Here is a 72,089-nt window from a genome sequence, read left to right on the forward strand (position 1 = left end):
TATCTGACCAAGTGGACTAAAGAAAGAGACACTATGAAGAACGGTGTAAGAACCATGGCTGTATTCTTGTATGAATGTATGTTCACAAGATACATACTTCCTATTGATCTCGTGAGTGATCAAGGAACACATTCTCAATGAGGTTTTATAAAATTTGTTGAACGAGTTTATGGTTATCCATAATAAATCTGCACGGTATCATCCTCAAACAAATGACCAAGCAGAGCACACAAAAAAAATCCTTAGCTTTGTGCTTACAAAGATTATAAGCTCCGAAAGTACTGACTGGGAGATATTTCTCCATTTATCTCTTTGGGCTTATAGGTTTTCTTACAAAATGTCTCTAAATACCACTTCTTTGATCTCGTCTATGGACTTGATGCGATATTGCCAATGGAGTTTTTACTTCCAACACTATGAGCTACACGTGATCTAGAATGTGTGGGTCATGAACTATCTAATGACTAGAGAAAGCTATTGCGCACATCTATGCCCAAAAGAGAAAGCAAAAACAGTCTCATCTATTGACTGAAATATTTAGACAAGGAGATCTCGTATTGGTCTATTCCCTAAAATAGCACACTCTAAAATTCAAGAAGAAAGTGCATGGTCCATTTGTGATTGAGAGTATCTCACCAAGCTAGGGTGTGAAGTTTGCCACCTTATCATGGAAAATTGGATATGTGGATGTTGTTTATGAAAATATAATTTTCCACTAACCAATGATCTTTTAGAAAGAATGCATGCAACAAAAGACTGCAAGATCGTATGCCAACAGGTGATTGAAGAGGCTCAATAGGAGGCTCACATTCAATTATCAAAAAGAAAAGTAGGGTAAATGCTTGGCAGTGCACATGTTGCCATGCTTACTAGCATACACTTTATGCTAAGTAGCATAAAGTCCATGGTTAGTAGCATATGGTCTGTGCTAACTAGATTACATGCCTTGCTAAGTACCATATACACTATGCTTAGTAGCGTACATGCCATGCTAGCTAGCACACGGTCCATGTTTGGCATCATATGCTTAGTAGCTTACACTCCATAGTTGATAGCATATATGGGCTATGCTAACTAGCATATTGTTCATGTCTGATAGCCTATACACCATGCTAACTAGCATACGGACCATGCTTGATAGCGTACATGCCATGCTTAGGAGCATAACCTCCATGCTCAATAGCATACAATCCATGCTACCTAGCATATACTCCATGCTAACTAGCATACACTCCATGCCAACTAGTAGATTGCTCATGCTTGATAGCTTACACACCATTATAACTAGCATATGGGGAATTCTTGGTAGCATACACTTATATGATTAGTGGCATACACTCCATGGTCAGTAGCGTATGGTAAGTAGCATATTATATAGGCTTGGTAGCATACACACCATGCTAACTAGCACATTGGTCACTTCCTTCTTGGTAGCATACATGAAGGACTAAGTTCCTTGTTTATGTAGATGCTAGTGTATCTTAAGATATATATGTGGCATCTAATTTGTGGGGTTGATTATCTACGGACTAAATTGTTCCATAGATTCAAAGCCCTTCATCCAAAGTGCAAAATCATCTGCATGTTTTTGAGTATTTAAAGCCTTTCTTCGTCCGCCATCGAGTGAAGCATAAATACATGTTGTAGTGAATATCATGTGCAGATTTCTTTCTTGAAATATGCACTCAATCACATGCATTCCTAGAAGTTTGGCCTCCATGTGGGTGAATGTCATGCGATTGTAAGGTAGATGTGTGTTGGGGATGGTTCCAATAGTGTCCACTCCTCTGTAGCACATACTTTCACTATTGTCATCCAGTTGTGGGAGTTGATGGTCTGTCCAAAGCAAGAGGAGGAGCCCTTCCATAACAAAAAGTGCATGACCGGGAAATGCCAAAATTGTGGAGTCAAGAAATTGGTTTGTTGTCCTCTCGAGACAAGCAAGAGAGGGTTGTCCATTACGATAAAGGTGTTTGCCTTTGTAGAGAGTATGGACAAGGAAGGTAACACGAGGAAGAGGAAATACCTTCTAAACAAGGAAATGTAGACATCAAAATTTCTTGCACTTCTAAAATCTAAGATGAGCATCTTTGTTACTAGCTCATTGGAAATCACAATAGTATAAAGAATATATCCACTGCTTCCCTAATGACATGGTTATATATGTGATCGACTTTGTAGAGAAATAATCCTTTAATGAGTAGAATGATATCTAGTTTATGCATTGGCATTTGACACATGTTACAATACTTGTTCACATCACTTACAATAGAAAGGTTGGTAACACCATCAAAATTGTCCACTTTTTCATTCAGATATGATAGGGTTCATGATACCTTGTTTGTACAACATTGCTTTATGTTTCACTTTGGATGGTTGAGGAAGCAAGGTGTAACAATCAAATCAGTGGTTATATCTGTGATCAACTTTGCAGAGATCTAATCCTTTAAGGAGTAGAATGATATCTAGTTTATGGATTGGTATTTGACACATGTTACAATACTTGTTCATGTCACTTACAATGGGAAGGCTGGTGACACCATCAAAATTGTCCACTTTTTCATTTCAAATGATAGGGTTCATGAGACCTTGTTTGTACAACATTTATTTATGTTGCACTTTGGATGGTTGAAGAAGCAAGGTGTAAGAATCAAATCACATTGGGTGTCTAATGGTGCTACTTCACAGTTCAAAGCATGTAGACCTTTCTACTTTGTAGCCAGGTATGCAGGTTTGACAAGGATACAAATGATAGATTTCTTCTCACCATCAGGACATGGCCAGGGATAACATGACGGAAGTAGCGATTGTGGTGAAGAGAGCACTAACTCATGAACAATTAAATCCAAATGGTGCTACAATAAAGCATGCCACTAATGTGGTTGCTTATTGTAGGGACAACCTATTTGTGGGTGCATATGCTTGCTATTTTTCAAAGCAGAGAGATGTTGATCATGTTTTTTGGGAGGTCAAAGTAGGAGAGGTGGACATAGAGGTAAAATGGAATTGTCAACCTATCCCAAACTCTAGGACTCTACATGCCATCTGCGAGCATAACCCTCATGATTATACAGGGATGGCCACTAGAAGTTTGGCTTGCTTTTATGATTCCTGCATGCATGGTCATTGGCATAGGTACATCAATAAAGCACATCTTCTAGTCTAGGAATACCATGTTTTGTTGCCTTTGCCAAACATTGACCCCCTTTTAGATGAAGCCCTATATGAAGGACATCATGATGTGTTAGCGATGCACTTCAAGTTGGGGACAATTTTGTTGTGCATCCAAATTGTGCAACTAATACAGAAGCATTTGACTTCTATCTTGTCAAATGTGTTGTAGAGAAGCAAAAGGCTATAGAAAAGAGAAGAAAAAGGCTATACAAAGTTACATGGATGAATGGTAGAATAACATTTCCAAAGGTGCATTTGTATTACAAGCAAAGAGATGCATGTTCTTTCAATCTTCCTACTAGTACACCCCCTATTCATGTATTATTGCATATTGGGTGTTGTATAAAGATACCCATGGAGCACATTTAAAACAGAATAAACCTCTATGTATCACTCTAGAAGTCTATGAGGCTATCTATGATAGCATGTTATTGGAAATGTAGCCCATCCTTAATTCATCAACACACTAAGCAACACATCAAATTTGATTTCTAGAAAAGTGTGTATGTGTCATTTGTTGCCCTCTCTTCTGCATACCCATTCCTAGTAAATATAGATGACTAGAATAAGTACATCATAGCAAGAAATTGTGAATGATAACCAATATATGCTAACTAGCAAATAGTTGTTTTCTAGCTGTATATAGTAATGACTAGTATATAGTAATTGGATATAGGCATTAGTTAGCTACCATACAGCAGTACACTAGTTAGCATACATGTGTATGCTAACTAGCATACACTTGTATGCTAGTTAGCATATATTATGTGCTAGCTATCATACACTTGTGTGGTATTTAGCATATCAATATATGCTAACTAGCACAAAAGGTGTATGCAAACTTACATACACTGATGTGCTAGCTAGCATATATTTTATGCTAGTTAGCATCTTCATGTGTGCTAGTTAGCATTTTCACGTGTGCTAGTTATCATATATTATTTCCTAGCTAGTGTTGAGGTGTAGGCCAGGTGGCCGTGGGAAACCACTCTTGTACACTTGATTTCACCTAATCAATATAGGGAGAAAAAGAGGAAGGGTTGACTCTTCTCTTTCTTCTCTACTAACCAACACAGTGGCTGCCTGTGCATCTCCCCCTTCCCCGTTCTCTTCTTCCCTCTCTCTTGCACACACTCCGTACATGCACACGCACACTCATCAATTGGTATCAGAGCTCAGGGCATCCGACCCCGAGCCCCGGCTCACCGCGCATGCAACGACCCCAATCGAGATAAGGGAGCAAGCAGTCGGAACCTTCCAGCAATGCAGTGTGTAAGCTCGAGCTCGATCGACTGTGGGAGCAGCAGTTTGTAGTGAGATCATTGGGGCAGCTAGAGAACCGAGGAGCAAAAGGAGGGCTCAAATGTGGGAAATTGAGCTAATTGTGGCAACCAACTGAAATCGAAGGTTTGCAGGTTTGTAGCTCTCGGGAAATACAGTACGAGTTAAAGGCATAAGCCTTTTGCAGAGCTTGAGCATAGAAAATCGACACAACGGGCAGCAAGGGAAGGCTTGGAGCAGGACTCGAGGCAATAGCTCGAGTTTGAGCAAATCCTGCCGTGCAAGAGCTTGGAGTTTGTGGAACTTAAGCTCAACATCTGAGCCAGAATCAGAGCAGTGGGATTGAAAGCCTTGAATGCTTGGAGCAACCAAGCAATAGATGCAGCAGGTCGGGGGAAACTTAGACGAAATTGAAGCTTGGGATTTGCCGTGAGCATGAGAGCAAAAACGAGCTTCAGCTCGGTAGACAGTAACTTAGCAAGCATTGAAGCCTTGAAGGCTTACAGTATCGGAATCTACAATTAGGCTTGCGAGAAAGTCGGTAGCATAATCGACACAACAGGAGTAGGAATAGCAGGGGAGATTGAGACAGGTTGCAGGTTCAAGCAGGGCATCCACACACACATTGTGTGTGTAGCGCTACAGGTTGGGGACTCAAGAGGAAAAGAAGAGTCTGTGGCACTCTTGGAAGCTAAAATTGATGGAGCTCTGGAACCTGCAGATGTAGCGAGTGTTGCAGGAGTTGTAGCGAGTGTTGAAGGAATCGAATTGAGGGGAATTGAAGGCTTGCACCACGTAGCAGACAGAGCAAGCAGTGGGGCAATGAGAGCAGCTGGCAGCAAACCCAAGCAATTGGGACCTTGCATCGTGAGCAATCGGGTGCAGTGACGAGCTTTGCAAGGGGGAGCATCTCGACAGTGGGTGATGCAATAAGGAGCAAACACCTGCAATGGCAAGCAAGGTCGAATTGCCGAGCAGCGCTACACACACACACACAACAACACTGTGTGTGCTTGCTCGTCAGCGTTGGCACAGACTCAACAGTAAAGATTAAAAAAAAAAAAATAAAAAAAAATCGATTTGTTTTTAGCCATTAAACTTTTTTGTGTGCATGGGTTCATTCCCACACAAAGCCCCCGACAAATCCCATTTTTTGATGCTCCGACCCCCGACTCCTCTCCTCGAGCTCGTGAAAAGTAGCTTCTCAGAAATTTGCAGCTTATGAGATAGAGAGAGAGAGAGAGAGAGAGAGAGAGAGAGAGAGAGAGAGAGAGAGAGAGAGAGAGAGAGAGAGAGAGAGAGAGAGAGAGAGAGAGAGAGAGAGAGAGAGAGAGAGAGAGAGAGAGAGAGAGAGAGAGAGCTTGACACCGTGCTTGCGAGCGAGCTAAAGCAACCAAGTCCGACAAATTTTGAGAGCAATCTTCACAGATCAAGTAAAATCTGCGATAGATACCGATCCGACTCGGTATTGATCGCTCGAGCATTGGCGTTTTACGGCTATTCGGCTAGCCACTTCCGCCCGGCGGCGGAAGGCGACATCGACATCGACACCTCTCATGCGCACCGGCTCGACACTCCTCGTTGCGGCGGATCTCCGTCATCCGACCCAGACAACGGGCGTTTTTCCCTGACGAGCGCATTCCCGCGATCGACAATCGAGCTTGCGACATGCGCGGGTGAGGTACCTCTATCATAGAGGAGTGACACCCGGTATCGGCACCGAGCGCACCGATCGCCCTGTACTACACAGTTTACGGATACGACATCTTTAGCGGCTATTCGACTAGCATATTTCTGCCCGGCGGCAGAAATCGGCACATAGTGACACCGACACGCAGGTTACAAGCTACAGGGGGGTTTTTCAGCCCATTCACTCACAGATTCTCCAGGTTACCAGACACAGCGCTTTTCACTGGCGATTTGGCAGTCATTTCGACAACACATTCTCTGCGGACACATGCGTTGAAAGATGCATTTTGTTGTGAGCACACTTAGTGCTACTGAGCTCTTTTGAGAGCAGATATCCCCACAGGGATCACTTTCACTGCATGCAACAGTTCTTCGCGCCTGTTTGAGCGCGGTTTTACTCATGTACGTTGAGTTGCGGACACTGCCCACTGTACTACGTGTGGAGCCATTTTTTGCTATTTTGGCAGTTTTTCCCGGCCGTTTCTGAGACTCGGACCGGAAGAGCCCTTTCTGAGACTGTGGCTAGTCCATTTGTGTCTGCATTAGCTTTTTGGAGGGTCGATAGCATGAGGTTTTCTTTGAGCTGGGGTGTACTCGAATGTTGAGACACTTTCGGTGATACAGGTAGCTGGAGTTCCCCTTTATGGTACCCTCGCCATAGGATATGTATCTGAACGGTTATTTATGCTTTTCACGCCCAGTTGGCAGTCACATAGCAGTGGTTTTGTGCAGCAGATGCCCAGTTAGTGCAGTTGGCACATTTATATGCATTTTAAGTTGAGTTTTGACTCCTCATACAAAGGAGACTCTGCCAGATTTACTTCCCACGAGTCGTGACTTCCATAGTTGGCACTTTTGAGTCTATTTCGGTTGAGATTTTACTCTCGATACAAAGGTTACTCTGTCCAAATTTCTACAGCGTCTCTCCATAGTTTGGCACCTCTCAAACCCTCTTATCAGCGATGGCTTCTTCTTCAGAAAAGGAGGAGTATTTCATTTGGAAGTTCGATGGCAGCAACTTCACCATGTGGAAAGAGCGCATGAAAGATGTTTTGATAAACAAAGGCCTCTCAGAACCATTGAAAGAGCGCACAGAGGATGATGATTATACACAAGCTCAATGGGAGCTTTTGGATGCAAAAGCCATGGCTACGATACGTCTACATCTAGCCGAGTCAGTCTTCTTCACTATCATAGGGAAGAAAACAACCAAGGAACTATGGGATAGCTTATGTTCAACATGGGAGAGCAAAAGTGCATCCAACAAAGTGTTTCTAATGAAAAAGCTTATGAAGCTCGACATGAAAGAAGGTAGCACAGTTTCCAGTCATTTAAATGAGTTCAACTCCTTGTTTAGTCAGCTGACATCTTAGGGCTTTAAGGAGTTTGACGATGAACTCAAGTCTATCTTCTTATTATGCTCTCTACCCAGTTCATGGGATATCTTTTGCACAGCCATTAGCAATTCGGCTCCAAATGGCAAGTTAGAATTCAATGCTGTCACAGATGCGTTGCTCACTGAAGAGATTCGTCGTAAATCTCTCGATAATGCTGGTCATGGAGATGCATATATGGCTAACAGTTCAACAAAGCCAAGAGGCCGTGTGACAGGAACAAATACAAAAGCAAAAGTAGAGAGCGGAATCCTCGTAGTCCTGGCAGACACAGGAACCAAAGTAGAGACCGCAATGCCAAAAATGTCGAGTGTTACTATTGCCACAAGAAGGGTCATTACAAAAAGGATTGTGGCAGTTTCCTAAGAGATCAAAAAAACATGCAAAAGGATAATTGTGGCAAAGGCAAAAGTACACTGAAGATTGAGGAGCTCAATATTGTTGAGTCTCCCATGCCTACCACTACAGTAGAGGATGCTCCTCCTCCAGTGATGCTCATTATGCCCTCAAAGATTCATGCCGAGGTGATAGAAGATGCCTCAGATGTTCTCATTTTCACTTCAGATCTCACTCCAGATGCTTTAGTTGCATAGGATGATGGTTATGCACACAAATGGATACTTGATTCTGGTGCAAGTTTTCATGTCACACCGCATAGAGAGTGGTTTTCCTCTTATGCATCCATGCATGGAATAGTCAAGCTTGGTGATTCCTATGAGCTTGACATCATTGGCATTGGTGATGTGAAACTTCAGATACATAATGGCACTACTTTTGTGCTGCAGAATGTCAGACATGTGCCCAAGCTTACCAAGAGCTTGCTTTCTATAGGGCAATTGGATGAACTTGGCTACACTACAGTTTTTGGTAATCGTTCTTGGATGATCCGCAAGAACAACCTTATCATGATGAAAGGCAATAAAAACAGATCCCTGTACTCTTTGTTTGTTTCGAGTGTCGACAAACACTCTATCTATGTTACCGAGTTGCCGTCTCCTAAGTTGTGGCATAGCCGGCTAGGGCATATTATCCAAAAGGGAATGAAAACACTTCAGCGTTTTGGCTACTTACCTGTGTTAGATTACACGGACTTTCCATTGTGTGAGCATTGTTTGTATGGCAAATAGACTAGATTGACATCTTCGCCATTGAATAAGAAACTAGGTGAACCTCTAGACTTGGTGCACAGTGATTTGTGTGGTCCAATGTCACATAAAACTCTAGGGGGGACGAACTACTTTCTCACATTCATAGATGATTCTACCAGAAAGGTGTGGGTGTATCTCCTTAAGCGTAAGGAAGAAGTCTTTTCGACATTCCAAAAATTCCTCACCATGGTTGAGAACCAATCAGGAACAAAGCTCAAAGCTTTTCGCACAGACAATGGTGGAGAATACGTCTCCACAGAGTTCAAGGATTTTTGCAATAGAAAAGGCATTCGGCGGCAGTTTACTGCTCCATACACACCTGCACAAAATGGGATAGCTGAAAGAATGAATCGTACGATTCAAGAGCGAGTTGTCTCTATGATGTCTATGGCGAAGCTTACTCCAGAGTTTTGGGGGGAAGCTGTTCTGACAGCAGTGCACATCATCAACAGGTCACCTAGTTCTCCTTTGAATTTCAAAATTCCAGAGGAATTATGGACTGGCAAAACACCAAGCTATGAGCATTTACGTGTATTTGGATGTGAAGCATATGCACATGTGCCCAAAGAACTTCGTCGGAAGTTAGATCCCAGATCACACAAATGCATCTTTATTGGCTATGGTGCAAACGGAGAGATGGGATATCATCTCTGGCACCCAGAATCAAACAAAGTCATTCGTAGCTCACATGTGATTTTCAATGAATCAAAAGTGCACAAGAAGCCCATCAAAGATGTTGAATATAGACGTGTTCGTTTTGAGGATGTAGCCTCTGAACCAACTCAGTTCAGTAGTGTTGCACCTACTCCTCAAGTGCAAGATACTACTATTGCTCCGGAGAGAGCAGAGTCCAGTAGTCAGGCACTGAGACGCTCTGAGAGAGTATCACGTGCGCCCGAGCGGTTTGAGCCGGGTATACACCACATTTTGGTCACTGACAGTGGAGAGCCAACCTGCTACAAAGAAGCTATACAAATGGAGGATAGTGTTAAGTGGGAGCAGTCTATGCAATCAGAATACAATTCGATTGTGGCTAATGAGACATGGGATTTGGTTGAATTACCAAAGGCAAAAATGCTTTACCTTGCAAGTGGGTATACAAGAAGAAGTATACAGCGGAAGATCCCGAGCCTAGATACAAGGCTCGTCTTGTTGCCAAGGGTTTCAAGCAGCAGAAAGGTATGGATTTTGATGAGATTTTCTCTCCAATAGTCAAGATGACTACACTTCGCACTGTGCTTGGCTTGGTTGCTATCCAGGACATGGAACTTGTCCAAATGGATGTGAATACAACATTTCTTCACGGGGATCTAGATGAAGATGTCTACATGAAACAACCAGAGGGATTCGTATGTGAAACCCAAAAACCAACGAGGACAGAATTGGTTTGTAGACTTAAAAAGGCACTCTATGGCCTCAAGAAAGGTTTAAGGCAATGGTATAAAAAATTCAACAAATTCATGCAGTCTCAGGGTTACATAAGGAGTCAAGAGGATCACTCCTTATACAAAAAAAGATTGAACGATGGTTCTTTAATCATCTTGATCTTGTATGTAGATGATATGCTTATCGCAGGCAAATCAATTGATGAAATCAATCAGTTGAAAAAGATGCTAAGCACTCAGTTTTCCATGAAAGATTTAGGAGATGCCAATCACTTTCTTGGTATGCACATCAAGAGAGACAGGCAATGTGGAATTCTTGAATTATCTCAAGAAAAGTACATTCACAAAGTCTTGCAACGTTTTAGTATGCAAGGGGGGAAGTCATTGAGTACCCCAATGCAAGCATACTCCAAACTTAGCAAGGAAGACTCTCCCAAGACAGTGGCTAAGAAAGAGGAAATGGCGAAAGTACCATATTCTTCAGCAGTTGGCAGTTTGATGTACGCTATGGTAGCCACAAGACCAGACATTGCACATGCAGTGGGAATGGTTAGTATGTACATGGCAAACCCTGGCAAGAAGCATTGGGAAGCAGTGAAGAAAATCCTTAGATATTTGAAAGGTACAGCTAGCAAGTGATGCATCTATTGTAGGTTACACGGATGCAGATTATGCGGGTTGCGTGGATCGTAGAAGATCCACATCTGGCTATGTGTTCATGTTTGTTGGAGCAGCTATCTCTTGGAGATCGTGTCTCCAAGATTGCACGTCCTCATCTACCACTGAGGCAGAATATGTTGCTGCGTCTGACGCCAGCAAGGAAGCCATATGGTTGGCTCGTCTAGTGGGAGATTTGGGCATTCACGAGGTTCCAGTACTACATTGCGATAGTCAGAGTGCCATTGCTTTGGCAAAGAATCCAGTGTTTCACTCAAAGTCGAAACACATAGAGGTCAGATACCATGTCATACGAGATGCATTGGCTAGCAAGCGTATCGAGCTTGTCAAGGTTCACACTGATGACAACCCCACAGATGCTCTCACAAAGAGCCTAGCCTGGAAGCGATTTACACATTGTATATAACTTATGGGTGTAGGATGAAGCCTCGGCAATGCTTCATCAACTTTGTATAGACTAACTATACTAATGCCACTATTGGCCACCGTGACCTTCAAGTGGGAGGTTGTTGGGGTGTAGGCCAGGTGGCCGTGGGAAACCACCCTTGTACACTTGATTTCACCTAATCAATATAGGGAGAAAAAGAGGAAGGGTTGACTCTTCTCTTTCTTCTCTACTAACCAACACAGTGGGTGGTTGCCTATGCATCTCCCCCTTCCCCATTCTCTTCTTCCCTCTCTCTTGCACACACTTCGTACACGCACACGCGCACTCATCAACTAGCACACGTGTATCCAAATTTTCATATAGGAGTATGCTAACTAGCCAAAAGTACAGGGCCTTTAAAGGTTGGGCAAGTGGGGATACTGAGAATAACACAATCTTGTGCTAGGCAAGAGGGGATATAGGTTTTCTAATTTAAAGCACAGTCTAAGTTTTAGTTGCAAACCAAAACAAGGAGAGGATATCATCATTTAGGGGGGTATGCATCATGTCCTCCAACACATACTATGGGCGATCAGGTGCAAGAAACCATAGCCAAATCCAACTCGCAATTTTATCAATGAGTTATCCATCAAACTCAGCCTTTAACACCCCCAATAGCTTTGATAAAATCAAATAGTAATGGTAGGGATCATAAAAGCATGTGTATGCAGAACCATCAACAATTAAAGTGTTTTGAGCATTATATTGTTGTTCTTTACCCCAAAGTTCAAAAAGGTATTTGTAAAGAATATGCTTGTTGGTCCTTGGAATGATTGCATCACCTTCTTGCCCTTTTCAATGGGGATGAGACAAAGTTGAGAGGTCCCCAACCCGCTAACACCAAGATCGAGATGGGGTCCTTGACAGGTTTCTAGGTCTAATAGAAACTAAAGTCCTAAAGTAAGAAAACTGGAGAATATAAATTTTCCATTGGCAATGGCTTAGGACTGTAGCCCTAGAAAAAGACATGATCCTGTCTCGCAAACAAAAACGAGACAAAACTAAAAGCTCAAAAACTTTTTTGGTCCTATAACTTTTTGCAAATGGGCTAAGGTATCCTCATCCAACACTTTTTTCCCTATACGTGAGTGAGGACACAGCCATTGGTGAACTTCTTTTCCACCCCGCACTCACACATGCTTTTTGGTTATTCAATTACTACCACCTTCTTTCAACATTTAAAATAATAGTTCATTTCATCTTTCTGGCATAGTGATTTATTAAAACAGGTATTGAAATCAGTATCAAAAACAATCTCTAGCAAACAAACATCTTTAAACTTAAGACAAGTATGAATAATTAGAATATTCCCACATTACTCCGTAAAAAGTCCTCGTACATGGGGATAACCCACTCATCCGTGACTAAAAAGCCATCATTACTCATCACTTGAAGTGAAAATATTTCAAGGAATCAGAGACGAGATGTCTTAAGGATGATTAACCATTTCTTTCCTAGATCAATCAGGATAACCCAACCAATTCTTTCTTAGATTACAAAAAATTGCACATTGGTTTTTTGGAAGGTACCCTTCTGGTTTTTGTCCAATTTTATTTTTTCCTAAATCCTTATCGACTCTTTAATGGATGCAGTGTTATCATTTAAAAAGAATAACTTAAATCATAACGAAGACCCACTTGGGGCTAGTTGGATATTTGTTGAAGATATGGGGCCTGAACACTCTCGTCTATAGGCCTACTGCTTGGTCCGGCCTCGTGATTGTGTGAGGCCCTTGCAATCTTTGTAATACTATCATCTTCTTTGATTGGTTGGTTTGCTCGAGTCCTCTTGGGAGCCATGAATTCTATCCTTATAAAAAGGAAGTCTAATTATTAGGTAAATTATCAAAACTTGATTTTATCATTCTATAACATACTTCCATGACTTAGCCTAATGTCTAGACCCCTCGGGTGATTTAATTGGTTATAGAAGATTCTTATGGTTTAATATTGTTCTTGTAACTCTTTATACCTTAGTTTAGCCATAAGAATTACATTATTAATTTTTGGAAACTAACCTACTAGCTTTTTATTTAAATTGTAGTCGGAATTAGTAACTTCTCGACATAGTAATTTTAAACATGTTTGCTAATTATCCCCATTAATTTTTAACCAAAAACATATTTTTAAAGCCAAGATAATTCCTAAAACTATTCAACTATTTATGAGCTAATTATCTTGGGTTACTAACACTTAGATATTTTCCTGATAAATATCTCATTAACTTTAAAACATGTTTGCTAACTACCTCCATTAATTTTCAACCCAAAATAGGGTTTTTAGGCCAAGATAATTATTAAAACTAATTTAAATATTTATGAGCTAATTATATTGGGTTATTAATACTTAGATATTTCTTTGATAAACATCTCATTATTTTTTTAGTATGTTTGCTAATCATCGCCATTAACTTTCAACTAGAAATAGGTTTTTTAGGCCAAGATAATTATTAAATCTTATAAAATATTTATGAGATAATTATCTGAGATTATTAACATTTAAATCTTTCTTTGAAAAATATCCCATTAATTTTTAAACATGTTAGTTAATAATCTTGAATAAATTTTTGCCAAAAATAGGGCTTTTGGCCAAGATAATCAATAAAGTAATTAACTAATTACGATATTTTTATTTGGGTTCCTAACATCCTAATCTATCTTTGATAATTATTTCATAAATTAATAGACTTTATTGTTTATCTTCCCATCAATTTTAAGCTTAAACACAAACAAATTTTGCTTCATTAATTATTGTTTATTTTTCCATCAAGTTTAAGCTTAAACATAGACAAATTTTGCTTCGTTAAATCATTGCATTTATTGGAAAATTACGACATAGTTTCCAGAACTTCTTATCACTATGCACCAGCTTTAAAAATTAATTTGTAATTAATTAAGCTTAGTTACTATATTTTTTCTTAATTAAGGTCAAAATTAATCGATTTCAGTTCTAATATAGGTCAATAATTAATTATCTTACTAATCATAGTTATGAATTAAGTAATCAAAAATCTAATAATATATGAGAGAGTAATCAATAGTAGAAAATGTCAAATCTTCTCTAATTAATAAGATAATTAGAAAATTTAGATATAAATTAATGTCATTTACTTATTAATTGAGATTAGTACTAATTACCTCGCTTAACCACTAGAGGTTTTGCTCTCTTAGTGATTTTTGTGAAGTATCTCTCTAGCACAAGAGATTTTTGGCCAGGGCTCTAAGTCTGAGAGTATTTGTGAAGCTTAAGGGCCTATTTATAGTTTTTCTTGGCACACAAGGGTAGTTTTTAGCAGTTTCTTGTAGTTCAAGCATGCTTCCAACTCTAGATGGCACCAACTGCTACTAAATCAGTCCCTGGTAGGTCAGTGATGGCCCTTTCCAGCACCTACCTACTTTAATTTTCAAGCGTGCTAATTTTCAAGCCTATTTTCTGCTTTATTGGTAAATATCTGGAAAATATATAATAGGTTATGATAAAATTCTTGGGCTGTAATGATAGCTAAAACCTTTCAATTATTCTAGCAAATTACAGTAATTGTGGAATCACGGAGAGCTTGTGCTTTGTATGGTTCTTCTTCTCCTTTTGCTTTGTATGGTTCATGGTCCGTGTTCATATGGGCACAATGTTCCTTGATGTGATGCAATGGCCCTGTGGTGGCACCTATACATGTACATAGTTATGGGTTAGGCTTCCTTGTCAATACCCTCATAAATTGGTATGGTCGGTTGTGTGTTATCCTCATGGAAATTTCTGGACATGAGGCTTATGTATTGATGGTGGTTTTCTATCAAAATTGAGTCACACTTCAAATTTGAGGGCTTCATGTGGATTTGTGTAAAAGGAAAAGGGGGTTTGTTTATGGCATTCAAAAGGAAAAGTAGAGCCACTCTTCAAATTGTCTTCAAGTGGAAAAATAATGTCACCCTTCATCGGACAATGTCGGTGATTCCAAGGCTCCTCTCTCTCTCTCTCTCTCTCTCTCTCTCTCTCTCTCTCTCTCTCTCTCTCTCTCTCTCACACACACACACACACACACACACACATGTCGGTATCACACACGTGGATATAATAGATTTTCAATAGGTGCACCCCTCCTCTCTCTTCACACAGCATTGGGATGAGAGTTATGAAGAGTTAGTTTAAATGAGTGCCTACAATCACATGGCATTTTTGTTGTGTTATAATATAACATTGTATTATCAATTGTACATATATAATCACAAATGGATTTTATATTACAAAGGGCCCCACTTAAACAATAAGGTGAAAGGTGTACACTTCACATTAGCATTGTACAACAAAGTAAAATGAAAAAAAGTAAAATATAAACAACAAAACATTGACACATTGATAGACTAAAACAAAAGAATATTTTAATGCTTTCATAAGAAAAGATAGATTTAATAAGCATAGAAAATAGTTAAAAAATTTAATGAAATGAATCTTTATGAAGTTCTTAAATGAAAGTATTATTTACTAATTAAAATATCTAAAAAAAGTTCATTGAGTCAATACTTGACATCATGGGATCAAACTCCTATGAATGCACTCTTCAACCCTTTGTTCTCTAAAGCCTTTTTGGCCTGAAGAAGGCCATAAGGGGGTGGTGGCTAAATGGTGCAATTTTTTAGCCATTGATGCAGAGGTTGTCGATGGTGGACACATATTTTACCTTCAGCGGGCCATCTGACTCTTGTTGGTGCCAAAAATTGGACCCCCCCCCCTTTTACACTTTAGTCCCACTTTAGTTATGAGTGGAGCACATTACTTATTGCATGACCCTCTTAGGGTGAGTTCTCACTGTCCTATTTACAAAGCAGCCATAGTGGCTTATTGATAAAATATCTAAAATATTGTGCAAGAATAAAATGACCAAGAGGATTATGATTTGTCGGCGCTCCTCGTCAACTCCCAAAATTCCAATCTACAAATCATCATGCACTCACTGTTAGTAAAATCAAATAGATAGCACATAATTAACCATTAAGCCAACTATCCCAATCGCAGTTATCCACATGCAACAGGAGGGTGCCTAGTCTCATAACAGTTTTGACAGAGAGTTATGCGCTTTATGCGATACTTGTTGCCATAGATTTGGTGGCAGGTATTTGATCAACTAGTTATCTTTTGCATTTTGTTAAGCGGTTATGCTCTTCTAAACAATGCATTTACACTTTGTGTGGGATAATCTATAGACTCATTTTGTGCTCAGTTATGGCATCTTGCAGTGACAATTTGTCACCGAATACATAGGTTGGTGTATCAGGCAGATCTCAGAGGTGCAAACATGTGGTTTGTTTGGCATTGTGGCAGACTAGGGCACATGAGAAGACGTTGCTTTAGGCGTTGGAGACAATGGATATTTCCATTGGTTGTTGGTGAGAGTACGAGTGTGGTAGACACTCCTACTTCCACAGGTTCACCTAGACATGCATGGACTTTGTCTCATGATTGGTAGCTGGATAAAAGTGCCTTACGCCATGTTACTTCTTGTAGGGAGTGATATAGCACGTTTTTTGCTATTAGACAGGACGGTGTTCATGGTGTGGGTGACATTCATTTGCACTTGGGCAGTGGGAGTATGCTTCTGCTCCATGATGTTCAGTATATACCTGATGCTTGTAGGAGTTTGATCTACATCTCGCAACTCAAAGATCATGGGTATCATGTTCAATTAACTGATGAGACGTACTTGATGAGGAGAGGTTCACTTGCAATAGCACAAGGCCATCGTAGTGCTCATTCAACTCTTCTCTACATTCTTGGTGTTAGAGATGCCATAATCTCTGTGAGTCCGTTGCCATGGAGACATTCGGAGTCTACACGAGTACACTTTGTTGATGAGCATCGTGACACTTTGCTCGTTGTGCATGCACGGTTTGAGGACACACATGTAGAGCAGGACAACTCGTTGAGTGCACGACTAGAGCAATCATTGGTGGTGGTGACGGATTTTGATGCTTTGCCAATCAGGGAGCAGAAGTAAGTCACACATGTGAGACAAGCGACAGTCTCAGTGACTTTGCAGACATGTACTTTTGCGGATGAGCTCCAAAGCGTTGTGCATGACATGTCTGTAGATGTAGAGTTAGAGTGGCCATGCTTTAGCCAGACACAACAGATTGATCCTCTTAGGACAAAGATGCCTCCTACCACGGAGATGAGCAATATGGAGTTCTTCGACATGCTCATGCTAGAGGTTGATATGTGATGCCAAGACATGAGGATACACTCCCGATGGACAATGAAGGAGTGACGACTACCCGGGAGGTAGGATTGACACATCCATATGCAACTAGTCCTTGTGGTGATGCAATGAGGATTGAGATACCTATTGCGTATAGATTGGCAGAGGTCACATGGCGTTGATGTGATTGGCGTGGATATGCTGGGAGAGATTATGCAATTTTCATTAGTCTTGGGGTTGCCATTTGTGTGATGACTAGCACTAGCATGATGCATCATGGAGCGGTGCAGGTCATTACAGGATACCTGAAGGGTACGCATGCTGATTCTAGCAGGGATATATGCTTTTGTACACCGCAAGAGCCTACACGGCCACATGCATTAGCTTCGAGAGAACCAGTGGGCATAGGTTGAGACCAGTTTCCTCCCTTACCTATTGTATATACTACTAGGTCCTATATTAGTATCACTTATCGGCACATTCGCCTTTAAGTGGAAGATTGTTGGGGTAAAGGCAGTGTGCCTCTTACCACGGTCGGACATGCCAAAGACGTCCGACCGTCCATTACTTGTCCAACCTTATTCTTTACTAGATAGAAGAATAAGGGCTCTCCCTCACACACATAGTGTTGAGCTGCTCCACCCACATCCTGTGTACTCTCTCTTTCTCCTTCTTGCTCTTCACACACGCACTGCATTTGCACACTCACAGGGCATAGGTTGAGACGAGTTTCCTCCCTTACCTATTGTACATACTACTGGGTCCTATAGTAGTACCACTTATCGGCACATTCGCCTTCAAGTGGGAGATTATTGGGGTAAAGGCGGTGTGCCTCTTACCCCGGTCGGACACGCCAAAGACGTCTGACCGCCCATTACTTGTACACACCTTATTCTTTACTAGATAGACCCTCTCTCACACACATAGTGTTGAGCTGCTCCACCCACATCCTGTCTCTCTCTCCTTCTCGCTCTCTGCACATGCACCGTATTCCCGCACTCACAATTGTGAGTCGTACCCACCATAAGTTGCATCATCTATGTAATGCCATACCCATAAACTGGAGGGTAAACAAACACCATCACATGGTAGAAGCTACAATCATTTTATATTTTATAAATGGTTTAAGGGACAACAAGTGTCCATAACATACTACATCCATGCTATAACTGATGGAAGAGGATGACAAAAATGACCATACTAATATCCAAGAAAATAAGCCTTAAGCCTTCAATAGAAAATGTTGAAAATAGTGAAGCTTACTTTAAAGAGATGCAAGTAGTTAACTCAACAAACAAGCATCATCTATGCCATCAAAATAGGGGAACAAAACAAAGACCAAATCATACATGCCCTAGTCACACCTTGTGTCAGTACCGGTAAGAGCTGGTTGTACAATAAGGACATTTGCAACATAGCAACATTTAAGACATGCATGAATTGTGCAACATGTGTCAACTACTATAACTACATGTGAAAAATGTATCCCATGCACAAGCATACACTTGTTCTAGAATTAACATTACGATTCCTAGAACATGCCTCACATATAGGGGAGTCATATCAAAATAGTTAGAACTTTCACATTCTTTGGATGCTTTAGAGTTGAGTCTCTTGGGTACAAAAAGGAAGCCCATAACTAGACCCCACTTGCATCAATATAGCTATAAAATTATATTAGAATACCAACAACAAAAACTCACAAACTAGAGTCATGCCTTGCATGTAGCGGGAACCTTTGGGACAAATACAAATACACATGCATGCTCACATTTATACGTGAGCCTTGTGAACTAAAGAAAGTTGCATTAGAAAAAGAAAGTTGCATATCCTTTGGATGTGATTAGCAGCAACTCACACCCTTTTTTGATGCTCTAAAGTTTGCTACATAGCCATACCTCCCATACCCGTAAGCTGTTAGATGCATAAATGACAATGTTAATAGTTGTTAGCACTCAACACACAGTAGAAAATATGCTAAGGGATGTGAAATAAACATGAAATATGTAGAGCTCATTGAGTGATTCAAAAAAGATACTGAATCACAAAAAACACACCATAACTTAGATGTGCAACACCTACAAAAATAAAAAACATCATGAGGTAGAGCATAATATTGGTACTCAATGGTCCTGTGAATTTGTGATGATTGGACACATATGCTAGGGCCCTAGCATGTGGGTACAAAATCTTCAACAACTTTACTAACTTGGAATAGCCATTTGTGTCGCAGGTATTCAACACGCATAGAGATTTCTCACAAAAATCTACTACAAATTACAAAATTTCATATTGAGTCATGATGAGTAGGGGATATTATAATGATATCTCTTTTCATTGCTTCATAAAGACTATGAAGTGCCAAGTTTTTGGAACCTTGAGCGATGAAAAAAAAACAATTGTGTTTTTATACCACCTATTAGTCAGTGCAATATACCTCAAAATCGGTGCGAAATCTTAAAAACTACTTTCTATAAAGTTGGAGATCACAATGATTTTAGTCTGTAGGTTTTGTGTACAGTCATATGATTTATTTTTAGACATTCCAAAAAAAGAAAACAACTTGCTCTCCCTCTTGAAAGGATCCATAGAGTAAAGAGGGAGACCTTCTCCCCCCTCCTATACTTGGGCTTTGATATCAATGTAAGATCATGGGTCTTGGCATGTTGGTCTCCTCCCTTCCAACTCCCTTAAGTATTACTCCTTTGCTCAACTAATGGGACCCCTTGCCGTGCATTTGGCTCGTAGCCAACCTTTCCCTTACACGACCCTTGCCCTAACAATAGACACATTACATGAGTTACTTGTCATAAAATTTGATTTCTAACCTTCTAAAAGTATTTTCCATCTTAATTTGGCCACCTAATTTTGGAAAAAATAAAAGAGAACAAGTGAAGTTGGTTTAAGTGCTAATGGACTAGCTAAGTCAAAGGTTTGGGACCAAAAGGAGAGAAATCCATAAAAGAGAAAGGATAATTTTTATCTCAATCATATGTAATATTCAAGGAACCTCGGCAACCTTGATCAAAGGTACATGGCAAAGGAGGTTAACAAAAGGAGATACTTCTTTCACCCTCATCTACCTCTTATGTTGCAGTTCTTTCTCCCTATTGGGGTGTTTTGGAAAGGAGGGTTTCACCATGAGATCTTGAAGAACACCAGCTTCTTGGTTCGAGGAAAGCTCCGCAAGAACACAAGTTGTGTTGTAACTGACACTCTCTTTGGGAGAGAATTATAATACAAAGACCTTTTGGAGGGGGAACCAACTCCAAGCAAATCTAGTCCTTATCAAGTTGTCAATCTTGATTGTGGTATTCTCTTTGAATTACGTACACGATTTTTAACGTTCTAACGTGTGAATGTGCAATGAATCAACCTGTTACACAACCTCTAGTCTCCTTTAAAGAATTCTTTTAAAGGGACAACTCTCTCCTTTCATAAGTTAAATTCCGTTGAATCTAACGTATATAATAGGTTCTTTGACATTACTTTTTTTGGTCATAAATGTTTTTCAGCTATATTTTAGAACTTATATCGTGATTTGTACTGGCCAAGTATATGCATTACTGTGTCGATATTTGTTTCTCAGCTTTGTGTTTCCACGTCATGGTTTTCCAAAGGTAACACTTTTAGACAAAGATTCATAGTTTTGTAGTGGCTTTTGAATCACTTTATTTGAAAATCTTGCTACTAAACTTGATTTTACTTCTTCATTTTATCATGAATCAAATGGACAAATAGAATTAACTAAGTGCACCATTATATAATTGACTTACTTAAAGCATATGTGCATTCTCAACCAAAGAAATGGAATGACTACCTGTATATTTTGCAATTTGCATATAATAACCACTCATTTCGATATTGGCAATTCACCTTTTGAAGTTATGTATAGTGGTTCACTTCCTAAATCTTCATACAAATGTTCCCAGAAGTTGAGCTTTCATTAGCCATTCTATTTTGATTTGAAAACCATAGCTACAATTCAAGAGAGTTGATATTATTGACATGATCATTTGGGAATGACATGTATCCGTATGCCTGACCATTTGAAACCTTGTTCACAAACTAGAAATTATATCGCAATTGAGTAGAGGGATATGAACTCATAGTCTCGAGGGGTGCGATATAAACTCATACCCTGTGAACGCACGTTATATAGGGAGGTATTGAATAGTGTACCTCCTGATCTCATAGTTCTAGCAAACACTCACTCTTCTAACCCACTATGCTAAATTGCCATTGCCATTGCCACAAAAAGAAAGGAGCCACTTTGATTAAAACTCTTAGGATGATAGTTCAACTACCTTGAATAGACAACCTTGAGTTATGCTAGTGTGGTCGAAGGCAAACTCTCTCTCTCTCTATCACATCCGCCTGTGTCGTTGGGCTGCTAGGGCACATTGGTCGGACTCAGCTACTTGGGACACATGTCCCAAGAGGGCGGAATCCCTCCCCTAATTATCTATATAGCAAGTTTAATCCCGTGATGAGGTGCCATGTGGAAAAAACTCATCCAGCCTTAGGTGGCGACCTTTCCCCTCCTCCCCAAATCCTCCCTCCCATTCTGGCTTCTTTCTTTTTCCTTCGTCCAGGTCTGCTCGGGCCAATGACTGTCAGAGCTGCTCCTTGGGGAGAGCAAGGCCCCTCTCCATTCAAAGCTCAACCCGTTCCAAACCTTGAGTCCTCTCAAAAAAGAGCCCATGTAGCTTGCTACAATCTACAAGTGTGGCCATGGGGCCTGGATACCATATAGGGCATGGTGCTTTCAATGCATGGGTGTGGCCTTGCTAGCTTTGAATGCAAGTGCATCTCTCTGAGCGTGACCTTCTTTATCCACAAGCACTTAACACTAGCTTCGAGTTAGGCCATCTCTCTCTCTCTCTCTCTCTCTCTCTCTCTCTCTCTATAGGGGATTGACATGACTGGCCAAAGAATTTATTTATTTTTGGCCTATTTTTGCGTTATAACTTTTCTGAGTGCCCGTGCAACTCAAAAGTTTATAATCCTAGCATGAACATCGTGTGGAAGTATGTCTTGTGATTTTTGTGTTTAGAGTTTTGCACATGTGTGTGTGTGTGTGTGTGTGTGTGTGTGTGTGTGTGTGTGATGGAGGGTTGGGGCAATGTGTTCCAATGGTAAACCAGGTTTTCTATTGTAGTATTTCTCTTGCCTTTTTAATTTTAAGCGAAATCGCAATTTACTTAATCTCAACTCTCTCTCTCTCTCTCTCTCTCTCTCTCTCTCTCTCTCTATATATATATATATATATATATATGTGCATATAACTCTTTGTGTGTGTCTGATGACTCATGAGCCATTTCATTTGACTTCTGGATTTGTGTAGTTTGATAAAACGTTGGTACATATATGGACGTGATGCAAATTTCCAATTTAAGACAAAAAAGTCCACAATGATGTAGTTGCTATTAGGTAGAGAGCAATCCAAAAATGAAGCTCATTGATAGATGTGAGCATGAGCATTGAGCCATGTACTTAACCGAGGTTTCGGACATTGAGATCGAGAAGCTCCAAGTTGAAATAAGAGTTGAATAGTTAGAGAACTTGGACAAAAAGGAAATTACAAGAGAGGCGAAAAGGACTCAAGTTCATAAGCTGCACGAGGTTGGAAAAGACTGGTCAAGGGGCTCAAGTTTGTAATATGCGTGAGTTTTTTTTGCATGGGGTTGAGAATAAGAGGAAGATAAGGGAGTTGATTATATAAATACAAGATTTAAAATGTGATTAGGATAAGGAAATCTATAGAAATTGTTTATTGGTCATCAAACATCAATCATATCACCTCAAGAGTGTCGAGCCCATTGCCATCCAAGAGAACCTTGGATTAGCTCAAGGTATGGGCATTATGCAAGCAACAAACTTTAGCTCATAAATAAGAGTGTCTAAAGTAAGGATTTCAATGTGTTTTGATGGGACGATTGCCATCATATATGCATAGAACTATGCTTCATGCTTCTCCATTCATCTCAAGAGTTTGTGTTTGGCCACTATGTTGTGTAGTTGTCTACTGTGAACATGTTTAACACAAGCTTGATATAACATCGGTTCAATTAATAATGGTAGGTTCATAGGTTCTTTTATCACCACTAGCTTCAAGTTATGGTATGATCTCGAGTCTATTGGACTTTGTGGTCCCAATAGTCCGTTTAAGCTCCATATAAGGGTTCTTTACTAATGCCTAGCCAACTTTTTGTTTGCTGTTGAAAGGTAGGAAATCCCATTATTTGTGTAGGCAAAAGAAAGGGAGTGAATGATGAGTGTTCAGTGAAGTTGGGTTACCTGTGTATCAATTATGTGCATGTGCGTTTGACATGTGTTATGAGTTTAAACTATTTCTTAGGACAAAAATGTGTGTGTTTAGTGTGCAATTAGGAGCTTCCTTTTATTATTATTAACACACTATCCTTTTGTACCTTCCATGGTTGTCAATATGAAATTTGAAGATCTAAAAAGAAGCAAGGATCATTGGATCTCAAGCGTGCCCATGTTGTGACTTGATTGAAGGTTTGCATTTATTTTCTGGCACTATTTTTAGTGTTGTGCTTGGTGGGGTGTAGTATTACAATGTATGGCCTATTTTGAAATGATTGCTAATGTGTCGCAAAGCGGCCAAGAAAGCGGGATAGACCGGCCGGTAGGCTATAACGCTAGTCTCTACCAACATAATATGGCGGAAGGGGGAGCCCTTTACACGTGTCGCAATCTGCGACCTTAAGGCTAAAGTCCAAAACAAAAAAAAGCCCCTTTGCAGGCGATAAAGAGGGAGAGAGAGGGAGAGAGAGAGGCCGCCTTCGGCGGCCGGCCATACTAGTATAGTATAAATATAGAAGTATAGATTAGATAACTGCCGGTCACGTGTGACAGGGGCTTGGGCTTGGGCTTAACCCTACTTATACTCTAAAGAATAATTGCTTGTGAGTTTAAATCATACTTTGTAAGCTTGGGCTATGAAATTTTGAGAGGCGGGCTGGACGAAGGAAATAAGCATGGCTTCCACTTCTGCAGTGGAGGAATGTGGAGGGCACATGAACTTGTTAGCTTTGCAGTCACGTATGAAGTGCGATCCTTCAGGCTATGAGGACGAGCTTCTTTTGCAGCTACGGCATTTCGAGGCGTGTCTCGCTGTTTTTCAGCTACATTCTTCTTCAAGGTCCCTCTCTTCTTCCTTTGCAAACGATCAGAGCGCTGCCAAAGAGCTTGCAGACATGGCCATGTTCTTGGCTCACGTTGCCTCTTTCTACCCTCAGCATCTTCGTCACTTCCCGCAGCAGATTCTTGGCCTTCTTCAATCCACGGGAGACTCTTTGCAGCCAGTACTCCGCAAACATCTTACCCAAGCCCTCATCCTTCTGAGAAATCGCCAGGTATTTTGTTCTCCCCCTGTCATGTTCCAAAATTTTCTATTACTGTTATCTCATCTCCTTAATTGCACATAAGAGCATGAGCAGTTCCCTTTGAACACATACACTGCTGCAAGGTTAGTCTTGTGTACATTTCCAACCACTATGCCCTCTAGCAATAAAATTTGAGGACCTACTTAGCAAGCAAGAAGCATTTTAAGTCTCTACAGTGAAAGCCGCTGAGATTATTGCTTGTGTATGTTCATTATTTTGGTGTGAAAGCCTTTGTTCTTGTCGCAGTTCACTTCTTATTCAGTTTTTGAACTTTCTTGGGTTTTTGGAGATAGATGATAGAATTGGTTGAAATATTACCAGTTCTCATGGAACTTCAAACACTTGGAGACAGGGTTTTGAGGAAGCTGGCTTCGTTGCACATAGTGCACGATGTTCGCCGAATGAATTTGAAGCATAGAAATGAGGCCAAGAACAGGTCGTTGCAGAATGTGCTGTTCAAATTACTCCAGGTCTCTCTGCAACTTTTCAGCCTTATCCCCCATTCTGGGGGGAAATTTGTATTATCCTGTTGATGGTCCTTTCCAAATCATACGGGTTTCTTATGTCTCTTATATATCTGAACTGTATGCCATATGCAATGGAGCTGAAATCTTTTACTGACAGGATGACAAAGAGTCCAGATCCAAAAGGTCTTTGATTGTGCTGTGCGAGCTATATAGAAGAAAGCTTTGGGACGATGAAAGAACAGCCAATGCTATCTGTGCTGCTTGTTTTCATCCATCATCAAAGTATTGCAAGTCTTTAACCTTGTTCTAAACTTGGTCTCTCCTTTGAAGTTACAGACTTGTAGCAAATTGATTACAGGATATTGAAGGCTACCCTTTCGTTTCTTCTCGGCTCTGAGAAAATGGACGAGGAAGATGGGGAGTCAAGTGAAGAGGAAGATGAAGAGCACAAGCCCATCGTGGCTCTTAGTCGAGAAGCTGTCTACAAGGTAAGGAAGTATCAGTGGCATAGAGCTGAGATGATGGGTGGAACTTATTTTGCTTTCTTTGACTTTTCTTTCAAGGCTCATCATAAAGGTACAACTTCAAGTAAAAGGAAGAAGCAGGCAAAGCTACAACGAGTGATGAGAGGATTAAAAAAACAGCAAAGGAATCAAGCGGAAGGAGCTCTTGGAAGCTTACCCTTGCAACATCTGCATGATCCTCAGGTGATTCATCTGCCTTAATGACCAATTCTTTCTGAGACCAAATCTTATTTGGGGAGTTGATATGCAGGGTTTTGCAGAAAAACTTTTTTCTCGATTGCAAATCAGCAACGAAAGGTTTGAGGTAGTTTCAACATTGTAAGCCCAACCAAATTTTTTGCAGTCAAGGCATTGTTTTTTTGTTTTATAGTTGTCAAAGTTTGGTTGATGGGTAATTTTTCAGGTAAAGCTCATGATGATGAAAGTGATCTCAAGGACTATTGGGCTTCATCGTTTAATCGTACTAAATTTTTATCCTTTTCTTCAAAAATATGTGCAGGTTAGCTAGTCTTCATCTTTTTCCCTCCTTATATAAGCCATTTTCTAGTAAGTTGTCTTTTAGATGAACTACATTTCAATCTGTAGTGGAAAATACAATGCACATCAGTATGAGAGCGTCGAGACAATGCGAGAAATAAGTGATAGAGGGTGAAGGGAGGGTGAAGGGGAAGAGAGATGCTTATATAAAGAAGTACTTTGTTAACATTTGTGAAAGGCCATATTGGCCTATGAGACAAAACGATGCTGGACTGCCAGTTGGGATTGGGGTTGGGCTGTGCAAGACTTGTATTTACTGCACTTTGCATGTACAACAATCTTTGCGATACTGCTTTTGGAATTACTTCCAAGCTCATATGGCTTGGCGTGCAGTTTATGGAATGTAGCATCTCCCTATCATCATAGTTGTACACCTCACACTACCGGCTGTATATGGGCGTTGAAGTCTCCCATCAGACAAACCTCTTCCAATGCAGAATAGTGCATGATCTCCTCGGATAGGCACGCATAGGTTGAGGCTGCTGTCTCCTCCTCTTGTGGTCTCTCCTCTCTGATAGCATAGGAAGATCCAAATGGTGAAAAGTAACAGATGATCTCCTCGGATAGGCATGCATATGGCCAGATGGCGAGTTAGTCACCTCTCCGCCTAGTCTTGGCAGAGTTGCTAGTGCCCCAGTACCTCCCAGGGGGTGATCATAGGGAGTGAGGGCTGTTTTGTGACTGCGCTTGGCCTATGTGAGATAGTTTTCTCATTTTTGGCATGCTCTTGCTATTGTTGTGACCTCTTTGTACTACTGGCAGTCTCATATAGTGTGCCTCTTGGCCCCATTCTTAGGGCATTTTATCTTAGAGCCTTGTTTTTTGTGTGCACCTACGTCAATGTTTAAGGTTTTTTCTAGTTTTTCTGAGTTATTCCTCCTATTTTAGGGTCGTGGGGTTCTTATGGGGAGGTTGGGCATTTTGGCCTTTTCCCTATAGGGAGGAGGGTGCCCACGTGCTCTTGTAACACTTTTGTGCATCGTCAGTGCTTGTCAGTGTTTTGGGTCTCTCTCTCTCTCTAGCATTTTCTCTCTCCTCATGCAGTCTCTGTTGGGTCTAAAGGCCCTCTTATAGCCTCTCTTACTCATTTATTCATTCTTTTATACTTGGGTATGTTCACACCCAAAGGCCATTTAAATGGTCACAAGTTTGTACCCTTAATAATAAAACATAGGGCTTTTAGTTGTGTGCCCAAGAAACACAATTGAAATCGTACGCTCTCTCCCTCTCTCTCTTTGCAACAGCGCTCTCTCTCTCTCTCTCTCTCTCTCTCTCTCTCTCTCTCTCTCTCTCTGCTCGTGTGGTCTGCTACACCCATCGCCAACCCCTCCTGCACTTCAAACTGGTATCAGAGCAAGGTTCCGTACTTCCGCGCGCATTCCCTCGCGAGAAATCTTCATTTTCTCTCTCCTGCGCAGTTTTCTCTCTTTAAAAACAGCATGCGCAGGTGTTTTCTCTCTCCTCCCCGGACTCAGGGAAGACAATACCTCTGCCCACAAGTGCTTATATGCTGAAAACAGGTCATTTCGGGTTGTTTCTCTTCAAAAACAGGTTTTTTTTTTTGTTAATTACAGCAAGCACAAGTGTTACAGGTACATTTGGGACACTTTGGGCAACACCAATCCACCCAGAGAATTGGGGATTTTGCCCTATTTGCTGAAGTTTCAGCAAATTGTCACTTTAAACTTGGGGGTTTTGCACAATAGTGCAAGATTATTCAAGTCTACGTCTATAGGTGTAATTACAGGAGAAATTCTCGGGGATTCGAGTTGAGAAATTGAGGGCTTTTGCTGATTTTTCAGAAATTTCAGCAAATTGTGCAGTAACTTTTGGGGCTTTTGCAAATGTGATGCAATTTTGGACATTTTGTGTCATGTATTGCAATTTGTGGTACAATTGAGCAGAGTTTGAGACCTCTCGCACATATACAGGAGGTTTATGTGACAATAAACACATGTATTTACTTGTGGATGCTTCCCATTGAGTCTATGTATTATTGAAAATACATTTTGCAGCAGCTTTTACCTCAGTTGTAGGTTTGAGGTTGTTGCAAATGCACTTTGGTTTTACTGTTGAAGTGGGAGCATTCATGCACAGGATGTATGCTTCGTGTGTGTGCTGAAATTTCAGTATTTACTATTGAAATTTCTCTTTTACTGCTGTACACTTTGGATAAAGTGTTTGTAACCTAGTGTTACGTTTCCTTGCATCTCTATAGTGTTCTCTGAGCCTGTAAGAGGCTAAAATTGCAGCTTGCAGCATGTTGTTATAAAATTACAGCAATGAATTTTTTGGTCTAGTTTGCATCCAAATGGCTTCCAATGCATCTACAATGTCTTTGATGGAAATCAAAAGATTTGATGGCACTGGCTTTGATTTGTAGAAGGAAAGAATGCAAGGCATTCTATTCCTTAAAGATTGTGAAGATACATTGCTCACACCAAAACCTGAAAACTTGTCAGATGCAGATTGGGCAAAGCTGAACAAAAAGGCTATTGCTTATATCAAAATGGCTGTGTCAGATGATGTGCTTACTGATATTAAGCGTCTTGACACTGCACATGCTATTTGGAAGAAGTTGACTAGTACGTATGAGGATAAAACTCTTGTGAATTAAGTTCATCTCATGCGGAAACTTTTAAACATGGAATTGGATGAGGCAAAGCCTACATTTGAGCATTTGAATGCGTTTACAGGTGTTTTGAGTCAACTTCAGGATTCAGGGCTGCAACCATTTGATGACAAGTTGAAAGCTATCTTCTTTTGATGACTTTGCCCGACAGTTGGGAAGCGCTTGTTGTGTCATTGTCAAGCAATGCTACTTTAACCTATGATGGTGTAAGAGGCTCCATTCTCAATGAGGAGATTAGGAGGAAAGCCAGTGGTGAAGGCAGTGGCACATTTATCATGTAAGGGGCAGGTTAGAGAAAAGGAACAATGTAGCTAACAGGGGAAAGAGTAGAAGTAAGAGCAAGGGAAAATCTCAAGACATAACTTGCTATCAATGTGGACGCAAAGGGCATAAAAAGCTTGATTGCAGATTTTACAAGCAAGAGCTTGAGAGGAAGAAGCAGCAGCAGGGTAAGAAGAAGAAGGATGCAAAAGATGCTAAAGGTGATGATGACACCTCCTCTTCTTCCAAGGATGTTGGCAAGGCCAATGTGGCCTCTAGTGTGGTCATAGAGGAAATTGTTGATGTGGACGAAGCACTTGTCGCAGCTTCGAGTGTCTTTGATGATGTTGTAGCTATGGCAAGTGATATGTATATCACGAAGCCAGATCTTATTGACGCTTTGCTTTCAACACATGATGGGCTGTCCCAGTCTTGGATAGTAGATAGTGGTGCCTCATTTCATGTAACTCCTTCTTTGGAGTCTTTTACCACATACACTGCAGGTAACCTCGGTAAAGTTTACTTGGGTAACAAATATGCATGTGACATTGAGGGTGTTGGCACCATTCACTTGGCTTTGGAAAATGGCCAAGAACTTGTTTTGCATGATGTTAGGTATGTGCCTGGCATTAAGAAGAGTCTGCTATCAGTTGGGCAGTTGGATGTAAAGGGCTACTTCACTACTTTTGGTGGTGGCTCTTGGAAAATACAAAAGGGTTCTATGTTGATTGTGAAGGGCAGCAAAAGGGGAACTTTATACTATTTGCATTGCAAGGCCTTACCTGGCAAGTAGGTTGCTATGGCTGAAGTTCATTGTCAATGGAACTTTGGCATAAGAGACTTGGCCATGTGAGTGAGAAAGGACTATAGGTTCTCTCCTCTCTTGGGAGATTTGATGTAAAAGGTTCTTGCCTTGAATTTTGTAAAGATTGTATCTATGGTAAACAAGTGAAGTTCTCTTATTTGTTTGGTGTCTCTAAAAAGTTGCATGCTCTTGATTTAGTACATTCAGATGTTTGCACTATGCCTGTGAGCTCACATGGTGGTGCACGCTATTTTGTATCTTTCATTGATGATTTCAGTAGAAAGACTTGGGTGTATCTACTTAAAAACAAGAGTGATGTTTTTGACGCTTTTAAAAGATTTCATGCCTTTGTGACCACACAAAAGGATTTCAAGTTAAAGGCCATAAGAACAGATAATAGGGGAGAGTATGTATCACGTGAATTTAATGGTTTTTGTGAGATGCATGGTATTAAAAGGGAGTTAACAGTCCCTTATAATCCATCATCTAACGTGGCTGAGAGATATAACCGCACAATTTGTGAGAGGATACGTTGCATGTTGTCCACAGCTAATCTTCCGCAAGAATTTTGGAAAGAGACTTTTAAAACTGCAGTTCATGTATGCAACCGTTCTCCAAATCGTGCTTTGGACAATGGCATCCCCGAAGAGGTTTGGTCTGGCAAACCTGCTTCATATGACCATTTGCGTGTTTTTGGCTGCGAGGCATTTGTACATGTGCCTGTAGATCAAAGGACTAAGCTAGACATGAAATCAATCAGAGGCATCTTCATGGGTTATGGAGATGAGGGTGAGATGGGTTACAGAGTATGGCTACCTGATTACAGGAAGGTTGTACGCAGCCGAGATGTAGTATTTAATGAAGCTAAATTGCTCCAAAATGCTACACATGTAGACCATGATAAAAAGAGGGTCAAATTTCATAATGACCAGCAAGCCATAAAGCCTTCCTTGGCTGAAAATATGGTGCCTATTGATGCTGAAAATGAGCAACAGCCATTTGTGCAACAGCCATAAGAGAATGGACAACAAATAGATGCACAAAATGGGGTAGAACACAATGACCAGCAGGCTGAAAATGATTTACAGCAGGGTATAAATGCTGAAAATCAGCCGCTAAATGATAACAGAATCATTCTTTAGGATGTAGACCCTTTACCGGCAAATGTAGATGATGGGTGAGGAGATCTACACGTCAGAGACGTCAACCAGAGAGGTTTGAGCCATCTTTGGATTGTGTTTTGTTGACTGATGAGGGAGAGCCTCTTACATACAAAGAGGCCCAGTCTTGTGACGACAAAAGTAAGTGGGAGCTTGCTATGAAATCTGAGATGCAATCAGTGTATGCAAATAATACATGGGAGCTTGTGCATTTGCCCAAAGGTAGGAAAGCTATTCTTAACAAGTGGGTTTATAAGATCAAATGTATTGATGACAAACCCAAATACAAAGCACGTTTAGTTGCCAAGGGTTATGCACAGAAGGAACTTGGAAGGCATTGACTTCTAGGAAATCTTCTCACCTGTAGTGAAGATGTCTACTCTCCGTATGTTGTTTGCTCTATGTGATCACTGCTTTTTTACATGGTGACTTGGATGAGGAGCTGTATATGCTGCAGCCTGAGGGCTTTGTCATTCCAAGGAAAGAGCATTTGGTATGCAAACTAAAACGCAGCTTGTATGGACTGAAACAAGCTCCTAGACAGTGGTACAAAAAGTTTGATACTTTTATGCTCAATCATGGTTTCAAACGCAGTCAAGCAGATCACTGTCTTTACACTAAAAAGGCTCCTGATGGTAGTCTTATTGTGCTAGTCCTATATGTGGATGACATGTTGATTGCTGGCAAGCATAAGGAGACTTTGAATGCTTTGACAAAGGAGCTGAATTCAGCTTTCTCGATGAAAGATTTGGGTGCAGCTGAACATATTTTGGGTATGCGTATTAGGAGGGATAGAAAGAAGCGACTTTTATTCCTTTCTCAAGACAAGTACATCAAGAAAGTACTTGAGAGATTTAATATGGCTGATGCTAAGCCTCTTGGTGTGCCCTTACCTACGCACACAAAGCTTAGCAAGCTTGATTGCCCAAAAGATGATATAGCTGCTCATGCTATGAAAGGCATTCCTTATGCTTCAGCTTGTGGTTCCTTGATGTATGCCATGGTTGCTACACGACCAGACATTGCTTATGCAGTGGGAGTTGTTAGCAGGTTCATGTCTAATCCTAGCAAACCACATTGGGAGGTAGTGAAGAGCATATTCAGGTACTTAAAAGGTACACTGGACACATGTATATGTTATGGCAAGGGTACAGTATCATTGCGGGGATTCTGTGATTCGGACATGGCAGGTGATCTTGACACTAGAAAGTCTACCAGTGGGTATGTATTCACACTTGCTGGAGCCTGGAGGTGCTATTTCATGGTGTTCAAGGTTACAAAAGATTGTGGCACTGAGCACTACAGAGGCTGAATATATTTCAGCCACAGAGGCTTCTAAGGAAGCTATTTGGCTTGGCAGGTTGGTCAGAGACTTTGGTCTTCCTGCATATGCTCCAGTGCTTGGTTGTGATAGTCAAAGTGCTATATGCTTGGCTAAGAATGCCATGTTCCATGCTCGTACCAACCACATTGATGTGTGGTACCATTTTATACGACAGGTATTGGATGATGGCCTTGTCACACTGACAAAGGCAAAGGTCAAGACACAGGATAACCCTGTAGATGTTCTCACTAAGTGTCTTGCTAAGACACAACATCAGCATTGCTTACACTTAGTGGGAGTTACTTAAAGGTACCACATCGGGCCTTTAAGTGGGAGGTTGTTGGGTCTAAAGGCCCTCTTATAGCCTCTCTTACTCATTTATTCATTCTTTTATACTTGGGTGTGTTTACACCTAAAGGATTTAAATGGTCACAAGTTTGTACCCTTAATAATAAAACATAGGGCTTTTAGTTGTGTGCCCAAGAAACACAATTGAAATCGTACGCTCTCTCTCCCTCTCTCTCTGCAACAGCGCTCGCACTCTCTCTGCTCGTGTGGTTTGCTACACCCATTGCCAGCCCCTCTTGCACTTCAGTCTCCCCAACGTTTTCTCTCTACCATTTTTCCTTCTCGCGTTTTTACTAGATCGCCCTCCCTCTTGCCGTTCCTTTCTTTTTTACAGGTTCTGCTCCTACTTTGCCCTCTCTTACCCTAGGCGACTCCTATTGCACATACACTACAGATCCGGATGATCTCCGTGAGGGGGTTGCTCTTGGAGGTCCTGTTACAGGCTTAGACATTCCAAGCAAGAAATCAATAGCGACACAAACAGAAACTGCAAAATCACTGAACTGAGAGAGAGAGAGAGAGAGAGAGAGAGAGAGAGAGAGAGAGAGAGAGAGAGAGAGAGAGAGAGATTGAATTATCGTCCTCGGAGGTCAGATATGACCCATGGGACCAAAAACAAAACATTACAACCGCTTTTTCTAAGTGAGGGCAATCGATACATATCAGTTAGGGACTGAGGGTCCATCAAAAGAAAAACAAAGCCTAAGAAGGTCCTATGGGGCAAGGGCCGGTTTAGGAGTTCGAAACTCCTCGATGATGGCCTTCCCTCCACGATATACGGCCCACTTGCCGTTGGCTCGTGCTTCACGCACTTTTTTCAGCTCTTCACCTTTGTGCTTGATTTGTGTCGGGGTGAGTTCTTCAGCGATCCAAAACCCGGTGTCTTTAAGGAGACGCGATTGCTGGAGTAGTCGGAGCCGTTCCTCTTTGTCTTTGAACTCAAGAATGGCATGTCCACTAGGTGTGCGCTTGGTGTTGAACTTGTTGACGATACATTCTACCGCATCGTAGTCAACATGGACCGGTTTAAGAGTTTCGTTGAGGATGTCAATCAATTTGCAGAAGTCTTGATTGCATTTGTCCCATGCTTGGGGCAGCCCTCCAATGCGAAGCTTGAGGGCATTCTCTTCTTGAAGCTGACGTTCCTGCAGTTCTGTCTTTACACAAGTTTCCACTTTGGCGAGTGCGATCGTGTGAACTTGAGTGACTTTTTCTTCGACTTCCTTCACTTTGTCTGTGGTGAGGCCGACCATGGAGTCAAATCGTGCCTCAAGCGTGCTAAGGCGCGCTTTGAGGTCGTGGTTTTCTTCCATGACTATGTCGAGGGCGGCTTGAAGTTGTTCGATGCGATCTATTTTGCTCGGGGCTGCTAGGACAGAGGCAAAGCTGGCCCGTGCTCTCCCCGGTGCTTTTGGGGTGTTGGTCGCCATCTTTCCACTTGTTGGAGGTGGCTTTGGTGAGAACATACTCTCCAAAAGCCCCAGATCAAAATGCTCTAATGCTCACTGTCTCATGGCTCACTGTAGCAGGTAACCGGAGCCAAATCAAATGCAAATCAAATGCAATGCTCACTGTCACATGTAACCAGAGCCAAATCAAATGCAATGCCAAATGCAAATGCTCATTAATGCTCTGTTGTCGCAGACTCGCAGGAACCAAAGCCAATTTGTACTTCTTGAAGTCAAACAGATCGGTAGGTCTCGGCAGTGTGAACCGATCCAGAACCACTACTCAAATATTCTATTGCAGTGCGAGGCACCAGATCTACTGTCGCAGTGTTGAAGTTGATAGGTCGGCAGGTCGGCAGTGTGGCAGTCTCGCCAGTTCGGCAGCGCTGAAGTCAACAGGTCGACAGAGAACTTTGTATTTGTTGAAATCCGAGCCAGAAACGCAGCTTGTACTGCACACCTTGTCAGGCCCAACAGGAACCAGAAACGCAGCTTTTTTGACTTGGGAGCAGATCCGCACTGTAGGTCTTGCTCGACTTGGAGCAGAGGGCGAAGCTTGATGCTACCCCCCCCCCCCCCCCCCCCCCCCCCCCCCACAGGGCTGCCCCTCGCCCAGGGGGGAGACTGGAAGAACGTGAGAGAGGGAGCTAGAGGGGAGAGAGAGAGAGAGAGAGAGAGAGAGAGAGAGAGAGAGAGAGAGAGAGAGAGAGAGAGAGAGAGAGAGAGAGGAGAGAGAGAGAGAGAGAGAGAGAGAGAGAGAGAGAGAGAGAGAGAGAGAGAGAGAGAGAGAGAGAGAGAGAGAGAGAGAGAGAGGAGAGAGAGAGAGAGAGAGAGAGAGAGAGAGAGAGAGAGAGAGAGAGAGAGAGAGAGAGAGAGAGAGAGAGAGAGAGAGAGAGAGAGAGAGAGAGAGAGAGAGAGAGAGAGAGAGAGAGAGAGAGAGAGAGAGAGATGAGATGATATTTTTTTTCCGAGAAAAAGATCCTTCTATTAGTTAATGAAATTGTGTCACAAACTGTGACGTGGCTGCCCAGTGCTAAAGGAAACCTTAACTGCAGGCTGCCGTATTGATGACGTGGCTGCAGGGTACGGACAGGCCGCAAATTGCGGAGAACCTGACACGTGGCAGGCTGCAAATTGCGGAGAACCTGACACGTGGCAGGCTGTACGGCTTCCGTGAATTGCGGCGCTGCTTTTGGGCAATTCAGCGTGGGAAAGTCCTGTTTTATTTTCTATGCAATGTTGGACTTGCTTTTTCTACGCAAGATGAGAAAGAGAGATTTCTTTTGCTTTATTTTTACAAGCAAGAGAGAGGAAGAACCTTTACTTTATTTTTTCCAAAGCTTTTAAGGCTTTTGAGTTTAACAGCTTTTGGGCTCTGCTTTTGGCATCCCATGTAACCTTTAAATAAACGGACTGGCCTTTCACAACTTACAGCATTTGGACGCAGAGTCTGAGTGTGAGTGCCTGCCTGCACTCTTGTACTTTGAACTCAGATTAATACAAAAAGAAATATTGAAAGGGCGCTAGTCTTTGGGGCCAATAGCTCTAGACACGGAACTCTGTCGGGCTAGTGTCGAATCAATTGTGAACTGTGAACTGTTTTGAAGTGGTTATTTGTGCTGTTGCGGTAGATTCCCGACTTGGAGTGTCCAAGTCTGTTACAGTGGTGTCAAAGCACAGCCGTTTCTCTTCTACGGGAAATCCGATCCCAGTTTTTTTTTTCCCCGCGACACCTATGGCTTCAGGCAAAGATCAGTCGACTCCCCTGCATCCGGAGATGCGGGAAGGGATCACAACGAAGATTCAGGCAAGGAATATGGCCCGCCTTGGCCTACTCAGGCGGAGCGTCGAGAGATGGAACATCAACGATTGATCGGCGACGCAACAAAGATGATGCTTAATTTTGCCAAGGACACGAAAATGGCAAAATATATGAGCAAGACCTCTTTGGAGGAGGTGCACGCGCAATGGCAGAAAACCAAAGAACCACCTCGAAAACCCGCTCTCAAGAAATCTCCTACTCCCAAGAAGTATACAGAGAAGGAATTAGAAGAGGTGGTTGATGCACGAATTGCTCAACTTTTTGACGTGCAAAACAAAGCTAAAAAGCACGGCAAAAAGCAGAAGAAAGGCACTGACCTCCCGGGTTATTTGGGTCGTCAGTCTACTTTTGAAAAAGCAAGAAAGCAGAAGCGTGTTCGATTTGAAGGAGTACCCAGTTCTTCTTCTTCTTCTTCTTCTGACAGTTCTTCTAGCTTATCTGACTCGAGCGAAGAAGACCGAAAAGACAAAAAGCGAAGCAAAAAGCAACGCTTCGAAAAGGGCAAGAAAAAGACAAAGAAGTCTAAATCTCGCCCCGTGAGTGACAGTTCTATAGAGGACTCGTCTACAGAGAGTGCAGACTCTGACGACAACAACTTTTATGCAAAGAAGAAGAATTTTTACAAAGCCAACCAATATGACTTTCTGGAAGACAAAAGCAAGAAAATTCAAGAGTTTAAGGTAGGTGGACAATCAATTAAATTTGACACGTTTTGGGGATATAGAGATGCTTCGAAGGCTGTCTTTTGTACATCAGTTTGACATTGCTTTCGTGGGAGGACGTTACTCAGAGCACTCTAAGATTCGAAAAGCTGCCTCTTACTTAAAGGGGATTGCTCGAACTTGGTGGTTCACGCTTCTATTAAGCAAGATTGCGCCAGTTAAATGGTTGAAATTCAAGAGGCTTTTTATTTCTTCTTGGCTGACTCGAGAGTATGAACGTGATGTATGGACTGCTTGGAACCATCTTCGGATGACCAAGAAAGATACAGTGGACGCTTGTTGCGAGAGATTCTGGAGCTCTTTTCTACCCGCCTCTTCATTTAAGAAGATCTCGTTCAAGGAACAGATTGAGCGGTTTACCTTGCGTCTACCTACAGAGATCCGAGACCACTGCTTGGAACAGAAGTCAGCTTCCATTCAAGAGTTGATGAGTCATGCGAAATGGGGTTTTGCCATTCACTATGGCAGTCTGACCTACCCCACCGATGAGATCATGACACAAAGAGCCAAACAGACTTCGACAAATGAAAGTAGAAAGAGGAAGAGCAACCCAGAAAAGCAAGATGCACGACCCAAGCTTACTCCTCAGGAGAGAGCTCGCTTCATAAGGGAAGGGAAGTGCTTTGGATGCGGGGAAACTGGACATTTCTTTGCGAAGTGCCCTAAGAAGGCACAGAAAGAACAGAACGACAAGGACGACGGGAGGCCTGAGAGTTCGAGAGCAGTTGAGGAACGTGGAAGAAAAGGCAAGATGAAAACATGACCGGTTCCAGGTTGCGTGGATACCGATCCCAACATGGTGGACGAGAGTACAAAACTTTACCGAGCTTGGGGCAAAGTGAAAGACCAAGAAGCCTTGATTGAGGAGCCAAGGCCAACTTCATTTCACCGGAACTGGCGGCGCGGCTCGAGATCACTCCCGATCAGATGGGACCACTTGCGGAGGCAATCGTAGCGGCACCCGGCAGGGACGTAGCCATTACACCTGTCATTGGCAAACTTCGGTTGTATTGTCATGGGTATTTGGGGCATGAGGACTTTTACATAATGCCTTTGGAAGGTTGTGATGTCCTTTTGGGAATTCCATGGCACCACAAGAACAACGTCGTGGTCGATTATCGGGCGAGGAAAGCGACATTGACTATAGAGAAGGGTTGAACCATTGTACTTGATATTAAACTTAAGGGCAAGTCTGTCCCTATTGTATCGGCTTTGGCCATTTCAAAGTGAATGAAATCCAGTCTGTTTGCTTACTGGATCTTTATGAAAGAGTTGGTTGATGAGGATAGGACAAATATTTATGAATTTGATAAAGAACGCCAAGATTTTCTCCAGTCTCATGCCGATTGCTTCTCGAAGGGCTTGCTAGGCGAGTTACCACTCGCTCGTCCTGAAGATCATACCATTGATCTCATACCTGGAAGCACGCCACCGAACCGGCCACCTTATCGTGTGAGCTGAGCCCAGAACGAAGAGATTATGAACCAAGTGAAAGACCTCTTGGAAAAGGGTCTTGTCCAGCCTAGTACTTCACCATATTGTTCTCCAATGTTGGTGGTTTTGAAGAAAGACGGATCTTAAAGAATGTGCATCGATTATAGAGCTCTCAACAAAATCACCATCAAGAACAAATTTTTGATTCCTAGGATCGATGATATACTCGATAGATTACAGGGATCCTCGTTCTTTAGTAGGATTGATTTGAAGAGTGGATATCATCAGATCCGAATTGCGTTGAGAGACGTCTACAAGACAACCTTTCAGACTACTTTTGGGTTATTTGAGTTTTTGCTGATGCCTTTTGGCTTAACCAATGCTCCTGCGACATTTAAGCAAATGATGGACATGATTTTTCGACAGTACATGCTATTTGTTCGCACTTTCTTTGACGATATCATTGTTTTCTCCAAGAATGAGGCAGAACATAGGAGATCATCTGCTTTAGGTCTTTCAGGCATTATGAGATCACAAGGTAGTGATTAATGTGAAGAAAAATGAATTTTTCCTACCAAAGATACACTTTTTGGGACACATTGTGTCAGCAGCAAGAGTGCAAATGGATCCGGCCAAGATAGAGACTATCCGTGATTGGCCCGATTTGAAGAATGTCCATGAAGTTAGAAGCTTCTTGGGACTGTGTTCGTACTATAGGCGGCTCATTCGAAAGTTTGCAGAGTTGCTTCCCGTTTGCATGTTTTGACACAGAAAGGAGTCCCTTTCTCGTGGGGACCCACAGAGGTGACTGCCTTTCAGACATTGAAAGAGAAATTGACTACGGGACCAATTTTGACTTTGCCGGACTTGCAGAAGTCATTTAAAGTATATTGTGATGCTTGTGGTCGTAGTCTGGGTGCGGTCTTAATGCAAGAAGGCCATGTCACTGCTTACGAGAGTTGATTGTTCTCAAGGCCGGAATTGACAGCACAGATTTATAAGAAAGAGCTCTTGGCGGTTATCCATGCTCTTACTCAGTGGCGGCATTACCTACTTGGAGCGGATTTTAATGTCTGTACAGACCATCAGAGTTTGCGCTACTTCTTGTCACAGAAGCAGCTATCGGAAAAGCAGATGCAGTGGGCGAACATCTTGTCACAATTCGACTTCGAGATTGACCATGTTAAGGGATAGAAGAATTTGGGGGAAGATGTTTTGTCTCGGAAGCCGTTGGTTCTGGCTATTTCCACGATACATCATAGGAGCTTTGAGGATATGGTCGACCAGTATGCCATAGATCCGGATTTTGCAGACGTTCTCACACGGATACGGGATGGGAAGACAATAGCGGGATATTCCATCGGGATGGCTACTTGATGTGGGAAACCATGTTGTGTGTTACACAGCCGTTGAAGGAAAAGGTTAGGACTGAATGCCTGTGTCCGCCTTTTACGGGTCATTGCGGCATTGCTACCACCATGAAAGGGGTAGAGATACTTCTTTTGGCCGAGACTCAAGAAGGATGTGGACTAGTTTGTGCGCAGTTGCTTGGTATGCCAGAAGGTCAAGTTTGACAAGCATAAAGCACAAGGATTTTTACAGCCTTTGCCCATACCCATCCGCCCCTAGGAAAGTGTTGCAATGGATTTCATTTTTGATCTCCCGAGAACACAGAGTGGTCATGATGGTATCTGGACTGTTAATTGACAGATTTAGCAAGCAGGCTCATTTCATTCCAGGGAAGAAAACAATCAAGCCGGATCCACTTAGCGAGACTGTTTGTGGCCCAGATTTTCAGATTACATGGCATGCCTGAGACGATTGTCTTCGAGAAGGACTCTGTAACAGACTTGGATACTCCACGTCAAGAATCAACCGCGACAACACCAAATAACCACTTCAAAACAATTCACAGATAACAATAGATTTGCATTGGCCCGGCGGAGTTCCGTGCCTAGAGATATTGGCCCCAAATACTGGCGCCCCTTTCGGTAATTCTTTCTATATTAATCAGATCAAAGTACAAGAGAGTGGCTAGGGTTTCACTCTCAGACTCTGCGTCCAGATGCTCTGAGAAGTGAAACCCTCACCACGTATTTAAAGGTACAAGGGATGCCCAAAAGCAGAGCCCCAAAAGTTTTTTAAAAATAAAAAGCATCAGTTCTCTCTCTCTTAGAGAGTCTTTTTTTCTTGATAAAAAAAAGCAAGTTCTCTCTCTTTCTCATGGCATGGAGAAAAAGCAAGATTCATGTCGCTCATCATTTTAAATTTTTTTTTTTAAAGCCTCCGTGATTTCCAAAAATTAGGGTTTGCAGGAATTTTAGGGTTTTTGCTGTCCGCCACGTCATCACTTTGTGACATACCCCCCTCTTGAAAGCATTGTAATCGACCGCGATTATGCCTGCAAAACCGACAAAAGCCATAAACCGTCTTAGCAGACACTGACTGTTAGACTAGGAACACACATCTAGCACATGTACAAAATCGACAGTCACATCACCAGACATCACAGGACGTCACATGACATTCAACATTAATTCGGATCTTAGACCATGATTTATCGGCAATGTAGCTAGCAATCACATCTAGGTCCAATCGGGACCTCATTGATGTCCGATTGACTAACCCCTATTGCAACCATGTCTATTCGAGATCAATCAGACCAAAATGCTGCAGTCATTTCGTTTGTCAGTTCCTGCACTCACAAGAAGTCAAGAACAAATCAGTATCATTATCAGGAATTCCACTTCATAAAGTAATCCATCAGAATAATGTCAGCTCTCAGTATCCCTGAAGCTCAAAGAGACATCAGTGACTTTAGTATCAAAATCAAGGCATCTGTTGACAAGGGAGCGGAGTGACTCCCCTCTTGTGCATCCCACTGCACCAGATCTCCGGCCAAGCTGAATTCTGGGTTCCGTTTGGAGTAGACTATGCTAAACCAAAACATCGAGGTAAAGTTTCACAATCCGAGAAGTATCTGCTAGGTCCTCCTCCTCCATCCACTTCGCATCAAATGCAGGAAAGTTCTTGAACTTAACTAAGAATTGCCTTCGGACTTTACCTTTCTTCGTATCGTTATGTGCCAAAATCTGTTCAGGAACAAGGATCTCCTCGTTTTCTTCCACTTCGGGTTGCTCATCAGGCTCCCCATCATCAAGCACATCACCCTTAACAGGTTTCAAGAGACTCACATGCAATGCATTGTGAATCCTCCAAGTATCTTGCAGTTTCAATCGGAAGGAGACATCATTTATCTTTTCAGTTATCTGGAAAGGTCCGTAGTATCACATACTAAGCTTTGGAAAAAAGCCTCTCCTTTCCCTTTTCTTTCTTAGGCGTGCCTTCTCAAAAGTAAGAGCACCCAATCATCCTGCTTCATTTCAAGTCGCGACGATGGCGATCCGCTGCCTTTTTCTGTCATTCTTGAGACTTTTGCAAAGTCTCGCGAACCTAGGCAAAAGCCGAATCCAAATCTCGCGAATATTCATCCGCTTCAAATATCTAATCTTTCGTGCTCAGGAAGGATGGAACCTTCGCAACACTTTCAACAATCTCACATGGCGTCTTCCCCGTCGAAGAGTGTATCGTGTTATTGTAGGCAAATTCCACCAAAGGTAAGTTCTTTTCCCATTGAGTCTTCTGATCCGAGATACAAGACTTCAATAAATCTAAAATAAATGAATTGGCAATCTCAGATTGTCCGTCAGTCTGCAAGTGGAACGATCACGAGAACTGCAACTGCGTGCCAATGTTCTCCCAAATTGCCTTCCAAAACAAACTCATAAATCTAGGGTCTCTGTCGGAGACAATCGTCTCAGACGTGCCATGTAATCGGAAAATCATCGTGATCATTCTGTGTTCTTGGGAGATAAAAAATGAAATCGATTTCAATACTTTTCCAGGGGCGGGTGGGTATGGGTAAAGGGTGTAACAATCCCTGTGTCTTATGCCTGTCAAACTTGACCTTCTGGCATACTAAGCAACTGCGCACAAACTCTTCCACATCCTTTTTGAGTCTCGGCCTAAAAGAAGTATCTCTCTACCCCCTTCATGGTGGTAGCAAGGCCGCGGTGACCCGTAAAAGGTAGACAGTGGCATTCAGTCATAACCTTTGCCCTCAACGGCTGTGTAACGCACAACAATCTTTTTCATCAAGTAGCCTTCCCGAAGGGAGTATCCAGCTACTGTCTCCCCATCCCGAATCCGTGTGAAAATATCTGCAAAATCTGTATCTGTGGCATACTGATCGACCATATCCTCGAAGCTCCTATGATGTATCGCGGAAATAGCCAGAACCAACGGTTTCCGAGAGAAAGCATCTGCCACCACATTCTTCTGTCCCTGCACATGGACAATCTGGAAGTGGAACTATGACAAGATGTTCGCCCAACGCATCTGCTTTTCCGAAAGTTGCTTCTGTGACAAGAAGTAGCACAAACTTTGATGGTCTGTAAAGACAGTAAAATCCGCTCCGAGTCGGTAATCCCGCCACTGAGTAAGAGCATGGATAACCGCTAAAAGCTCTTTTTGATAAATCTGTGTTGTCATCTCTGGCCTAGAGAACAAACGGCTCTCGTAAGCTATGACATGGCCTTCTTGCGTCAAGACCGTACCGAGACTACAACCACAAGCATCACAATATACTTCAAATGACTTCTGCAAGTCCGACAAAGTCAAAATAGGTCCTGTAGTCAATTTCTCTTTCAATGTCCGAAAGGCAGTCACCTCTGTGGGTCCCCACGAAAAAGGTACTCCTTTCTGTGTCAAGGTATGCAAAGGGGAAGCAACCTTTGCAAACTTTCGTATGAACCGCCTGTAGTACGAACAGTGTCCCAAGAAGCTTCTAACTTCATGGACATTCCTCAAATCGGGCCAATCACGGATAGTCTCTATCTTGGCCGGGTCCATTTGCACTCCTGCTGCTGCTGACACAATGTGTCCCAAAAAGTGTATCTCTGGTAGGAAAAATTCACTTTTCTTTGCATTAATCACTAACGTGTGATCTCGTAATGCCTGAAAGACTTGAAGCAGATGATCTCTATGTTCTGCCTCATTCTTGGAGAAAACAATGATGTCGTCAAAGAAAGTGCCAACAAATAGCGTGTACTCTCGAAAAATCCTGTCCATCATCCGGTTAAATGTCGCAGGAGCATTGGTTAAGGCATCACCAAAAACTCAAATAACCCAAAAGTCGTTCGAAAAGCTGTCTTGTAGACATCTCTTGGCGCTGTCTTGATCTGATGATATCCACTCGTCAAGTCAATCTTGCTAAAGCACGAGGATCCCTGTAACCTGTCGAGTATATCATCGATCCTAGGAATCGGAAATCTGTTCTTGATGGTGATTTCGTTGAGAGTGCCATAATCGATGCACATTCTCCAAGATCCGTCTTTCTTCAAAACCAACATTACTGGAGAACAATACGGTGAAGTACTAGGCTGGACAAGACCCTTTTCCAAGAGGTGCTTCACTTGGTTCATAATCTCTTCATTCTGTGCTCGGCTCACACGGTAAGGTGGCCGATTCGGTGGCGTGCTGCTAGGTATCAGATCAATGGTCTTATCTTCAGGCCCTCTGAAAAGCAATCGGCATGAGTGTGGAGAAAAATCTTGGCGTTCTTTTGATTAGGTCAAAACATATTCAAACTTTATCCAGCGTTCAGTTCTCTCCCAAAAGAATGAGTAAGAAACTGAAGTTCATCAAGTACAATCTCTAAGCCCTTCATTTATCAAAGTCGCTTTCTCGACCCGGTAGTCAACCACGGCGTAGTTCTTGTGGTACCAAGGGATCCTGAGTAGAACGTCACTCGCGTGCCATGAACACCCCTGTCATTGCAAACGAAGTTTGCCAATGCTCGGTGTAATGGCAACATCCCATCCGGGTGCCAGTCGAACTACCTCCGCCTGTGGCGTTAGTCTGTCGGGCGTAATTCCAAATCGAGCCGCCAATTCCGAGTGAAAAGAAGTTGGCCTTGGCTCCTTCAAAAGAGCTTCCCGATCCTTCACTTTGCCCCAAAAGCGGCAAAGTTTGTACTTTCATTCATGAGATTCGGTGCAGGTCCCACGCCATGTGGTACCAGTTTTGCTTTTCTATCTGCCTTTTCTGCCAACTTCCTCAGCTGATCTCGAACTCTCAGGCCTGTCGTTGTCTTTATCATTTTGTTCTTTCTGTGCCTTTTTAGGGCACTTCGCGGAGATATGTCCATGTTCCCCGCATCCAAAGCACTTCCCCTCTCTGATGAAGCGAGCTCTCTCCTCAGGAGTAAGCTTGGGTCGTGCATCCTTTTTCTCTGGGTTGCTCTTTTTCTTTCTACTATCATTCCCAGAAGCCTGTTCGGCTCGTTGTGTCATGGCCTTATCTGTGGGGTAGGTCAAACTGCCAGAGTGAATGGCAAAGCTCCGCTTCGCATGACTCATCAACTCCTAAATAGAAGCTGACTTCTATTCCAAGCAGTTATCTCGGATCTCTGTAGGTAGACCCAAGGTAAACCGCTCAATCTGTTCTCTGAACGAGATCTTCTTGAATGGAGAGGCGGGTAGAAAAGAGCTCCAGAATCTTTCACAGTAAGCATTGATTGTATCTTTCTTGGTCATCTGAAGATGGTTCCAAGCAGCTCGTATATCTTATTCATATTCTTGCGTCAACCAAGAACAAATAAAAAGCTTAAATTTTAGCCATTTAACTGGCGCAGTCTTGTTTAAAAGAAGCGTGGACCACCAAGTACGAGCATTCCTCTTAAAGTAAGAGGCAGCTCTCCGAATCTTGGAGTGCTCTAAATAGCGTCCTCCCGAGAAAGCGATGTCAAACTGCTGAAAAAAGACAGCTTTCGAAGCATCGGAGTATCTTGAGAAAGTATCAAACTTGATCGAGTGGCCACCTTCCTTAAACTCTCGTACTTTCTTGCTTTTATCTTCGAGAAAGTCATACTGGTTGGCTTTGTAAAAATTCTTCTTATTCGCATAAAAGTTTCCGTTGTCAGAGTCTGAACTGTCCGTAGACGAGTCCTGTGTAGAAGTTTCACTCACTGGGCGAAGACTTAGACTTCCTTGCCTTTTTCTTGCCCTTTCCGAAGCGTTGTTTCTTGCTTCGCTTTTTGCTTTTCTTGTCTTCTTGGCTCTAGTCTGAAGAGCTAGAAGAACTGTCAGAAGAAGAAGAAGAAGAACTGGGTAGGTCTTCAAACTTGACGCGCTTCTTCAATTTCTTTGCATTGTCAAATGTCGACCGACGACCCAAATATCCCGGGAAGTCAGTGCCTTTCTTCTGCTTTTTGCCGCGCTTTTTGCCTTTCTTTTGCATGCCGAAAAGCTGAGCAATCCGTGCATCAACATTGTTCTCCAATTCCTTCTCCGTATATTTCTTGGAGGCAGAAGGTTTCTTGAGAGCGGGTTTCAAGAGTGGTGTTGTGGTTCTTTGCCACTCCATCTGTACCTCTTCCAAAGAGGTCTGGTTCATATATTTTGCCATCTTCGAGTCCTTGGCAAAATTGAGCATCATCTTTGTTGCATCGCCAATGGACGACGCTCCATCTCTCTCTGCTCCGCCTGAGTAGGCCGAGGCGGGCCATACTCTCTGTCTGAATCTTCGTTGTGATCCTAGCCCGCATCTCCAGATGCAGAGGGAGTCGATCGATCATTGTCTGAAGCCATTGGTGCCGCGGAATTTTTTTTTTTTCGAGGATCGGATTTTCCGTAGAAGAGAAAACGGTTGTGCTCTGATACCACTGTAACAGACTTGGACACTCCAAGTCAAGAATCAACCTCGACAGCACCAAATAACCACTTTAAAACAATTCACAGATCACAATAGATTTGCACTGGCTCGGCGGAGTTCCGTGCCTAGAGATATTGGCCCCAAAGACTGGCGCCCCTTTCGGTATTTCTTTTTATATTAATCAGATCAAAGTACAAGAGAGTGGCTAGGGTTTCACTCTCAGACTCTGCGTCCAGATGCTTTGAGAAGTGAAGCCCTCACCACGTATATAAAGGTACAAGGGATGCCCAAAGGAAGAGCCCCAAAAGCTTTTTAAAAATAAAAAGCATCAGTTCTCTCTCTCTTAGAGAATCTCTTTTTTTTATTTAAAAAAAAAGCAAGTTCTCTCTCTTTCTCATGGCATGGAGAAAAAGCAAGATTCGCGTCGCTCATCATTAAAAAATAAAAAAATAAAAAAATAAATATATATTTTTAGCCTCCGTGATTTTCAGAAATTAGGGTTTTTTGGCAGAAATTAGGGTTTGCAGGAATTTTAGGGTTTCCGGTAGAAATTAGGGTTTTTGTTGTCCGCCACGTCATCACTTTGTGACAGACCCCAGATTTACGAGTTTGTTTTGGAAGGCAATTTTGGAGAACATTGGCACGCGGTTGCAGTTCTCGTCATCTTTCCACTCGCAGACTGACGGGCAATCTGAGATTGCCAATTCAGTGGTTTTAGATTTATTCAAGTCTTATATCTTGGATTAGAAGACTCAATGGGAAAAGTATCTGTACGTTTGGTGGAATTTGCCTACAACAACACGATACACTCTTCGACGGGGAAGGCGTCATTTGAGATTGTTGAAGGTGCTCCGAAGGTTCCACCCTTCCTAAGCACGGAAGACAAGATTTTTGAAACTGATGAGTATACGCGTGACTTAGACACGGCTTTTGCCAAGGTCCGTGAGGCTTTGCAAAAATCTTAGGAACGACAGAAGAAGGTAGCGGATCGCCATCATCGTGATTTGAAATTGAAGGAGGATGATTGGCTCTTACGTTTTGAGAAGACAAGCTTGAGAAAGAAAAAGGGAAAGGAGAGGCTTTTTCCAAAGCTTAGTATGAGATACTACGGACCTTTCCAGACCTCTGAAAAGATAAATGATCTCTCCTTCCGACTAAAACTGCCCGACACTTGGATGCATTTCATGCGAGTCTCTTGAAACCTTTCAAAAGTGATGTGCCTGACGATGGGGAGCTTGATGAGCAACCCGAAGTGGAAGAAAACGAGGAGATCCTTGTTCTTGAACAGATTTTGGCGCATAAGGACATAAAGAATAAGGGTAAAGTAGGAAGGCGGTTCTTGGTTAAATTCAAGAACTATCCTGCATTGGATGGGAAGTGGATGGAGGAGGAGGAGGAGTCAGGACCTAGCAGATACTCTTAAGATTGTGAAACTTTACCTTGAAGCTTTTGGTTTAGCATAGTCTATCCTTGTCTTTGGTGGCCTTTTTTGACCCCTGTGACGCATCAGGAGCCGTCTTCACAAAAGGCTTCTTCGCTGAATTTTTCTTTTGTTGCCCTCCTTTGTCACTGCTCGGAAATCCACTGTTCTCTCCTTTCAACAAGGCAAGACCAGTGTTCGCAACTTCCATAAGCTGAGTAAGGGTAGCCACTCTGTTCTTTGTACAGTAATCGCGAAGCCCTTTAGGCAGCCCACAGTAGTACTTCTCTATCTGCTCTGTCAATGGCACAAATCTGTAGGAGGTCACTGAGAGTAATGCTTTACAAAACCTCCTATTGTACTCCAGCAAGCTCTTGCACGAAGCTGAAGTAAGCTGGTGCCAATTTGTCAGGACATCGGCTACAAATTCATTTGATAGCCAAGCAGATGCAAACATTTGCTTGAAGTAAACCCAAGTGGCGGGTACCTGTCCTTGCATTAACAATGTCGTCCACCATGTAAGCGCATTGTCCTTTAAGAAAGTGGTAGCTTTCCTGACTTTCGAGGCCTCTGTAAAATTCCCTCCCGCATAAGCTGTATCAAGTTGCTGGAGGAAAGTGAGTGCCTTTGTCTTATCCTCAAAACCACTGAAGGTACTGAACTTTACTGCTGCACCACCTTCTTTGTAAGCCTTCGGCTTCTCTAGTGACCCCAAATTGTCATACGGGATGGTCTGCAACATGGGCACTGTACTCGGCATGATCGGCACGTGTAAGCTGTATCAAACTGCTGGAGGAAAGTGAGTGCCTTTGTCTTATCCTCGAAACCACTGAAGGTACTGAACTTTACTGCTGCACCACCTTCTTTGTAAGCCTTCAGCTTCTCTAGTGCCCCCAAATTGTCATACGGGATGGTCTGCAACATGGGCACTGTACTCGGCATGATCGGCACGTGTTGCGTCAGAGGTGCGATATCTGGCTGCTGTCCAAAAAAACCAGCCATGCCAAAATGACCCTGTGGCACCCCAAACTCGCCGTGGTTGACCATACTACCATACATGGGGTTTGGCATGATGCCTTGCATACCCCCGAACACTGTTCGTGGCATGTACGGCTGACTTCCAGACGCATAACCAGCCATACTTTGGAACACTGATCCACCCCCAAAATACCCAGGATGTACCGTGGGTGGTGGAAAGACTGAGTGCATAGCTTGGTATCCAGCTCCCTGTCCATTCAAGACAGCATGCTGGCTCTGAAAGGTGGCGGGCTGAACTGGCATAACCTGTGGAATAGGCGTTCTAGCCACTTGTTCAAGCACGGGAGGAACCTGCTTTGGAGCCCCCGACTCCACAACATGCGAGTGTTCCCTTTCCTCCTGCGCCACATGAAGTACCTGGGCTTGAGCATCAACAAGCTCCGTACGCGGCATAGGTTGCCTATTTTGCTGTTGCATTGGTGGCGCTTGCAAGAATTCCATAAACCTCGGATTCTGCACCAGCTGTGAAAAGACATTCACCGCGGCAACTAATTGAGTCTTGAACGCATCATCCTCAAGTTGCCTTGTCATAAAGCCCTGTACTATTGGAGGTACATTCACGTTGACAGGAGGTACAGACTGACGTGGCCGTGAGCTCTGGCCAATCTCAAAAACCGTAGGAATCTCTTACCTGTCCTTTGAAGAGGAACCCTCTTCCATAATTCCCTTCCCCTTGTTGGCCATAGTATAATCCCCGTGTTCCTTCACTGTGTGTCTTTACCCTGAACAATCCAGGCTCACTCTATGAGGAAAAAGTGATTGATGTCCCGGAAACGGAACCATGAAACCGACCCGTAGGGCGGTAGGTGTTGGCTTTCACTCGAAATTCTTTACACACACACAGAGCACTTTGCAAAGGAGACCTGTAATGGGAATTAACACTTAATCACACACACGGCTCGGAAGCTAGAATGCTCCGAGCAGACGTCGACAACGTGTAGGCCCCAAAATTGGCGCCCCTTTCGGTATTTCTTTATTCTTTAGGAGGGTAAATTACAAGGTAAGGTCCTGGGAATCCTTCACGTGTATCCACCTAGATACCATTTGATTTGGCCAAATTTCTGCAACATAACAGCCCCAAAATTTGCGCGAAACCAATTCCCTTGCTAGAACTCACTTGCACTGGCGTACACCCTCTGTTTTTTGCCCAAAAACAGTAAATTCAGCACGCTGTATTTACTGGTTTTTGCCCCGTTTTCAGCCCCAAGCAGTCCCCTAACTGTCCTCTGCCAGTGGGGCACGATTCCCAATGGTCCTGGCGTCCGTATGGCTGAAAAACAGTGAATTTACAGAGCATACACAGCGCTGATTTTGCACCTGTACGGTGAGGTTATGATCCTCACCAGTGCCTGCTTTGGAGCAGCAGTTAGCTACCCCTGTTCCTGCCCAAGGAGGCTCTTGCCTCAGCACAAAAGCATGAACCCACACAACTGTACATCAGTCAAATGAGTAGCCCTATTGTGGGGCATCACATAACTGCATGTAGGGGAGAGAGAGAGCAGTGTGTAGTGTGCAGGGCATCACTCCTAGCACCACATTGTACATGAGAGGGAAAGGAAGCACTCCATAGCTCTTAACCTGTGACAAAAAACTGAAATGAGGCCTCCCAGCATAAAATTCAGCGCCACTTCTTCTGCAAGAGGAAAGTGCATGAAAATTCGACACTTGGCGCATTTTCAAGCAATTTCCCGTTTCGGGTTCACCGCTTAAAAATATCCCAACCAACGCGTCAGTTGACTTCGCGGCAGAGTTATAAAATGTTCCCCTAGTCATACCGGAGGTAATGATGCGAACACATTTCACGGCCCAAAATAGTAGTTCCCTAAATTTTAGGAGATGCTTCCGTTGGGCTCCCACTGGTCTTCTGACCATCTATTCTCATTGGGACCGCATCCAAAAGTGCAATGTGGCCAAACTGTCGGATACTTTTTGTTGGTAGTCCCACCTTGACTTTAGGTGTTAATTGAGTTCACTTCCTAGTATCCACCAACTTGCTAAGTGCGACGGGGGAACCTATATGATCTTGCTCTGAGCCTAGACATCCTCTTACCATACGAATTCCAGTGCCGACCACTTCCCGTCTACGGGTGAATATACCGTTCACATTGGCCATACAATGTCCGACCGTTTGCTACTTCAAAAAGAGGGTCTCAAAACAAATAAAATAAACCCCATTGGAAAGAACCAACAACCAAGGTTAGTAGTTGCCACATCTCTGTGACATGGTTAATAATTGCCACGTCCTCGTGATAGCAAGTGGTTAGCTCGTGAGGCTAGGAGTGTGCGAGGTCACCTCGAGGAGGTGAGGCCGGGTGTTATAGGACGCTCGGTCTTACAGGTGCATGCCTACATCCTCGGACGCGGGCCCCAGCACGAGGGAGCTGTCGGATGTAGGCGAGCGTTTTACAGGTGCATGCCTACATCCTCGAACGCGGGCCCCAGCACGAGGGAGCTGTCGGATGTAGGCTATGGTCGGGTGGTTCGTCAGACGCGTGTCTATAGGCGGTCCTTGTAGCCGGGAGATGCACTTCGTAGGTTCGTTTCACTAACCCAAAATTATCAATAGCTTTTCCTGTGGAACTAATGTCCGTAAATCGTGTTGACATGTTGACGTGGCAGCTGTACAGATTTTCGTAATTGGCTTGCAGTGATGACGTGGCAGACCGATTTCCGCAATTTGCGCTGGCAGTTTTCTATGTGAGCTTTTGGGTGTGAATGTATTTTAACCTGTTGCTTCTGGGGCTGTGCTCTTGGGCATCCCTTGTAAGCTTATAAATGCCAAGAAGGCCACTCTTCCGTAGAGCATCTAGACACAGAGTCTCGGAGAGAGTCGGACCCTCAGGAGTGAAGAGCAATAATAAAGAAATACTGTAGGGGCGCCAGTCTTTGAGGCTAGTGCGTCTTGGCTTGGAACTCCGTTTTGCCGTGTCGATTCTCCTTTTCTCTCTCCCTCTATTTAAGTTAATGATTTTGCATTTTCTGTTTGTGTGTTACTATTGATTTCTCGCTTGGAGTGTCCAAGCCCGTAACAGAGAACACTTCCTAGGTTGTCCTAAGCCCTAGGGATAGGAGTGTCCACATGCACATAGGGTTAGATGTACACGTGACAAAAGGTTTTACCTCACATACTCAAACAAGGCCGTCACTAAGTTTCCAACGGCAGCACTGCCTGATGCCTGTGTAAACATCACCTAGTTTTATAAACTGACGGGTCAAATTTCAGTATGAGTACCTAGAATTGGCAGCTTTACTTAATTTTTTTTTTGCATGACATCCGAGGTATCTCAATAATCCCTTCTAGATTCCACAGTACTCGATGGAATTTTCTTTGGAAGTTATCTTAAAACTATCAGAGGTACCTTCAAATACAATCATACCTTTCCAATATGTAGGTGATGAATGCTAACAATCCCCAACAAACTCATTGGGGTCTTGTGCAAGTTATCATATCACACTGTATGCCATGAGTAAAATGATGACCAATATAATGGCCACTCTCGTTCTAAAAGATCAAAACAATGTCCCTCTTAATCTCCTGTAGGCACATAAGAAGAATCTCTTTTCTGATACATAGAGAATATCTATCATAATTTCTAATGGGAGTTCAAATCAGGTGCCACAGACTAAACTTCTGATCAGTCATCTGTAATAGATTCGAGTTAGAGGATCTTGGGAAGACAAATCACATACCAATGTAGATCTTGCCAAATGATCCACTGCCAATTTTGCATCCCAGCTGATACTTGGTCCTAACACGAGATTCCATTGACAGATAGAAGGAGAACCGCACCGACAACCCTGTAACTCCATAGCGAGATGAAAGTGCTCATAGAGGCAGTCAGCATGCACTCTCGTGCAAGATCTTCTTAGATGCAAGCTTCAGAGACAAGATGATTCGTTCCTTGTGCCTGTGTGTTGAAACCCTTGATTCGAGCAGAGCTGCACAAAGAAAGGGATGCAAAGAAAGACAGCAGCCCCGGTAGAGAGAGGGAAACCCTTGTTACTAAAATGCAGAGACACAGAGAAAGAAGGGGAAAATGGGCATCAACCAAAATCCATGGAGGGCAAGACCAAGACAAAAATTGTGCGCAGGGAGGGAAACCCTAAAAAGGAGAATTGTGTGGGGCAATTTTGACTATGGTGATGGTGGATAAGAAAATTCCCAAGCAAGGCAACTCTCTGTAGGAAGCAAACCAACCCAGCCGAAGTGGGGCTGCCAAAACCATACCTGCACAACTAACACAAGCACTAGAGCATGATAGTGGAGCGGAGGTTTCATCGCTTCAGGTACAGCTGCATGCTATAGCCATGGCCATCCAGAAGCTGCAGACGCAGGTCGAAGTTCCTCAAGCAGGTTTTTTTATGATCAAGCAGCGCTTTAAAATAGCTTAAAAAAGCCTTGAAACCTTGAAATAGCTCAAAAAAGCCTGTACAACATTGGAGAGGCTCCACGCCTATACCAGTGCCATAGCAGTCACCAGGCAAAATCTTGTCAGCACATCAGAATTCCCAAAATGTCAAAAGACAAATCAGATGACTCTATCTTTCAAGGCAATTTGTGAGATAGGTTGTGGAGTCTGTGTATGACACTGCCACGTCAGCATCCTGCAAAATGTGCAGTGTTTTGCGCCGTGATTTCCGCCGGTAATCCTGCTGCGTTTTATGTACACCCGGACTGGTTGGCACTGTTGTTCCAGTATGGCTCCAACTAGGCCAATATTCTCCTCATCCGGGGGGTACGGTCATGCCATGAGTCTATAGCTGCACTTTCTTCATAGATGAATCTGGGCTATTTCTTGTATATAGGTATATGCCACAGGACACCAGAATACACAATCTTGTCCACCAATTGCAAACTTTTAACTGATGTAGAGGGTATCCAAAAACTCCCATCAGGGTTCACCAGGTTTTGGAAGCCTATGTCAAACTTACACGCTAGAGCTTCGCCGTCTGTACACCATGCTGTTCAGGAATGTGATGAATAGCTATAGTTACGGGAAGAAAAGGAGGAGAACCTGCATTCAATATCAAACTGTTTTGAGTATCAAAGTGCAGCCTTGATTGTCTTTAGATTCACAGATTAATGTTTGCATGCATTGAGGAAGAATGCATAGTTTTTGGTATTCACCACATCCAAAATTGCAATAAATAGGAACAAAATTGTGATCATTTTTTCTTTCTTGGACATGCAGCCTCATCAACGCGAGATAACCCATGTGTTGGCTGCAGCTGTGCAAGCTTGCCATGATATGGTATGAAAGTTAAAAGGCTTCCTTTGCATTGATCAAAGTTGAAAGATTGTTAAGTTGGCTTGAATGGTGTGCATGTATGTGTATATGCAAACTTGTGCTGTGTGACCATGCATGAACGGGGGCCATGAATGCTTTACCCCTGGTGTAAGCTTGCTCATAAGAGGAGTCACAGACCTGTGGCTGGTTTACATTGCTTTACATGTTCAGGTACCGCCTGATGCTGTGGAGTCTTTATTGCGCCAATTGGTCAATCAGTTTGTGCATGATCGAGCCCGACCTGAGGTTCAATATTTAAACCAAACCCAAGGAAAGCTTTTATAGATGCTTATTATATTCACCCTATCACCCTAAATAAATATCTTGAAACTGCTTTCTTGCAGGTCATTGCTGTTGGATTGAATGTTGTTCGAGAGATGTGCATGAGGATGCCTTTGGTACGCCATTGGAGCTTTTATCCTGGTTTCTTATCCGTAAACATTGTTGTAATATATGATAGCACATAAACATGTGTCCATTCTTAGGAAATCCGTTTTTTCATTGTTTCATTTGGTAATATTGTTCTGACTTCGCAGATTATGACTCGTGAATTGCTGACTGACCTTGCACTCTACAAAAAATCCCGTGAAAAAGCGGTTTCGTCCGCAGCACGATCGATTGTCGGTATTTTCAGACAGGTACGTGGAAGTCAATAGTCGGTGCATAACGAATACAATATGAGGATTTGCTTTCACTTACGGGTACATTGACAGGTAAATCCTTCATTATTGGAGAAAAGGGATCGTGGCAAAGGTGCGGATCTTTTGAGAAAGCCAAAATCTTTTGGGGAAAGGCTGGTGCAGAGTAATGTACCTGGTGTAGATTTATTAGCACAGGAGGATACTGAAGAATCAGATGAGGTACAGAGTGATGAGGGCCTTATCAGTGATAGTGATGATGATAGTGAGGACCCCAAAGTTAAGATCAATGAACTGGGTTGTTTGTCTGATGAGGAGGAAGAATGCAAAGAGGAAGAGGGGGATGAAGCAACAAGTGACTCAGATATTCAAGGCTTTGCCAGTGAAAGTGACGAGGAGATTGATGAGGTGGTCAGTTCAAGTGAGGAAGAGGCTCTTGCAACAGAGTCTGGATTGATTTGTGAAGGTGTTGACAAAAAGGAGTTGAAAAGGAAAAGTCTTGAAGGAGAAATAGGGCCTATGTCTAAGCGTAGCAGAATAGAAGGGCAAAATGGTGAGACTTCTAATCGCAGTCTACGGGAGCTGAAGAAGTTACTGGTGAATCAAAGTCAAGATGACAGTAAGTTAGCAGGAGAGAACCGGCAAGATGGTGATGGCATTCTCTCAGATTTGGACTTTCAGCGTATCAAAAAACTTCAGGTAATGTAATTCTTCAGTTACTAGACAATTGCAAAGTTGTGCAGGATGTTAAGTAAGATGTTTGTCAATGACAAGTTTGACCTTGCCCCTGTTTCAGGCAAAGAAGGCTGCCCGAGATGCTTTGGCTAATGCTGGCATTGGAAAATCAAGAGGGAAAGAGGAGTTGGTCAAAATCCCAACTTCTGAATACATGAACGACCGTGGTGTCAATCCAGCTATGTTAGAGGTTTGAAAGTTGAAGTAGAAATATGAAAAGTTTAAAATGGTGAATTGCACAGCCAATTGATTCTTGAAGAGTCTTTCAGGCCAATGTACGCAAGCGACGAGAGAAGGAAGATCGACTTGCCAGTGTCCGGGCAGGGCAGGAGGAGCGGCTATCTTATAAAGCACGGACATCAGTGAAGCAGAATAAGGTAATTTCAGAGGGCTTCTTAGAAATTCTTTTGGCTTGAGCTAAAAAAGTTATTTCAGTAGCAACTCCTGGTTGCTTTTTAAGTAGTTACAATTGTAACTTTTTGTTATGCAGACTGGTGGTCTAAGCAACAGGCAAAAGGAGAAGATGAAGAGCTTGCCTCTGGCAGCAAAATTAGCAAAAGCTTCCAAATCTCGGATGCAAAAGAGTGCTAAGAGGCGATTGACCAAGCAGTTTCGTGGAAAGAAAGCTTGGAAATGTTGATCTGAGATTCAAAGGTAGGGACTAGCCAGAACAAAGTGTCGTCAATTGCAGCCGTAGATCGAAGGTTGTTTTTTGCTGTAATTCAACACTGGCAGTGCGCTTTCTTTTAGATCAGATCCCCTGCAAAAGAAAGCTGTCGTTTGTCGACCTTTCTGGATGAATGTACAACAAAGAGAGTCTCTTGCATTGCATCCTGTTGGTCTCCATGCTCCACTTGCCACATTCCAAGTGTGGGGTCTTCCTCTGTGGCACATGGTCGTACCTGGCCATTATTTATCTAATCTACATAACAAAAAAGGAGTACCTGTGGGCTGGCTTGTAACCGAATTAAGCCCTTTAGAGAGTTCTATGTATTGTGTATGCTAGCCCCCTTCAATTTCCTTTCAATGCAAGGTGAGTCTATTTCAATGCAAGGTGGATTATATGAGGAGTGTATTTTGAGGCATGTTTACCTTTAGCCAATGGCAACTTTCGAAGTGAACAAGTGACTTCAGCATCAGAAGGTATGGACTGTTAATGTCATTGAGCTTAACATTTGAGTTTACACTGGAGCTTAGTAATGTAGTAGCTCATATTTAAACAGGAAAATCTCAGGTGAGACATGCTAGTTAAAAATGGTCCTTTTGGTTGGCCAATAGAGGTCTCCACGTTGACATGAAACCTGTCGTGTTGATCAGAACGTACTAGTCTTTGAACAAGGGTGTCAAACACTAGTGGATTCTGATTGTGGCCGATGTGGGCTGTTGGATGAGATTCTTTGAGTGTACCGGAAGGGCCTTCAATATTGCACCTGCACATCTTCAAGAAGAGACTTATGATCTCTTGAATAGTTAAGTTGATGACATGACATTTTACTAAGTGTTGAGTTCACAGAATGTGAAGATTGCTTTTCCAAATTATGTTGACATTTTGATTGATTGAGTCAATTGTGGCAGTTTCGATGGAGAAGTGGCCAAGGTCATGAAGGTTAGTGATATATTTAATTACTCCCTACACAAAGTGACTATAAGATTCTCTTATTTGTAGGGTGCATTATATTTATGAAAAGTATTACCATCTTCGAATGATTTAATGGCAGTGTAACTATAAATCCTCTAATGAGAAATGTGCGTGATACGATTAGAAAAATCTTACTATAAGAAGTTTGTGATTTTAGTTAAAAGATTAGCATTTTATGGTGTTTCATGCAAGGGGGCTTAATTATAAATCTATGCTTTATCTTTTCTTATAGTTATAGAAACATTTAGGCAATTATTTGGATGATCAAGCGCGTTAGCTCTCTTACAATGTCATTTCACATTATGGTAAGCCATAAAAAGAAAGCTTAGGAGGCAGATGGCGCCATAAAGGAGCTTACTAAGCAACTACAAGCTGAGTCCACATACCACAAGCGAAGCATGGCTAAGCAAGAAGTTGTGCTACCCATGATATTGAAGCTAGTACACCTATGGGGTCGCCATGTTCTGTTGGGAATTGCCTGTTGAGTATCTAGATTGCATAAATAGCTCGTTACTATCAAGAACTTCGCTAAAGTAGCCTTTTCTTTGGAAATTGGAAGTTAGTATCTGGATTGTATAAATAGCTTATCATTATCAAGAACCTTGTAAAAAGCTAGGGAAGGATAGAAGAATGAGCCTTTTATTGTGAATCTCCGTTGCAATAGCCATTTAAGTACATCAATCATAATGACCTAACTTGTTGTTTGTAGGGGCTCTAGCACTAGTTATGTAATTGGACACTCAAAAAGTTCCGAGACACTAAAATGAAGCTAAAAATCAAATGAAGTGAAGCGAAGCTAAAAATCAAATTTATAAATCATCGTAAATTGTGGGTTGATGATGTGAAAATTATAGGCAGATTTTGTTCATGTAAAAATCAATGTTATTTGCAAAAGATTTTGGCAATAAGTGAACTTTTCAATTTTGCATTGTTTAGTCAAGATACTTATAAAATGGTTGTCTTCTTAGCAAAAGAATGTTTTGCATTGCTTTGAAGTTTCAGATAGAAACATGCTTAATACAACTAGACATCAAGCTTCACAACTTAGTTCTTATCAAATATGCTCTATAAACAAAAAGCTTGAATGTTGAAAATTTGAGAAGGTGAAAATTTTTGGCCTTGAAGCTTCTCTCCCCGATATGCTGGCGTTATATTGCAAAATTTAAGGTTCAAATTTGATCTATAGGTCAAAACTAACAAAATATGCATTTTCCAAGGTTTCAAATCAACCTCATTTTTGAAGATAATTTTTTTTTCAAAACATTCTTATAGAACATCTAGTAAATATGATGATATATTCTCCATTTGCATCCACATGAAGTATTTATATACATACAACTAATATGAGTGAAAAAAATCAAAGTTATCTAAATGCTAGGGCTAATCTCTCATGAACAAAAAAATGAGAAATTCAGTATGCGCAATTTTGAGGATTTGACATAACTTCCCAAAGATGGTTTGCATAAACATCAAATCCTATTACCTTAAGTTTTAAGTTGATAAAATGAGTATATATGTAGCTTGTGAAGCAACACGAAACAGGCGAAAATGTGAAACAGATACATAAGTAGTAACATGGTTGCTTATTGCATGCAACCCATTCATTTTTCTAAGACTAAGGGAGGCGTTTTAGAGAAACCTCAATTGCTATTTTGAGCATGTACTTTTCATGACTATAGTTCCATATGAGTTTGTGCTCAAAAGGGAACATTATAAATTTTTAAATACTTTGGCTAACATATTGTAAGCTTGCAAATGGATTTTATGTGATTTTTTAAATAGCACATAGCATTTTATTTAAAATTGAGGAAAAAGGATACTTAAGTGTCCTTTTTGGTACCAAACTAGTGTAAGGAGAGTGGACAAGTGCATTTGGTGTTTTTGAAAAACTTGCTGGTTGCAAGTAGATGTGTTTGTTTAGCTGTGATTTGCTATACTTTGAATGTGGGATAGGTAAATGGATGAAAAAATTGAATTAATATATGTTTACCCCAAGAAACCTTCTCTAAAAAAGCTTTGGCTTATGACTTCATTGAGTACTCTTGGGTTCTATAAATGTTTACCTTCCCGTGAACTAATGAGTATGTATCGGAACGCAAAGAAAAAAACAATCCTCTGTCGGCCAAAAAAAAAGAAAAAAGCCAAAACCACCCAACACACAAAACACACTTGCACGGATGTAGGTTTGGACCAATGTATTTCGGACAAAGTTATTTAAAATGTAATCATTTGAGTAACAAAAATGTTTGACGACTCCTACTTTAGCTACATTAATTTTACTTATGCCTTTTATCTTCCTTTCCTCCTCATGCAAAAAGAAATTAGGACTCCTTCATAATTTGAAATAGGCTCCAATATCTTTAAGGTCAGTGTAACTATGTGGCATGTGGCTTTGTGGATTAATTTTGGACCCTATTGATTAGTCTTTTCAACTCATTCCCATTGAGTTGCATATGGATGGAGATCTTGGGGTTCTTTGCCAATCATTCAAAACTATATTTTCAATCTTGAGTGATTGAGTTCTTTGCCATAGAACTTTACCATAGAAAAAGGACAGAAACGAGAGAGAGAGAGAGAGAGAGAGAGAGAGAGAGAGAGAGGTGGGAGTTTTTGAAGTCGTGCAAGTATAAGCAGATATAAGCACAACACACATGACAATGTATTTGAAATGCAAAAAACCAAGAGAAAATTTGCCACCCATGGTACGTGCAAAGATCTTGCAAACTTCTGTCTACTAGACTCATCTACATGCTTGAAATTTATCACATCTCCCTCTTTGTCAAGCTCCATCTTCAACAGTAGAAGACTAACGAAATAGATTGCACAGTACTGCCTGTAGTGGAAATGGAGGCCAAAATGAGTCCGAATCAGAAATCGCAGCAGACTAAACTCTACACGCTTTCCCAGAATATTTGTTGATTTGCAAACGCTCGCCAAAGCTCACAAAAATAAGAGAAAGTGAACAGGGGTGTGCTGAAACTGCGGGCGACTAAACCCGGAAGGACGCAACCTGGTCTGATACCAATTGTTGGAATTAGGGTTGCAAGAAAACACACACAGCTTGGAGAAGATGAAGGAAGCTCTAGGAACACATCAAAGACTATATTAGTGTGCAATGGAAAGATTAGATAGCATATACAATTCATGGGGAAAAAACACTCCTAGCGAGGGAAAAAATGCCCCTGACGGTCCTAAGTGTGTTCACACACATCACTACCACATGTATATGGTAACGAGAGAGAGAGAGAGAGAGAGAGAGAGAGAGAGAGAGAGAGAGAGAGAGAGAGAGAGGAAAAGACACAGGCATATAAGAGGAGTAGAGATTTGAAGGCTCGTTGAAGGTAAGGCTTCATCAATAAAGCAGGGGAGAAAGAGAAAGAGAGATAGAGATCATAGGGAGAAAAAGAGAGGGACATAATTAGAAAGTGGTTTTCTAAGTGAAAGAAGGGAGGAAGCCATGTTCTAGTGGCTTCATGAGAGAGGAGAAGCATCAAAAGAAGTCAAGATTGACTTTGGGAGCCCAAAAAGTAATGTTCCATTGTTTCTCATCCGGTGTCAGAAATGCACAACGCAAAAAATCTTATTGAGGCAGTTGACATGTTCTAAACATTTTTGTAGCATTTGATCTTTCAATTTCTATTGTAGAAAATTTTTCAACACCCTTGAAATTTTCTATAGTGTTTTGTACTCTTAACTGTGTATTTTTGGAGTTTTCTTGTGGTTTTTGGGTATATGATTCATTGCAGATGAGATTGTGTCATTGTGTAATCTCTATTTAACTCTTTAATCTCTCTTCGTACTTGGTACTTCACAATTCCGGGACTTGAGTGTGGAAGGGTGTTTTGAATCCCTGTGTGTAGATTTTGTATCTTAATGTTGTTTCAAAGTGTGAGAGGAAAAACTATAGAGACATTCAATTTTTGGCGACCCCGCTCTGAAATCATTCTTTATTCACCTACATTTTCTTATTAGGAGTTCCATGGTGGTGCTGGCAAGGATGTGTTAGAGTTTCTAGAGCAATTGGAGGTTACATGCATCTTATGGTGGATGGATCAATGATCCACTTATAGCTCAATTATAACTAGATTAATTCACATGCAAGTGCTATATGTGGCTTATTCTAACCCTTGCACCTTCCAACTCACCTTTCACCAGATACATCACATGACTATTGTGTGCTAGGATTTGTAGCACGAGAGACTTATGTCAACGTGAAGATCCGTCACTTGGCAATGCATAGCACTTCTCAAAATTGAATGTCATGTTGCGCGTTGGAGATATGACTAGATACAGTCCATAGATACATGATACTCAACATTCGTATGTAGACAACTCATCTTATTCAAAACTTATGGTTCAAAGTCACAAAATGACCTTTATACTTGGTCAAAAGTTTGAAATTTGGTCCATGGCCAACATGGCTCAAGACTTTTTCAATCTAAGTGCTAAAAAAAAGTGATAATTACAAAGCGGAAGCAAATATGGCTCATATGTACATCCGTAAAATAAGAAATTACAAGTCGAGACAAAAAAATTATGTGGTCGATGTCATAAAAAATAGGAAATTACAAAAAGGTTCCACGACCTTTATTTGGCTACTCTTGTTGGCCTAGCAGCTAACATTCCTCCCCTCCTTATTTGTTTTGGCCTTTGACACCGCTTCATGGTGCAAGGTAGTGCTCAGGGGTTGTGGAAGAAATTCTTTTTTTAAAAAGTTTTCCCAAGATTTTCTTGTATCTATTGATTTTCTCTTTAGATTGGAACATACATAAACTCCATAGTGATTCTATCGCACAACTCCACAATAGTGTATCCAACATATTTTTCCCTCAAATTAGCACACATTGGGCCAAAAATCCATGTCCTCTTCAAAGATATGCATATAGTATGATTGAAAAAGAATAAGTATGGCATAAAATCCATATAAGATTTTCTTTGCTAGCTGCTTTGACAAGTTGTAGCAATGCCCTTGAGAAATGAAATCCATGTGGTATCTGATGATTCTGCTCAATGAAAGGTTTTTAGACATGTAAGCATCATCCTTGATATCTTTACAATCATGTCACATGAGAGATCATAAATGTCTCGAAAGGTTTTTATAGCACGTCTCACCATATATTCTTCATTTAAAGTGCCATCCTCTAACTTTTGAGTCCAGGAATTGGGCAATAAGTTGGATCTAATATGGTGTCTTTTGGTGCATTGAAAAACAACATATAATATATGGAGCACCACTGTAGCCATCCAAATCTCAACTTTGGCTATATCTCTATGTTGTATCTTTAGAAGCTTCATGTGTTTCATTGATCAATCTTTTCTCGATTTGAAGCAGTTCAAACTCATTGAGAGGAAAGGAAAATGCTAGTTGATACCAATCTTGATTTATATGTTTATTAGGTGTTAGTTGGACAACATTGATTAAATGGAGTACTCTCTATTTCCACTCCATGAATCCTTTTGTTTTTGGCATTCTTGCTTATCTATTTATTTATTTTGGACTTTTATTAAGAAAATTGAATTACATTATAAAAAATAAATCAGAAACACTGCATTCCAAACCCAAAAATACAAAAACACAACTAATTTTATTGTTTGGCCATATTTTTGTGGATTGCTCCATTTTGATCACTTTCTGGGCCAAAAACATATAAAAAGAGTAAAAATTGCAGTATTTTTGGCTTTTTTTGGCAATATTTACACTATATACACACACCTAGGGATTATCATATTACATGCTCCCTATTCTGTTTGTTCATAAGGGCATTTTAGTGTTAAGTTGCAAAAAATGGACACGTTAACATTCAAGCACTTCAAAACATTGCCTTTTTCTTAATCTGTTGCAAATATTCAAGTTTGCTACGAATGCCTCCCCCCCTCCTTGCTTGAGTCCTATGGGTCAATTGCGTGTATTTGGGTTGTGTTGTGCATGGATGACAAAGTCGTGTCTATGCATGGACATGGTTGGCCCTACCATGCTATTGAAATCAATGCAATTTCAAACAGAATGGTGTGCAAGAGGTGGTTCTTGAGAAATATACTCAAGGGTTTTTAATGGCAAAGTATCTTGTAGGGTAACTCTTGTAAAGAGAAAATATTGCAGTAGTTGCACTCATTCCTTGATAGTGCTATACACACTTTCCTCAACATGGTGCGGGGATCGGTGTGCATTGTAGATGATGTGCTGATAATGGTTGAATATTTGGTACACATTTATGCCTTATTGCTCATGGCTTTTCTTTGAGTTGCAGTTTGCAAAAAATATTTGGTTTGGGCCTGGCTTCTGGCTCCGTCTTAGGTTTCCAAACCCATTGAGCCGGTTGTGGCTTTGGTGTTCGTTGATAGGGAGGCATAATTGAAGACTTATTTAAGCACCCAAATCTTCTTAGGATTGGTTTTGAGTTGCATTTTGGGTATCCAAAATCTCCTGGTTACTTGCATGCTAGTATTGTGAGGATGGATACAGTGGTGACAATAGTGGACATAGGACTTAAATCGTTCCCTTTTTTTGGTAGCTTTGGAGTCTTGAGAGAAGCTTTCCACTCTTCATGGATATGAGCAAATGGTACTCTTAACTATCTTCCCTTGAGTGTTAAGACTAAAACATTGTCATCCCAGTGTTGAACAGCTTTATAGGTTCGCATCCATTGGACTCCTAGCACCATATCCTCATTCATATGCTCATCAAGAATGCAAATAAAGGTGTGTGGACATAGAAATCTATGCACAAAGATGTTGAGATCAATCAGACCCAATGTCGGTGTGAAATCTTTATGACATCCCTTAACTTTAGATCTGCAATATTCCAACGATTGGGTGGTTAGTTTTTTGTACATGGAATAGTTGACAGTGTTGAGTCATGCACCTCAGATGGCTAGTGCCTTGACTCTGAATCCATCTTTTGGTGTCATTGTTACTCGCATATCTAATCCATCCAGCCATTCATCATCTATCTCCACCTTAGTGTCATCTAAGGATTGCGTAAAGTAGTGATGGTGAACCTGAAGGGTATTAAGTGTTAAAGCTTCATGGATTGGCTACATTGCCCCCTTTCTGTTCAAAATCCAAATGTGTGCTTGTTCTTGTGCTTCATCAATCACCTGTTGTCATTTGAGCTTGTGTTCTTTTGCTTCATGCATTCTTTGCAAAAGGTCATTAGTCAATGGTAGATGGTATTGTTGAAGACGAAATCCACTAATCCAGCTTCCCATAATCTGTCCATCTAAGGTAGCTAGTTTTACAATCCCACTCGGTGAAACATTCTCAATGACAACAGGACCATGTCCATTCTTTTTGAATTTAGGGATGTGTTGTTTCAGGGAGTAAACAAGTACCATGTCCCCTTGTTTGAAGACATGTGTTAACAAATGTGAGTCAAAAAACTATTTTTGTTTCTGTTTTTGCGCATATATATGGGCTATGACCGCTAGCCTTTGTTCATCTAACCTCTCTAAGTCCTCTAGTTGTTCTGACAACTCGTGGCCCTTCCATTCCAATTTGTGCATAACTTTAAGAGTGGGAAACAAGAATTCCATGGGCTATATCATGTCTAGTCCATAGCCTTTGTTCATCTAACCTCTCAAAGTCCTCTAGTTGTTCTGACAACTCGTGGCCTATCCATTCCAATTTGTGAGTAACTCTAAGAGTGGGAAACAAGAATTCCATGGGCTATATCATGTCTAGTCCATAGACTAAGTTAAAAGGAGTTGCATTCAAAGCTATTTTTTCCATAAGGCTGAATGAAGATGCATTTGCTCATCAGTTCTTCCCATACTAAAAATCTTGGCTAGCAATGTGCTCAAGATCTTGTTGGTATGTTTGGATTGACCATTTGCTTGAGGATGATAGGGTGCATATTTGTTATGGATCACCATAAACTCATTCAACAAGTGTTCTATCACCTCATTGAGAAAATGTGTTCCTCGATCACTTTCCAGCTCAATAGGAAATTTGTATCGCGTGAATATGCACTCATACAAGAATGATGTGCAATGGTTCAAGCATCTTTCTTCCTAGTGGCTCTTGCCTCAGCCCATTTGGTCAAGTAATATATGGCCACAATAATATATTGCACTTGAGTCTTATATGTTGGTGGTTGTATTGGATCAACAAATTCTATTCCCCACTTAGAAAACTTGCATGCTCCCATCATAGGTCGCAATGTCATACTGTCAATTCTTGTTGGCATCTTTGCTCATTGACATAATCACATCAAAAAGAAAATTCTTTTCCATCAGCAAACAGATTTGGCCACCAAATGCCAGCCATCAATATATATCTAGTTGTAGTTTCATGAGAGAAATGTCCTCATGTCAAACCTACGTGCGCTTGTTCCAGGATAGGAAGGTATTCATCTTCATTGGAACATAGTCTAAGTTGTTGGTCCTTTCCTCATCAATAGAGTTGACGTCCAATCATCACGTAGTTGGTTGCTTCCGTCTTGATTGCTCTCCGTCTTCTCTTACTGATATCTTCAAGGAATGTCCTATTGGTTAGATACTCTACTAGATATCTACTCCATTGTGGTGTCTCAAAGATCTAGAATAACATGACATGAGGTACAATAGCCTTTTCCTTACACTGAGAACAGCTATTCACATAATCATGAACGTCTTTCCGCATCATAGGCCAATAGACCCCTAGCCAGGTTAATCATTGTAAGGTTTGATCTTCCACAAAACGGAGTCCTACAATCATTGTATGAGCTTGACTCAAATAGTTTACATGTTCCTTAGCGCCAATGCACAATAGTAGAATCCCATTCTTATTTCTTCGATACAATCTTCCATCCAGCAATTGATATAAGGCCGATTGCTCAAACAATCATGGTGTACTTGAAAGTGGTATCTTTGAGTCTACTTGAGCTATGGTCATTGGGGATACAAGGTCTTTTGATCATCTAGGAACCATTTCCACAGATAACAAATAAACATATGGTAAATCATCATCTCCCCTTTTGGTGCTTCCCCCAAAGTGATTCTTGACAGGTGATTTGCTCTTGGTGTGTAGTGCCCTTTTTGACAACCACGGTAAAATCAAACTTGAGTAGGATGATAAACCATCTTACTATATTCCAGTATTGCATGGCTTATTTACCAGGTAGAGTAAGGCTTGATGGTCTACAAAAAAGACAAACTTGCTAGCTAACAAGTAGTGTTGAAATTTCTTGATCGCATATACCATTCCAAGGCCCTCCCTTTTGATGGTGGTGTAGTTCTTTTCAGCTAAGTTTTGTTGTCTGTTGGCATAGGAGATAGGAAAGTCCATTGTCCCTCACTTGGCTGAGCTATCATGCATCTAATAGCAAAATTTGATGCATCGACATGCACATGAAAAACTTTGTTCTAATATGAAGTCTTCAATGTTGGTGCTGACGTCAAGGCTTGTTTAAGCTTTTGGGATGACTTCTCACATTCATCCATCCACTCATAGTGAGTGATAAGGCTATAACTGGATCTTGGAATGACTGCATACATGTAGATGAATCTACAATAATTGCCACAATGCCTCGTAAATGCCTGAACTTCCCTAATATTTGTTGGTCTTGACATCTCAGCAATTACTGCTACTTTCTCCATGTCTACAATGATACCATTTTTCGATACACTATGCTCAACAATTTTGCCTTGTCTAATCATAAATACGCATTTTGCCAAATTTAAACAAATCCTATATAGATGGCATTCCTCAAAGGCACACCTTAAGTGCTTGAAATGGATCTCTCTTTTTGTAAAATGCACACAAAGATCATCCATGTAAACTTCTAGAAAATTCCCAAGATATTCCTCAAAAACATGGCTCATTAACCACCGGAATGTCGTTGGTGCATTGGTCAGCTCAAACGGCATGACCCTGTAAGCAAAGATTCTCCATTCCGTGGTAAAAGCCATTTTATGGTGATCTTTGGGATCTATGGCTAATTGATTATAACCAAAGAATCCATCCAAGAAGCTATAAACCTCTTTCCCAGCTACTCATTCTAGCACATCATCCATGATAGGAAGATGATAATTATCTTGTATGGTAGCAGCATTCACCTTCTTGAGTCATACATACTCTGAGTTTGCCATTCTTTTTTGGCATTGCCACAATAGGTGATACCCAATCAGTGTGTTCTATTTCATAGATGAATTCTGCTTCTTTGAGCTTCTCAATCTCTTCCTTGATCTTCTTAGAAAATGTCTCATTGTAGGTGCATGATCCTTGTTTGCTTGGCTTAGCATCATCTCTCATAGGGATAGTATGCTGACACATTTGAGGATCCACTCCCTTAAGATTTTTATAGGACTAAGCAAAAACGTCCCTATACTCTTTTAACGTTCGAACAATAATTTCTTCCTCCTCTAGAGACAAATATGTAGGTATGTATACTGATTTTGAGCTTTCTCCTAGCTCTGCTAGGTCAATGGATTTGACGTTTCCAAATCCCTCATAGGATTTTCCTGCTTCTTTTATCTATTGCAATGGTTGTTCTACAATGATTTATCGATCTTACAAAGTATAATTTTTGTAGTGCAAAGGAGCTCCGGGTTTGTCGTTGTCTGACTCCATTTCAGTTGTCCATGCCTCCTTCAAGGTTCATTTCAACTCCTTATACTTCGATTTGCACTCAATTTTAGTCATTAGAGGTTATTTCCCCTTAGTCTTATCAAGCTTATCCAATTTTTGTTTTGTTTTGGTGCATCGATCCCTGGTTTTCATGGCTGGATATCTTTCCGTTACTTTTTCCTTGAGGCAATCCAATGCATCTATCATCGTCAAGAATTGAGTTTTTCTTTCCGTCACTGGTTTCAACTATTTCCTTTTTAAGTTACTTTCCCATTTTCTGTGATACCTTTGTTGGCACCTATGACCTGATTTGAAAACTCAAAAACTTTTTTCTCCTCCCCTAAGTAGGTGTTTTTCCCTTACATGTTCTTTTTTAGAATCGGTTTCCTCTGTTGTGAGCGTCTCCTCGTCCAACTCATCCATGGCATCATAATAATGATCAGAGAAAACATGTTGCTCCTCGATCAGTTCGATTGTTACGATCGGAATAGGAACTATGTCATATCCCTCTTCATCACAAAAGTGTGTGGGTGTGGATTTGTTAATGCATACGTCCATAGTAGCAAGAATAACAAGAATTTGAGTCCACTCAATGGTTCAAATAGATGCTATGGAAATGGTTCAGGTACGTATTCGGCATCGTTTATCTCTTAGTCTAATCAGCAATCTTCTCTTCATAAACTATCGGACTCAGAAGTTCCACACATCCATATTGGAGTGTCTTTATGTATCCATGAAGGAAGTTTAGTTTTTGCCGAGGTTCTTGAATCCAAGAATGATCCTTCAAATTTACCCGAGTAATTGACCCAACTTGTTAAGCTTCAGTTTAATGGCTTCCATGTCATGTGCTAGGTAATTCTTCCCATTTAGTTTCTAATGTCAATCCCTTTTGGAAAGCTACCAAGGCTGCATTGATTGGTTTGTATATTTTGTCCACTAGTACAGATCCTGCTGATCTTGTTTGGATTCCTTAAAGTCCGATTAAAATGTATGCGTCATTTTCTCTACCTTCTTTTGCACTTTCTCCTCAATTTCCTTTCGTTGTTTTTGTCTCCTAAAATTGTATTGTTTGCATTTTTCTTTTCTGGAGTCTTTTGATGGTTGGCTAGGTGCATCTGACCCACTTGCATTTTTTTTTTGTCTATTCCCCCTAGCATGAATCCTAGTAACTACCCAAATTGGAACTGTGGTTTCCCCTTCTGATGAGCTACTTGGCATAACTTGAACTATGTTTATGGTTACCTTCCCTTTGTTTGTTGGATTCCTAGGATGATCTTTTGGAAAATGTCCACCCTTGCAACCACACCTTGCACAATATGCCTCTATTGGTCCGATATTCTTATGTAGCTTTGGACGGGTCATTTTTCCAGTGGTCATTTGTCTCGCAGTTATGGAACTTTCCAATTTTTGGCTTAGGAATTGGTTTCATTATGGGTGGTCTAGCCCCTTGGTTTACAATGCAGTAGACTGGTGCTACATCAAGTGGTGTATGGTAAACTTGTTTCATTGTGATAGGTGTCGACTAAGTGTACCACTCGCCCTCTAATCCCACTATTGCAGAACTCGCCTCATTATATGGAGTGATTGGTACTAGAGCCTGCTCATCCACTTGCTCTTCAAACAACATGTACTTGAGTAGTACAACATTGATTTCTGGTAGTGGTGGTTGTTGGCATAATACAGGTTGTGGTCTCTCCATTTGCATATGTGGTTTCAGACATGATGCCATGTTTGGCGGATATCTATACATTGGTTGTACTTGTTGTCTCATTGGCACATATGGGACATTTTTGGCATATTTGGGTTTTTAATAACGCTCGTTTGTTTCATGGTTTGTCCATTTCCCTTCGATGGCACATCATTTCAATGGTCGGTGTTGTCCTATAGGTTGTCCTTGCGGTGGACCCTGTCCTGGCCCTCTCATATGCAATATTTGCATATTATCCATCATGTCATTCATGCACTTAAGCATGTCCTCCATAGCATTAACAAGAGCTTCTATAATTTGTCCCACTTGTGTCAACACATCAAATGTGGTTTGCTCACTCTGTGCATCCTTGAAAGTGCTTTCTTCATTGAGAAAGTGGCAACAAATATCATAGACAAAGTTGGTAGATCATTATTGATCCAAGAGGTATGGTATGAAGCCAAGTCAAAGCCTTGCCCCCTAAAGCCATCCCAATCCCCTCAAATTACGTATTGAAGTTTGTTATATGTTTGGTTCTCAAAACTTGTATGAAGCTTTCTAAATGGTCATACGGATCCCTTGACCAGCTGTATTTCTTGACCCATTTTTGGAAATTGGTTGGTCTGACTCTACGATGATGGTTTGTACCTGCTCTCTTGGCTGGTGTTTCTCCCATTAAGCCTTCAAACCAGTATCTTAGTAGGTGTGACTCATGTGGGACTCTTCTTGTCCTTGCGTCACTCATTCTTCCCCTATTAAAGGTGGTTTCAACTTCTTCAGCTTCTCTTCCCCCATTTCTATTTTTGAGGTGACTGTCTCGGGCTGTACTTCCCCATTAATTGACCATGCTGCCATAGACTCTCTCATTTGGCACCATCTGTTCTGTTTCAGGTATTGTTCCCATAATGACTTCTCGGATTGGTCATCCTTGGTATTTTGTTTGTTCTATCTCCTTCAGAGTCATCATAACAAAATTACTGTTATAAACATCCCTAAAGAGGTGGACGAGAAGTTTTGCTAAGCCCTTCTCCCTTATCTTGAAAATATATATGATTTTCAAGGGTGTCAATTGCCTTGGTTTGGTATATACGGTCCATATCAAATCATAACATTGTTGTCTTCTCAACAATAGAATCTAAACCTTGGGTTTTCAATGGGTATATGCTTTAGAGGTTTGTTGTCTATCAAGTCGTACCCTTCTAACTCCAACACTGGCTGTCCTCCTTTCATAGTCATGTTTGAAATCAGAGTGTCAACTTTCAATCCCCATTTGTCCACAGTGTCAGGATTTTGTATTTTGAGGTATTGTACCTGTTTAAGTCCATGTAGAAGGTATCTTGCTTGTTATCTCTAACTTCCTCTTCAAACTCAATGGTATGGTCATCTACCCTTACGACATATTCCTCAGATAATTATGGGCATTGTGCTTGTTGGTCTTAATAAAGGTCAGATAATGCTTGAACCTGAGTGACGTTCTAATCTTTGATTGGGTCAAAGAGAAAGACATCTCAGAACTCGATCGGAGTAAGTGTCTGACACTTATTTTGCTATAGTGTGTTTGACACTTATTTTGCTATAGTCTCAAAGGGTCTCCTTTGTTTTACACTCTCTTTGGTGGATGCCCTACTGAGATTCTCTCCCAAAGTGCCGAGATTACCTAACACCCTACCAGATATCAAGTTCATAAATGGACACAAGCAATTACAAAACAAATACTTCAAACTTGGAAAGATGCTCTTTGGTCCAGACACAATGCTTCTAAGCCCTGCCTTGCCACCTTTTACAAAATATGTGACAATTCCTATCATCAATCACTAGATAGACTCAATGAGCCAAAACCCTGCAAATCAAGAAAATCACTCTTTTGGTAAGAGTTCTATCTTCAGCATCCCGAAGATAAATTATCACTATTTCAAGAATTTTTTGCCCAATGTGATTTTCTTGAGTTTTTACATGTAGTTTCGAGTCCCTCCACTGAGTTTCACAAGGTTTTCTCTTTAAGTGAGTGATTTACCACCCCTTTTTGTCCCCTCTTGAAGGTTTCCAACTGTTTTGGTGTTTCCAACCCTTGCATAGCTCCAAAGTTGTTCAAAATCTATATTGAAAATTTTCTAAAATTCATCCTTTGGTGGGAAATCTATCTTTGGAGTGCCGAAGATGCAATTCCCTAAAATTTTGATTTTTTAAAATTTTTTACTTCACATATTGATTTTTCCAAATGTTTTAAGGTACATCCATGCTTTGGTTTCAATGTTTAACCAAAAATTGACTTTACTTTCCCTGATTTCCTCTCAAATTGTAGTTTTTACCAAATTTGAACCAACCAGGTTTTTTAATGATTCAAATTGTACCCAAAATGAATAGGGAGGGTCAAATCAAGTTGGTCTAACATCTTGCAACTTCAGTTTTTTAATTTTACCCAAAATAATCCCAATTTATTTGCAACACGTTAAAGATTATTTTGACAATTTTTGGTATTTTTTAGTGCACCTTAGATCAGATGCAATCCTTACGCAGTTCTACTTACCCTACTCCTAGTGAACATGAAAAAGAATGCAATACTATGGAAAAATCAACTTTCAGTACCAAATCTCTAATTACTTAAGTGCTATCCTTCTTGACTAATCAATAGTCTCAAGGTCCCTTTACCTAACCCTACCTATAAAACTATTGCTACCGAGGTCCTCAGTATCGCTACTCTTGAACACCTCTCAACATGATAAAGTAAAAAAGTGTTTTACTCTAGTAAAAAATAGAGAAAGTAATGGAATTTTTAATGAATGCTTTGGGTTTTTCTTTAGTTTAAGTTGCCTCATCCCCAACAACAGCGCCAAAATGTCGACCGATTGCCAAGCCTCACTATATCGATGTTAGCAAAGTGAGGACCACAGACATAAAATGTCAATCCGTGGGATGTAGTTGACCCGACTAGTGCATGGAGGCTACAAGAGATAGCTAATCTCTCAGAAGTCCCAAGTCTAGTGTGCTCTCATCTAGTTCGATCTCAAGTGTAACACCAAAAGCTAACCTTCTTACCACAAGCCTACTACGATGATTTCGTGTAGCATAGTGCTCCAAATGTAGCAAAACTTGCTACCTAGAATATGCAGAGTATTTTTTCC

At 41.5% G+C, this 72,089-nt stretch overlaps 1 protein-coding gene across 2 annotated transcripts; it reads left to right on the forward strand.

Annotated features, from left to right (window-relative positions):
- Positions 1-24,307: 24,307 nt before the first annotated feature.
- LOC147434435 (ARM repeat superfamily protein) lies at positions 24,308-56,181 on the forward strand. 2 transcript variants are annotated; one of them, XM_086490901.1, is made up of 15 exons: positions 24,308-24,750; positions 25,074-25,250; positions 25,405-25,529; positions 25,606-25,735; positions 25,811-25,954; positions 26,022-26,075; positions 26,175-26,270; positions 53,628-53,687; positions 53,895-53,969; positions 54,068-54,121; positions 54,260-54,361; positions 54,437-55,060; positions 55,158-55,286; positions 55,366-55,473; positions 55,587-56,181. In XM_086490901.1, exons 1-15 carry the CDS (start codon positions 24,373-24,375, stop codon positions 55,734-55,736), a joined length of 2,406 nt encoding a protein of 801 aa, XP_086347027.1. In that variant the 5' UTR covers positions 24,308-24,372; the 3' UTR covers positions 55,737-56,181. The 2 variants fall into 2 exon arrangements, with proteins under 2 accessions (XP_086347027.1, XP_086347028.1); XM_086490902.1 differs by lacking the exon at positions 26,175-26,270.
- Positions 56,182-72,089: the final 15,908 nt, after the last annotated feature.

The sequence above is a fragment of the Adiantum capillus-veneris genome, chromosome 19, assembly GCF_014529385.1.
Source record: "Adiantum capillus-veneris isolate H3 chromosome 19, ASM1452938v2, whole genome shotgun sequence".
NCBI classification, from domain to species: domain Eukaryota; kingdom Viridiplantae; phylum Streptophyta; class Polypodiopsida; order Polypodiales; family Pteridaceae; genus Adiantum; species Adiantum capillus-veneris.

What these genes read in the sequence shown, in the direction of transcription:
- LOC147434435 (XM_086490901.1), top strand. Translation starts at nt 24,373, where the DNA reads ATGGCTTCCACTTCTGCAGTGGAGGAATGTGGAGGGCACATGAACTTG. An exon ending in ATGATCGAGCCCGACCTGAG is followed by an intron (nt 53,970 to 54,067) that starts GTTCAATATTTA and finishes GCTTTCTTGCAG; the next exon opens with GTCATTGCTGTTGGATTGAA. An exon ending in TTGTCGGTATTTTCAGACAG is followed by an intron (nt 54,362 to 54,436) that starts GTACGTGGAAGT and finishes GTACATTGACAG; the next exon opens with GTAAATCCTTCATTATTGGA.